This window comes from Martes martes, assembly GCF_963455335.1.
Source record: "Martes martes genome assembly, chromosome: 3".
Classification (NCBI taxonomy): domain Eukaryota; kingdom Metazoa; phylum Chordata; class Mammalia; order Carnivora; family Mustelidae; genus Martes; species Martes martes.
In genome coordinates, this window is record NC_137890.1 from 126,671,110 (window position 1) to 126,743,198 (window position 72,089).

The window sequence follows — 72,089 nt, forward strand, 5'->3', positions numbered from 1 at the left end:
GAAAGAAAAAGGAAAGAAGAGGATTTTGTTTCATCACTAAACAGATGAAGAGCCAGTAAAGAAATTGTTAGAGTGCAGATTATCACCAAATTGGTTCTGGGAAGTGTGAAACCAAGTTGCACAACCCAAAGAGGTATATAGGCAGCAAAAGCAACAACAAAAAGGAGGAAGAGGTGCTGCAGCTGGTGGACCAGATGGTAGTAGGGGTTGTGGACGAAATCAGCACCAAAACTGGAACCAAGGATTTAATAACTATTATGAGCAAGGATATGGAAATTACAATAGTGCCTATGGTGGGGATCAAAACTATAGGGACTATCATGGCTATGATTATAATGGGTATAACTATGGGAACTATGGATGTGGACAGGGATATGCAGACCACAGCGGCCAACAGAGCATTTATGGCAAGGCCTTTTGAGGGGTTGGCAGTCACCAAAATAAGTGCTAGCCATAGGAGGATGTTGGTGAAAACAGTGGGAACTTTACTGCAGGCTGTGTGTCACCCTGACCACATCTATGTCTGGGAGTCACATGTTGCAGGCAGAGCGGAAGGCATACACCAGAAAATGCTGTCCTGTGGAGGAAACTGCTAAAGTAACCCATCTCGCAGGATGACACTGAAGATTGGTCTTCTGTTGATCTAAGATGATTCTTTTGTAAAAGACTTTCTAGTGTACAAGACACAACTGTGTCCAACTGTATATGGCCACCAATTAGTCTTCTCTGTTTTTACTTTGTCTTTTGCTGTGTGATGACTTGATGTAGATTTGTTTACAAATTTCATTTGTATAAACATAGTATTTATTTGTATAACATGACTTCATGTTAAACATCAAATAAATGCTTCCTTATGTGGAAAAAAATATGTGAGGCTAATCTGTATTGATTTGACCAGAATTCCCACACAGAATAAAAGGCTAAGGGAAAAAAAATAAAGAATACAGGAAGTGAGGAGTTTGAGCCCACTCACAAGAAAAGACATGTAAAACATAAGGTTAAAAGTTAAAGAGACATTTATTTGAATCCTCAGCCTAACCCTAGTCCCAACAGATGATATCATCCTAAAAACAGAAGATGTAAAGCAACAAGTATTTAAAACCTACAAAGTGCTCACCACAAAAGGTACAATCAGGGTCCATAAAACAGTGTGTAAAACTATAAATACTGTGAAAAGAAAAAAAATCTGTAAAAATAGGATAAATCAATGGGAAATTTTGGGTTATATCTTGGAATGAAAGAGGGTCAGATTAAGAACCGAAGGCAAGAAGGGTAGGGTGACTGAATGACAGATTGGGAAACTCTCATTAGAAAGGATAGGACTGATCAAGCCATTCTACTTATTCATACTGTCATACCTTTCATACATACTAGGGTGCAGTCTGTCAAGAGAACATTTAGTCCATTGACATATAACTTCTGTAAGCCCCAATAGAGTAAACAAGGCAAACCGACGAGAACCACTAGAAGAAAGAGGCTCAGCAACGATCCACACAGAATCACTGAGTCTTCACATTTCAGTAATGAAAAGGTAAATAAAACACTTCTGGGTTTCCAGTACACCTTGTAAGAGGCTGAAAGTTGGGGCACCTGGGTGGCTCAGTTGGTTAAGTATCTGCCTTAGGCACAGGTTATGCTCTCAGGGTCCTGGGTCAAGTCCCACATCTGGCTCCCTACTCATCAAGGAGCTTGCTTCTCTCTCTCCCTCTGCCTCTCCCCCCTGCTCACCCATGCTCTCTCTTTCTCAAATAAATAAAATCCTAAAAAAAAAAAACAGAAGCTGAAAGTTGTTACTCCAAGTTAACAACAAATTTTTTAAAAAATGAACAAACTGAAAAATCAACAACTCTTAGACCCAAAAGAGAACTAAGGTCACAGGGCCAAATGTTGCTCCCCAAATTGGAGAAACCAACAGCAAATACAGAGAATCACAACTTACTGGAGTAACAAACTCTGTGGAAACCAGTAGCAGGGTAGGGAAACCTGAACTATAATTAATGAATTGCTGGGCACTCAATGTAGATAACTCTGAGAGTTAAAAACTCAAGGGGGACCCAGTCATTGGAGGCTCCTACACATTTCTTAGATTTAACTCCTGGATCTCTATCACATTCTCACAGTAAATATCAGAGAAAAATCAATATCCCTCCTTCTCTACCATGTTGTTGGCAGAGGAAGGGAAAAAGGAACCACGTGGAAATATACCAGAGCATTCTGTTCTTAGCAAGGTCTGTCTTTAGAAGGTACTACTGAATCACAGCCTCACCTGCTGTGGTTTTATCAGAGCCTAACTCGCTAGCCTGGGGGAGGGGAAAAACCCACCTCCAGCCCCCTCTAGCCATCTTGCTTCAGTTAAGGGTATGGAGGGAGGAGGGCTGAGAAGCACATTTGAGGCTCACAGCCCAAAGGCACAGGGATACTAAAAGATTAAAAGCGACCAGATCATAGAATTATAAAACACTTCCCTTCCTCTTCACCTTATCATCATATTACTAAAGGTCTATAGATATTTATAGCAGTGCCTTTTACCTTGTACATCATGTCCAGCTACCAAGAAAAAAATCACAAGGTACACTAAAAAGCAAAAAACATAAGTGAAAGAGACAGAGAGCGCCTCAGAACCAGGCTCAGAACCAGATACAGATGGGATGTTGGAATTATCAGATCAGGAATTTAAAATAGCTATCATTAATATGCTAAGGGCTCTGATAAGTAGACAGCATGTAAGAACAGATGGGCAATATAAGCAGAGAGATGGAAATTCCAGGAAAGCACCAAAAAGAAATGCTAGAGATAAAAAACACTGTAACAAAAATGAATAATGCCTTTGTTGGACTTATTAGTAGACTGGCGCAGCTGAAAAGAGAATCTCTGAGTTTAAAGATATTTCAATAGAAACCTCCAAAACTGAAAAGCAAAGAGAAAAAAGACTGAAAAAAAAAAAGAACAAAATATCCAAGAACCGGGCACAAAAGATGTAACATATGCATAATGGGAACACTAGAAGAAATGAACAGAAGAAATATTTGAAACTATAATGACTAAGAACTTGCCCCAAATTAATGTCAGACACCAATTCACAGATCCAGGATGCTCAGAGATTACCAAACAGGATAAATTCCTCCCAAAAAAACTACAACTAGTTATATCATTTTCAAACTACAGGAAATCCTGAAAGAAGCCAGAGGATAAGAATATGTTACCCACAGAGGAGCAAAGATGAGAATGATATCTGACTTCTCAGAAACCATGCATGTAAGAAGAAAGTGGAGTGAAATGTTTAAAGTGTTGATGGAAAAACCCACCAACTTAAAATTCTGTAGCCTACAAAATTATCCTTCAAAAATGAAGAAATAAAGACTTTCTCAAATAAACAAAAATTTAAGGAATTCATTGCCAGTAGAACTGCCTTGCAAGAAAATTTAAAAGAGGTTCCTTAGAGAGAAGGAAAATAATATATGTCAGACAGTTGTATCTATATAAAGAAAGGAAGAGCACTGGAGAAGTAAGTGAAGGAAAAATAAAATTTTTTTATCTTTCTTCTCACTGTTGTAACAGAAAACAGTTTGTTCACAATAATAACAACACTGTAGGCGCACTGGGGTGACTCAGTCGGTTAAGTGTCTGCCTTTGGCTCAGGTTGTGATCCCAAGGTCCTGGGATTGAGCCCCGCATCACACTCCCTGCTCAGTGAGGAGTCTGCTTCTCCCTCTGCCTTTCCCCACAGCTCACGTGTTCTCTCTCTCTCAAAAATAAATAAAATCTTAAAAAATAATAATAACAACAACACTGGATTTAACATATATGCTTATACATGTATATATTATACATAAGTAAAATGAATGGCAAGAAAGATACAAGGGATAGGAGGAAGAAATTAGTATTATTTTGTTATGATAAAGTATATACACTTTATATAAAGTATACCCATGAAGAGGTATAGTATTATCTGAAAGCAGACTTGGATTAGTTATAAATGTACACTGCAAATTCTAAGGCAAAAACTGAAAAAGAAAGCAAAATAGAAGTATAACTGATATGCTAAGAAAGGAGTGAAAATGGAATCATAAACCAGTCAGTTAAAGCCACAAAAGGCAGAAAAAGGGCAACAAATAGAAAATAGTAACAAATGTGGTAGCTATTAATCCAACTATACCAATAATCACTTTGAATGTCAACAGTCTGAATGCACCAATTAAAAGACAGAGATTGTCAGAGTGGATCCAGAGTGGATCAAAAAACATGACCCAGGAGGGGCATGATGGCAGCAAAATGGCAGTATAGAAATTTCTAGCACTCTAGCATCAATCTGGACAGTTGCTCATGTATGAAAATACCTTCGCAAGAGCCGAGGATTCCAGGTGATAGAATACAGAATCTGGGTGAAGCACAGAAGTATGAAAAGACGTACTGAGGATGATAGAAAATAGATTTACATTGTTTCCATCACCCATCCTCTAAGCCTGGACAGCTAGGCCAAAAGACAGACCCTCCCCATAGCAAAAGGCAAGTAGAGTGACTACACAATTTCACCGAGGCCCAGCCCCAGCAAACCTCTGCAGCCTTAGGTAGCTCTCTATAGGCTCCCACAAACCCAAGTCCCCAGATTACTCCAGTGCCTTTAGGCTCCCATGGCCCCAGGGGACTCCCTTGGCTCTAGACTTCCACAGGGGATTCTACAAATCCAGGCCTCTAGCTCACCCGGGTGCTACCCAGCTCCAGTGGCCCCAGAAGGCTTCCAAGCCTAGATTCCTGGAAGCATCCTGATAACCCAGACTCTTAGCACATGCTAGTACTAGCCACTGTCCATGGCTCTGGGTAGTTCCTGTGGCCCCTGGCTCCCTAATAGTTCCCATGAACCCAGGCTCTGGGTGGGTACCCACAAACCCAGGCCCTTTGCTGGGCCCAGTACCAGGATGAGTACCACAAACCAAGGCTTTCAGCCCACCTCAGCATCAGGCCAGCTCCTGTGGCCCCAGGCCCCTTGCCAACCCCAGTGTCATGCTGGCTCCTGGGGATCTAGACTCTAGACAGCCTGCCACAGACCCAGGTTCCTAGCCTACCCCATCACCAGGCCAGCCTCCAGGGTCCTAGTCTTAAAGTTGGCTCCAAAGACCCAGGCTCATGGTCTGTATCAGCAGCAGTCTGGACCTGCAGAACTAAACTCCAGGCTGGTCATCAAGGCCTCAGGTGACAGAATGACTCCTGCAACCCTAGCACCAGGCTGGCTCCATGAAACCAGGTTCCTGTTCCATTCCAGTTCTAGATCAGCCCCTGCAGACTCAGATGACAGGCCCACCCCAGTGATCCCTGGTAAGTGGCTGGCCCCATGGGCATAAAAAGTGACCAGTAATGTGAACAGGAATAATCTCTCTAAATAAAACAATAGGTTGCTTTGTGGGTTTAAGATTTGGTTATTTGTCAGAGAGAGAGAATGCAGCAGGGGAGTGGCAGGCAGAGGGAAGAGCAGTCTCCCTGCTGAGCAAGGAGGCCAATTCAGGATTCGATCCCAGGACTCTGGGATCATGACCTGAGCTGAAGGCAGACACTTAACCAACTGAGCCACCCAGGCATCCCACAATAGGTTATTTTATGTATACTTTCTGTGTCTGTGTATATATCCCCCTCTCTCTCTTTCTCTCTCTCTAGGTTTCTTATAAACAAACCACTGTTGAACACTGATTGTATACAGGGCACTGAGCTAAATGCTAGCAACCAAAAATAGGGGCTCATAGTCTAGTAGGAAAGACATACATTGGGGTAATTATACTCTTACAGATGGTATTAAGTCAGTTTGTGGATAATCTGTAGGTTAGTGTTCCTATGAAAAAACGTATGGTAGACTGAATAATGACCTTCCTAAAATGTCCATGCTCTATTCCCAGAATCCGTGAACATGTTATCTTACATGACCAAAGGAACCTGGAAAAAAGCCCACAAAGCAAATGTGTGATTAAGTGAAGGATGTTGAGATGGGGAGGTTATTCTGGATTACCCAGGTGGATCCAATCTATTCATATGAATCCTTAAGAGTGAAGAACCTTCCCAAATTGTGGTCAGAAGGAGAATGTGACTATGGAAGAAAGGTCAGGGAGATGCAACATTGCTGGTTTTGAAGTGGAGAAAGGGGGTCACAAGTTAAGGAATGTGGGCAGCCTCTAGAAGCTGGAAAGTCAAGGACAGATTCTTCCCTAGAGCCTCCAGAAGAAACCGGCCCCGCTGACACCTTGACTTTAGCCCAAGGAGCAGGATTTTGGACTTCAGATCTCTGGAACTGTAAGATAATAAGTCTGTATCATTTTAAACCACAAAGTGCATGGTGATTTGTTACAGCAACAAGAGAAAATATAACACGCATAACATGCATATTGTCCCTGATGGTGTCAGACCCCAAAAGACCACCAAGGTGAATTTCCTTGCAAGAAGAATAGCCATCTAGGGAGCCTCAGTGAATGCCTCTCTCCTAGAGCTGGGGAATTTCTGAGGAGGCAGAAGGTTCACTCACACTAAGGCTCACCTGGGTCATAGGCACATCCTGACTTCTGGCAGAGGATGGGGAGAGCTATTGAGGGTGTCCCAATGGTATGATCGTGCCACTACTAAGTGATCTGGTCTGTAGGCCCAGGACAGGACCCAAACTCTAAGCGACTACATCACAGTTGGGGGCTTACAGAGAAACTGTAACTCAAGGGTTGGTCAGGGTGAGGCTTATCAGCAGAGAGGGAACACTAGGAATGGTCATAGCTAACCTGGGTCTGTGGAGAAAGTGTAAATGAACTCCAGGCATATGATTCTTGAAGTTAAGCTAACTGGGTTCTGTAGGGACTTTGGTGACAGATGAGATCTATGTGGCCTACAAGCTCCCCAGGCACAACCCCTGCTTCTGTGTAGAATGTGAACACATGGTGGCTTCACAGCATGGCACAAATGAGAGCACACAGGCAGTGATTTTAGGAGAGAAGGGTATTTGGGGGGGGGTCCCAGATGGCAAGGCCTCAATTTTGGGGGCTACCCAGGCAGACAGAATTGGAAAGTGGCAGAAATGAAAGAATGTCAGGCTGTGCCTTTCTACTGAGAAGACAGAGTTGGGGAAGAGTCTGCAAAGTAGTGAGAAAGGAAAGAGCCATCTGCTTAGCCAGCCAAGGCAGCTGAACCTATCCTGTGGGTTCTCCCTCCCATGCATAGGTCCCTCCTATCCTGGGCAAGGTTACAGTGCCAGCAGTAACACTCCTCAGAGATGGTAGGGAGAGCTGCTACTGGTGAGAGGTGGAATCATCCCTCAGACCCACCCAACTATCTGATTGACTTGGCGGGAGGAAAACAGGTTCTTATACAGGGTGCTGCTTTTCAGTCCATGGTAGCCTAACACCCAGGTCATACCTTCAAAAATAGAGTACAGTTGACCCTTGAACAACATGGGGTTCAGGGTGCCAACCCCTCACACAGTTGAAAATCTGTGCATAACTTTGACTCCCTTAAAAGTTAACTACTAGTAGCCTACTGATGACTGGAAGCCTTACTGATAATATAAACAGTCAATAATGTACATTTTGCATATTACATGTATTATAAACTGTATTCTTATAATAAAGTAAGCTAGAGAAAAGAAAATGTTATTAAGAAAATCATAAAATACATTTACAGTACTGTACTGTATTTACCAAAAAAATCCGCATATAAGTGGACCCCCATAGTTGAAATCCATGTTGCTCAAGGGTCAGCTGTATTTTGTATCAACAGAAATGCCTCCTTTGCTGGAATGATTGCCAATTAAACCCTTTGAGAATACGGAACATATCCAAAAGGTTTGGATTTGCCAGTGCAAGTAATAGTCTCCAACAGGTAGCAGTTGGAAAGTAATGGTTGGAAGTTTATTCTCACCAATTTGAAACAGTATTAAGGATCCTACATTTTGATTAGATAGAGCAGAGTATACAAGTAAGCCAAATCAATCACGGGTGGGCAAGGCAGGTATCTGATGCAATCCTGCAAAATACGGTAGGTAACAGATGTTCACAGAGGACTACAGGAGTTGGAGCCCAAATTCCAACAACCAGTTCTGAAGTTGAGCCAAGGGCCTGAGGAAGTAGGTGGGTATGGGAGGCCAGAGCAGGATTCAGATGTGGAACACCTTCTAGGAATTTAATCAAAAGATTACTTTCTTCTAGATAGTTGTTTTTTTAACAGAGCTGACAGGGAGCTATAAAGTGACTTTTGCTCAAGGGCATCCTAAAGGCCATGCCAGATGTTTGACAAACAGATGAAAAGTATATCCCAGCTAGACATCTGACAAACATGTGATAAGCATATACACAGCATGATTAGCAGCCATTAGTTCACACATCCTGCATTCGCCTACTCTTCCCAAGCCTTAAGGCCTCACCTCTTCTGTATCTCTAGGAGAAATATACATTGACTCTAAGATCACTTATATTTCCATGAGCTGATACTGCTCGGCTATCTACAGATTTTTATCTCTTTGTACATTCCTATTTCACTTTATTCTCCCTTGAGGATTTTTTGATCTAGATCATACAGCAGGAGCTACAGAAGTATTCTTCTCCGTAATCGGCAGGAACTTTCTACACCTTGAATCTAGAGTGGGGCTTTAATAATATATGAGAATTTCGAAAAATGGTACAAAGGGTGCACCCGGGTAGCTCAGTGGGTTAAGCATCTGACTTTGGCTCAGGTCATGAGCAGAGCGTCTGTGGCTCTGCCTAGTATTGGCCCTGTGTTTAGCGTGGGCCCTGCCTCCTTCCCCCCACTAACCTCCCCACATAGGTTTCTGCAAGGCCCTCCTGCCCCACATCTGGTTCTGCCCTCAGTGGGAAGTCTGCTTCTCCCTCTCCCTCTGTCCCTTCCCCCACTTGTGGGTATGCACATGTTCTCTCTCTCTCTGTCAAATAAATAAGTAAAATCTTAAAAAAAAAAGACAGAAAGAAAAATGGTACAAAGAATAACAACTTTAAAAGACTTTTAGAAGAAAATGTAGATGAATATCATTGCGAACTTGATGCAAGGGAGGATTTTTTTAAATAAGACATGCAAACTATAAAGGAAAAGATTAGTAAAAACCCATATTTTAGAAAATAACATCTCTACAGAAAGATAAGAGAAATTATGGTTTTTTTCTCCAAAACTGAAGCTTCCAGAAACTATGAAATGACTGCACTGGAATTGCTACATTTCCCACACCACAGTAAATGTACTGGCTTCAATACTGAGCATGCCATAAAATCATCCATTTTCACCACCAACTTTCTGACTGGGATTTGATAATGGCACTCTGGTGAAGAAATGGTGTGTATACACAAGACACAAAGACAATGATCAGTTTTGCTTTGTTTTGCTTTTCTCTACAAAGGACAAAAAAAAAAAAATGGGTTTCACATAAGGACCGATGTCCTGATAGGAAAACAGCTATCAAAATGGATTTTTGAAGGAAGTTGCCAGACTCAATGTGCCCTTTTTCCTATCATGAGAACACACTTCTCCTGATAGAGCACTGAGACTCTAGAAAAATCTTCTGCTCTCCTCTCAAATATTCTTGCCTGCCCTTGAAACAGGTTTAGGTTTAGTTTATAAACAGGTTTAGTTTATTCCCTAAATGAGTAGCTCTTAAATAGTAATTGGCATTAGAATCATCTGCAGAATCTAGAAAAAAAAATTCACATCTTGGACCCGATCGCAGTGATGTTGATTAGTAAGTCTGGCTGCGGTCCTGGCATCTACATTTTTTTAAAATTTATATTCCCCAAGTGATTCTGGTGTGCAGCCCTGATTGAAACCTACTTCTACAGACCTTTGGACTCCTGACTATGACTAAGCATTTTGTTTTTTACTACTCTGTACCTCAATCCTTATGACTGATCCCTGCTCTTATGTTCTTCCAACTAGTTGCTCACTTCACTCTCCATGTCCTCAATCAGTAACCCATACTTACGTGCAAATCATATTAACAAATAATGTATACAGCAAGCAGGTAGCCGGTTAGCACCAACTCACTGGCTTTTAATAATGAAATGGGAAGACTGAGGAGATGAGAAAATATCGAGAAAGATGAAAAATGATAGAATGATTGAAAGCACATCAAGACTGAGGCCTTAAAGAGGAAACAATGGACCAGCTCTTGTCAGATGGGAGGAAGCTTCTAAAGGCTAGTCCTCCTCCCTTCCTCCTTTTATAGAATATTACCTGTAGCATAATCTCTGCACCAGCTATCTCCTTCCCAACAGCTTCCCTACCGGCTGTCTAATCTCAGTGGGACAGAAACAAAAGTTCTCTTATTTCTCTTTCCAGGAGTGAAGGAGATAAATTTCTCTTCCTCTGGTTATTTGTAATTATTTCCACTAATACGCTACATTTTTTGAAATGTCTAGCTACTCCCATGAAGGCTCTTTCTTCTTCAACCTCCACACAAGTTAAACACCCTATAACAAAGGTCATCTTCCTTTCCTGCTTACCACCTTCTGGAGTTAGCACAGGAATTTTGGACATATTGTACTCTAATTTTTGACACAGATGGTTGGATAAGCAAGATTACAGTGGCCAAAAAGAGGTATTCAGGGACATGCTTCTTCACTGGTATCACTACTTGTAGTTTGAAGATTTCTAAAAACTGTTTTAATTGCCCTCAGGGATAATCTTTTGCCTCTAAAATAAACAGTTCCATTCACTACGGCAAATGTTGGGCTTGAACTCTTAATATTAGTTCTTGGTTTGACAAAGACCGTTATGTTTAAAGAAAAAAAAACAGTCCTTGACTAGCTACTGAGGCAACATATGAAATGAAATTTCTAAGTACCTTCTAGGAATTTTAACAAATTTTAACATTATTATAAACGTCTTATTTCTAAAATATTTGAGGATAATAAACACAGGTAAGTGGGTTTGAGTTAGGTCATTAAAACAAAGAAGCCAGGCTTGAGGATATAGTTAATCATGCTGTTAGCTATAGAAGCCTGGATAGCAAGTAATAACTGCACTAAGAAGCTTACTTTTACCAACTTTATTCTCCAAGAACAACCATCCCCAAATGTGGTTCCTAAATAAGTTTTGGAATTCTGGGGACATTTAAATACTTGTGGAACTAACTACTGGGACACTATTTATCATATTTAGTCTATATCACAACCAAAGATGATACTCCCATGACTGATCGTGTTTCAGCCACTGTCAGTCACAAAAATGATCTGATTCCTCTGCTGTCACACAGACTTGAGTTCTGATCCTTCTCTTTGTCAGTTATTTTGGTTGGTAGTTGAAAGAAGTACAATAAGAGCAGGTATTTCCTTTCTAAGTGATTCTCTAACTACAGAAACTTTACAAACTTGCTTATCTGGTATTCCAAGAGTTAGCAGGTCAACAAATATGTATCAAGTGTCTACTGTGTGCCAAGTAGTGTTCCAGGCACTGAGGATACTACGGAAATCAATACAGATAGAGCACCAGCCCATCCAAAAGGGAAAGGAACTAGAACTCCTGACATACATACTCTACTGGAAGAATGCTTCTGTGGTCTGTGCTTACTTGTTTGCTGAGGATGTGTTAGACTTCTTTTGAGCTAGCTATTTACTCAAAAGTTCTACCCGTGTATTAACTAGAGTCAGCCAAAGAACTTCTTACTCCAAAGTCAAAGTTAAATCTGAAGTTCTCTCCACTTCCTCTTTATAGAACTTTACAACACTAACTAGTTGTATAGTTTCTCATCTTAGAGATTACTTAAATTACAAAGTGCTTACACATTCATGAGTTTTTCTTTAAGAATAGCCTATAAAATAAATTTTGTCTGTGAGCACATTTTTAAGTGCACAAACTAGCAGTAAAACCAGGAGTATGGGTTTTTTTTTTCTTTCATTTTCATGTTTCTGATCTTTAATTCCTTTCAAAAAAAAATGTGGTTAAAACAAAACCATAAATATCTAGAAGCTAAGTCCTAAAATAAATTAGATGGGTCCCCAGGGCCATGATGCTTCTACTGTATGATTTCTGCGCCGTATCTTACCCAAGTCGTTTAACTTTCAGTTTCATAATCTAATAACTCTGGTTTCATTGTTTTTCTACTTAACTTCTTAAGTGCTTGCCCAGATAAAAGCTTCTGCCTATTTAGCCACATTTGAGCCTTACCAAAGGTCAATAAGATCAATAACAAGGGGAGAGCTTTAGATTCCTTCACTGGTTTGTAAAAATATACATATTAATTTTTGCATTTACCAGTTTATTATAAAAGGATATGATAAAGGATACAGATGAACATCCAGATGGAAGAGATGCAGAGGACAAGGTATGTGGGAAGAGGTGCCAAGCTGCCATGCCCTCTCTGGGAATGCTGCTCTTTTAGCCTCTCCATGTGTTCACCAACCTGGAAGCATCAATTCACTGCCTTATAATAATGAAACTCTATAAGAATATTTTAATAGCAGATTGAAAGAGGGGTAGTAATTATTTATTTACAAAAACACAAACACACAACCATATATATATATTTCATGTTTATATTAAAAGGTAATTTTTAGGGCTTTATCTTTAGGGACTAGAAATGCAACTATTTAATTGTAGCATTTAAAGTAACAACAACAACAAAAAAAACAACACCCCACAATTTGGGAGAATATTTATTTATTTAGTTAGTTAGCTTTAAAGATTTTTTTATTTATTTATTTGACACACAGAAAGGGATAATGAGAGAGAGGGAGAGAGCACAAGGAGGGGGAGTGGCATGCAGGCAGAGGGAGAGAGAGAAGCAGGCTCCCTGCCGAGCAAGAAGCCCAACGTGGGGTTCAATCCCAGGTCCCTGGGATCATGACCTGAGCTGAAGGCAGACACTTAACTGACTGAGCCACCCAGTCACCCCAGGAGAATATTTAAGCAAGGCTATAAACCTAGGCCAAGTGAAAAGCTGGAAAAAATAAGAAATCTAGCTACTCTAAAAAAGCTATTCCACAGTTGCTTATATCAAATAGATCCCATTGAACAAAAGTATGTTTCAACATCCTGATAGCTAGTAGGCAATTATGTTTTAATCAATCATTCAAAAGCCATTTACAGAACTAAGGATACAAAGATCAACCTTGTAAAGAATTAGCCTTAGCCTTGTATAAATTCATACATTGCATGGTATCGATGCTCTTAAATTGTTCTATTTTATGGGTGGATTTTGTATATCCACCTAGTTTAATATACAGTAGTGACTTTTAAATTTGTTTTAGAAAAATACTTGCTATTAGGCATTATTCACCGTTTCCACATAACCAAATATATACTTTATGACTTATTTTAAGCTTTTGCTTGATAAAAATTAATGTACTCTTTTGGGGTAGAAATTTTGGGAGCTATTCTTCAAAGAAAAAAATCATGTGTATTTTTACTACTCAGGGATATTTGCTGTTGGCATTTCCTTCTAGAATTTTTTTCTATACATTTGATTTCAAGTAACAGAAAACCCAACTCAAACTTGTTTAAACAATAAAGAAAACTGGCTCACATGAATGAGAAGTCCACAGGCTTCAGGCCAGTCATGGCTTCAGATGATGCTTGATTTTATAACTCAATATGTCATCAAGGACCTGTTTACTTTCTTCTCTCCACTCTGCTTCTGTGGTGTCTGCATCATTCTAAGACTGGCTCCTCTCATGGCCCCAAAATGGCTGCCAGCATCTTCCCCTGTCCAGCAAGCAAGAGAACATCAGCATTCTCAGCAAAGCCTAAGAGTCATGCTTCAAACTACTTTAGAGCTAATGCCCACCCTGACTGAATCACTGGGGCCAAAGGGAGGGAATGTACTTATTGGATAGCCAACGTTAGTTACATCACCTCTGAAGGCAGAGTGAAGTCAACTTCTCTGGAATCATATGTATCCCTAAGGAGAAACTGGTGCTGTTGGAAATGTGATGGGGAGTTTTAAAGAAACTAAATATTTTTAAAGAAATCATATTAGATATGTGTCTTCCTCTTTGCTGATCTTTGATTAGGCTCTCTGGGTGGCCAAGAGTGCTACTTTTTCAAGGAAAATCATTCTTAGAATTTCAATAGGGAATACTTGATAGGTATTAAAAGTTATATAGATCGAGGTGTATGGTTAAAAATGTTAATTACATGTTATTAAGTTTAAAAGGTTAGGGATGCCTGGGTGGCTCAGTTAAGCATCTGCCTTTGGCTCAGGTCATGATGCTGGGGTCCTGGGATTGAGTCCCACGTCTGGCTTGTTGCTCAGTGAAGAGCCTGCTTCTTCCTTCTGCCTGCTGCTCCCCCTGCTTGTGCTCTTTCTCTGACAACCATATAAATAAAATCTTTTAAAAAATTAAAATTTAAAACGTTATTAAAACCGTGTATATAAAAAATCATATGTATTATACGATCCTATTTTTCTTAATCTACATATGCATGGAAAAAAGATACATACATAGTAGAATGTTAACCAAAGTTATCTGTAGGTGTTGTGACTTTTCACTTTCTTCATTCCTTTTTCTATTACCTGAATACTTTATAATTATTTATTACTTTAATAATCAGAAAAAAAACCCTAAACATTAGAACTACTTAAATTGGAAAAAAAGTACAGTTCACCAGGAATCGACATCATATCCCACCGCCTCAAGCATGTACCCTACATGACCCTTGCCATTATACAAACCACTTGGTTTATTCCTCCTGTCAAACTTGACCAGCTGGAGTTGAGGGAAATGAAGGTATCAATGTATATGAAGGTCCAGGTCCTATTCATTTACAAGTGGAAGTTAAGATTAATATATAGTTTTTCTCCATTAGTTTGAATAACTTTTAGCTTATCTTCCCTTTTTTCAGTTAATAATATATGTAGATCAGCATTTCACAGACTGATTAGCAGATATGATAGTGAAATTAAATGGTTTTCTTAAGGCAGTCACCAGTAATTACCTAAGAATGACTTTTTAATGAGGACTTTCATCTCTGTGTACACTTTGTTCCTACAATTTCCCCCCAAAACCTGCTCTTCTCAGGAAACTTATCCACTCCATACAGATATCTCCAACCTCATCTTTAGCTGTATTCTTTCTCTCTCTCGAGCTTCTGTTTTCTTTCTAGGTGTCTATCAGAAATCTCTATTTACATGTGCTGATACCTTCAGGAGCAGTTAATCCACAGGAGAATGAGCATTTATATTCCCAATGTCTTACACCAATTAGTTCGGTGTTCTGAGATCAACTGCTGAATCTCCAGGACCACACATGGAGAGGACGATGACAACTCCTTCAAGAAATGAGGCTGAGGGGCTCCTAGGTGGCTCAGTTGGTTAAGCTTCTGCCTTTGGCTCAGATCATGATTCTGGGGTCCTAAGATTGAGCCCCACATCCGGCTCCCTGCTCAGCAAGGAGTCTGATTCTCCCTCTGCCTCTGCCCCTATTCCCTGCTCATTCTGTCTCTCTCTCTCTCAAATGGATGAATAAAATCTTTAAAAAAAGAGACTGAATTAGATAATTTCTCAAGATTTTAGATTCTAGACCTAAAATCAAATTCATTATTTTCTTGTAACTGCTTCTCTCATTTGAAATATTTCTTCCTTTGATCTTCAATTAATAGAATGATAGAAAATAATCGGACTATAGAACTAGGAAGGCTGTTAGAGGCTGTCTAGTTCAATTCCCTCTCCTTACTGTAATGGAGTAAGGACTTCAGTTCATTAACCTCCTTCATCTTCTTTGGCCCTATCAGTAATCCAGTCCCATTAGCTCTTCTTTTATAATGTCTCTCACGCCGTTTCCACGTTTTTCATTATCATCACTCCAAAGTATGTATGTCTTCATTTCCTAGTGTCTAGGTTCTTCCCAAAGTCATCTGCTTTTCTTGCCTCCAGTCTCTTTTTCAACTTATCCTGGGAAAGCTTCCAGATTACATATCCAAAAACAATGTAATCATTATGACACATTCCCGTCAAAACATATTTAATGGTTTTACTGTGGTCAGAGGATAAGGCAAGGCCCAAACTCTAAGTCTAACCTAAAGAACCTCCTAGAGGCTGACCTTAACTTACCTTTCCAGGTATATCTTCATGTATTCTCCTAAACGTCAAAACTCAGAATTTCTTTAATTGAACAAATCTTCATACTTTCTAAACAGAAATCTTTTTAGCCTTGAGATAATACACCCAGAAGAATTTAAAAAAATAGACAGTTTCAAGGGGAAAAGAAGAAGGCAGTTAAGGGTGAAGATGGAGAACAAAGGTGAAGTGAGAACAGGAATAGAATGCATGACTTTTCTATAGTTTGACTCTGCTCATTTTTTCTCCTGCTTTTTAGAACCTTTAACCTTAGCTTACTGTGATTTTTCAAAGTATACATTTTTGTATCTTTGCACAAAAACTATGATAGAAAAACACATCTGAAGTTGTCAGACCAAAAAAAAAAAAAAGGGAAAGAAAAAAATAGTTGGATGCAAAGCAAAATAAGCAAAAGAGGCTTTACAAAGGACAGATGCCTGTGGAGATATTAAGTGGAATCATATCATAAACACCTTGAATTTGACATAATTTTGATTCCAAGAGATTAATACAAATAGTTTCTTCGGGTTTCAAAATGGAGCTCTAAATTTGGGACCTCTTCATTTCAAGCTCAGAAGTATTCCACCAATATAACAAATCTCTTCTCAGCACACAGAGAGGATAAACATGTAGTTTCCCCAACAGAGACACAAGTAGTCAGGGACTAGGCGCTTATTCTATCCAAATCAGGCACAGTGCCCAGGCTTTATAGACATTTTAGTCCCTGATTTAGGAAGGTCAAGGCCACACTCCCTTGGGAAAGAGGGAAAGCAGGATTCTGGCCCAGATCTGATTTTTAAACTCGGCGCTATCAAACGACTAATCAAACCCACATATGAATTAGAGGATCACAAGAGGTTGGGCGTTAGGCAGCAAAACGAGAGGCTTCCGCATCTGAATTTAGGGCGAGAAAAACGAGACTGGAAACGTCCCCACAGCAGCCGCCATTTTGCGAGAGCTGGGCCGCCGGAAGTCAAGCCGCCGGAGTCTTGCGGCTGAGCGGCTCGGAGTCGGCGGCCTGGAGGCGGAGCCGGGGACCTGGTGTCCCCCACATCTCCACGGGGGCGGATCCTAAGGGCGGGACAGGGGACCGCGCGGCTCAAAGCCTCGCGGCGGGGGCGGAGCCTGAGGCGGAGCCTGAGGCGGAGCCGAGGACGTGCGCTTGGAGGTTCGAGGCGGGGGGCGGGGTCTGAAGGCGGGACAAGGGGCCACCAAGCTCTGAGGTTCCCGGGGCGGGGCAGCTTGAAGACTCGAGGCTGGGGGCGGGGCCTAAAGGCGAGGCGGGGCGGGTGGGGCGGGGCCGCGCGGCCGGCGCGGGGAGGAGCTGACCTGACCACTGCACTCCCGCACCTCACTTTCTCGGAACGTGACAGAGCTGCTGTAGTCGGCCTCCAGCAGCCCGCAGCTCTCGGTGAAGAGGGCTGGGGTGGGAGATGACGGTGATTTCCTCCCTGCTTGACCCAACACGAGCATCGACTCCCCTCTCGCGGCCCCGGGGCTGCAGACGTAGCAGGTGAGATGAGGCCCCGGGGCGCGGACCTGCCCCGCCCTGGCTCGGCCTTGGGTACCCTTGATGCCCCCATCCCCGCCTCTCAGGTCTGGGCAGGTGGGCAGTGCCCCGCCCTTGGCACCCCAGCGTGCAGTCCACTGCCTGCGCCTGCCCCGCTTTTAGGACCTCCGGAGCCACCCAGAAAGACTTAATGTAGGGGAAGGGACCACTTGACCCCTCCAGTGACAGAACAGCCATACCCCAGTTTGAGGAGCGCCTCATTGCTCGTATGTCCACGATGACATTCTCGGATTCTTCCTTTTATCCCGAGGGGGTGGCCTCGGTGTCTGCCCTCCTGGGAGCTTCTGCATGGGTGCCTGGAGCGCTACACCAAATTTTCTTCCTTACCCCTTTTTGGAGCATGTCGGATACCATGACGTTGTGATTCCCATGCCCTGGGGAAGCTGAGACCAACTTTTTAATCCCAGGCACAGACCCCAGTCTGCCTTTCCACTTCCACTGCTGTCTGCCTGGGCATTGGGTGGCAGCTGGTCTCTGGGCAGTCTGGTTAAGGACTTTCCACATCCTTATCTTAGAGGGCCAAAGTCTGTCCCTGCTGACAAGGGAAGAGGCAGTGTTCAGCACTCCCCACCCTAGGTCTCTAGGGAGGACATTTGGTCCTCTGCAAGTAGGTGGGGAGTGGGCGGATGGTGTGACTGTTGATGTTGAAGTGCTTTAATAGTATTATACTCTGTTATGCTTTTCCCACAGGATAATGGATATTGGGTGTTTCAAAGCTTTCTCTTTGAAATAAATCAGAACCCTCTTCCCCATTTTCACTTAACAATGGCAGTTGTTTACAGTTTCAGTGGTTCCTTGCAGTTATCTCAACCAACTATCAGTGGCTACAAGGGGGTTGTATATAGAATTTCTCTATATACAATTCTCTATATACAATTTCTCTATATACAATTCCTCACCCCAGTGAGTGTGGCCAGGGAGCAGTCTTTTACTGTGACAGGTCAACTTGTTTGTTCTTTTAGCAACCCTTGTTTTTAATGAGATGGAAGGACTGGATGTAATTTCTTTAAAAACTTCCGTTGCTGTCGTCCTGTTCATTTTCAAAGAATGCTTTAAAAAGTATATATTCTTCCCGTTGGGGGGGGGGGATGAAAAACCTTTGTAAGTGCTTTTTTGGTTGTTTTAACCTTTCCTCTATTAGCAAGTATTGCTTTTATGATGTTGAGGAACATTAAAAGAATCTTCCTGGGAAGGGGCAGATTACCTCTCAAAGTTTTTCTTTTAATTTTTGACTAACGTAAGGTTAATCCTGGGCAGTGCTACAACTATTTGACCATCACGTTGATGAAAATGAAGATCTCTCCCTTCCCTGCTAAAAACAACTTAAGATCAAACTGAATTCATTTGAACTCCACTTAGTCATTTGGTATGAAATAAAAGCTAGAAACCTATGACCCATCCCATCTCTCTGTTTTAATTGGAGAAATCTTTAATACCAAGTTTGAAGAATGGGCATAAGACAATGAATTATGTTTAATCTGTTGCCATTCTCATTATGGCCACACTTCTAATAGCAGTTGCTACCATTTCTTGAAGACCTACTCTGTGAAAAGCTGTGTATGAAGTCTCATATCCTCACAATATCCCTTTAAGAAGGTTTTCACTCTCATTTTACAGTTGAAGAAGCTAAGGTTCAGAGATGATATTTAACTTGCCGAAAGAGTTGATAAGTTATAAGTCTCCAAACTGGGTTCAGGTCTATTTGGCTCTTTTCAGTGAACAACCACTATTTTAGTTAAAACTGTTGGTTAAAAAATTATTATAATACATTGATAAGTGAGTGTAGTACAAATAAAGGGTAGTGAGCAGTATGAGTTACTGACATTCCAGGCAAACAAATATAGGGAACTTTAAAGAAATAAGACTGGAGAAGTTTGTCTCCTCATTCTTTAACATTGCCTCTTCAAGTCCACACCTGTTAGGGGCTCCAAATGTTTAACACCTTTTATCAGCTCTTTACTTCAACTAATGGTACCTGTCCCAACCATTAGCCTTCCCAGGATATAATTTGATGCTTATTTGGTAAACTTCAAGTATGTGATTATTGTAGGTTTTGTGTATATTAACCACTCCTATCTAATCCTGGTAGAAAAATACTTGTCCTGATCCAGATTAAATGTACGGTTTTTAAATGGTTCAGTTTATATGAGGGTAGCCCAGAGAAAATTATCATATCCACACCCCATGTATCAGTTGCTGCTGATCTCTGGTCTGCTATCTGAGTCTTTTTTTATGTCATGTGGGTGTTTGAAACCTTATCCCTTGGCATTGTAAATTTCAGGAATCGTGGGTGCTTTTACTTTCTACCTTATATAAGGCCACTTTAGATGATCAACCCTGAATAATCACTTAGAAATTGGCAATTGTCACCATATTAATTTCAAATTACTAATTAAAGCCGATTAGTTGCAAAGTTGCCCAAACCTCATATTCATTGTGTCCCTGGCAGCAAGAAGGGAGTCTGATAAGTATTGTAATGTTAGCATAAAGTACTTTCTTGCTTTAGCATTTTCTGAACATCTTTAGAACATTTCGCAACACATTTTGTGTTCTTTAACATTTTATGTACAGCTTTAGGACATTTTAGAACACATTTTGTGGTCTTCGGCCTGTTGCTATAGTGTAAAATTTAGAATACTTTATCATTCAGGAAAAAAAGGTTTCTGTCCATGAACTAGATAGTTACTAAAAGAGAACATTGATTTACTAAAAGGTGAAAAGTTTAATATTTTAGTCATTCATCATTATTATATATATATGTATCATATATACACATAATTATATAATTAATTATATATAATAACTGTGTATTGTATTAGTGCCTCCTGTGTGCCAGGCACCGTGCTGGGTGTTGGGGGTACAACAGTGAGCAAAAACATGCAGAGTCCCTACTTCAGTGGCACTTAAAGTCTAGTGAAAGAGATAGACATAAACCAAATAGTCATTCTAATGCATGGTATAATTATAAACTGAGAAAAGTAGCCTTCAGGTAAGGAACATGATTCTACTTGATAAAGACCTAGCTATGGGGTTAGTGAAGCCTTGTGTGGTAAAGAAACTCCTGAACTATATGATTTAGAGAGTGAACACGTGTTATTATACAGACAGTAGCAAGTAAAGAAGAGAACATTTTACACTGAACTGCATGTACAAAGCCCCTGTGACACAGAGAGACTATGGAGCATTCAAGAAGGCAAATATATGAGGCTACTTTAAATGGAGCTAAGGGTAGCCTGGTGGGATGCCATCATCTTTTCTTTCATTCTCTTTTATGGACTACCAAATGTTGTATTTAACTTCTGTTAAGTGATTACTTTGTGCCAGACGTGATTATAAGGACTTAATCTCAAGTCCCCATGAGGTAGGTACTATCATTGCCATTTTACAGATGAGGAAAGTTACTGGATAAAGTTACTATGTGATATTCTACTGTACTCTTCTTCCTGTCCTCTACTTGGGTATGACCGCAGGCTAGACAGGACTGTCCTATCTAGTATGTAGCCTCGGGCACTGAAATTTTCAGAGAATTTGGACGCAGGTGGACATTCAGGAGAGGCTCTGTGGGCCCCAGGCTCTTACCCACTAGGTGGAGCTCAAGTGTGAATCATGGGGGAAAGCCATGGGGTATCCCTGCAACTGTCATATTTATTAATCTTATTTTATTCATGTCTGATACTGAACATAGGACAGCAATATAAATATTTTGAGCTGACCCACCTTTGAGAGTAAAGAGGTTATTGTTGGGGTGCCTGGGATCAATCCTGGGATCAAGACCTGCATTGGGCCCTCTGCTCAGCGGGGAGCCTGCTTCCTCCTCTCTCTCTCTCTCTGCCTACTTGTGCTCTCTCTCTCTGTGTCAAGTGGATAAATAAAATCTTTAAAAAAAAAAGGTTATTGTTCGCAAAAACTCTCACCCTTTTTTTTTTCATTGTATTTTTCTCTGGTGGTTGTTGAAGAAAGTATATATATTTATTTGGTCATTTGATAAGTCTAGGTTTGCTAGTGTATGCTTTCAACAAGAATTATTCTCATTATCGATTGTCACACTGAATCTTTCTTCCTTTCTTTCCAGAGATCTGGTTGGAGTTGGAGGGTGAAAGAAAATGGATTCGTTTTCTGATTTACCTGCAGAGAACTTAACCATTGCAGTCAATATGAGCAAGACTTTGTCCTCAACAGTAGTGCATAGATTTAATTCCACTAATGACCCACCTTCAATGTCAATAACAAGGCTTTTCCCAGCCTTACTAGAATGTTTTGGCATTGTCCTCTGTGGCTACATAGCAGGAAGAGCTAATGTCATAACATCAACACAGGCCAAAGGACTGGGAAATTTTGTCTCCAGATTTGCACTTCCAGCTTTATTATTCAAAAATATGGTTGTACTTAATTTTTCCAATGTGGATTGGTCTTTCCTATACAGTATCTTGATTGCCAAAGCTTCTGTATTTTTCATTGTCTGTGTATTAACCTTATTGGTTGCCAGTCCTGACAGTCGATTTAGCAAAGCTGGACTATTCCCTATTTTTGCCACACAAAGTAATGACTTTGCATTGGGATATCCTATAGGTAAGTTATTTTTTATTTTTCAAGTTTTTAAAAAATTCGAGTGTTTTAGGAAGTAGCAAAATTTAGTCCTTTAATTTATTTAGGCATTTGTTAGTGGTAGATATTTACTTATATCTAAAAATTATCTCTTGGGGCACCTGGTTGGCTCAGTTTTTAGACCATGTGGCTCTTGACCTTGGGGCCCATGAATTTGAGCCCTACATTGGAGGTAGAGTTTACTTAAAAAAAAGGAAAATCACAAAACCTCATTCCAAATCTCTGTACTCTGTACCAACCCACAATGCCTACCCCCAAAAGGGAATAAATCTTAAAAAAAATAAAATTTAAAAAACTCTCATATTTTTTCTTAAATATTTCTTACTTTAGGATGAATTCTCTTTTTTCCTCAACTTTGGAGTTTTAAGCTCCTTCAAATGTTGACCTAAAATAAATAGTCATGCCTAAATAAACTATAAATCATCTTTCTAATATATTCTTTTTCTTCTCACCAATCACACAAAAGAAACTCAGGCTCCAGAAGGGATCAGTTTCTGATTAAATTACGTAAGAAAGATAGATATATGTCTGCATAAAAGTAGTTATTAAATGTTAGTAGTGGAAATTTATGAGTGACTTCTTTTCCCTCCTTCATTTTTCTTACCATTTGTTATATATATGGTTTTACATTAAATTTTGTTGTTGAGCTTGTTATTCAGAAAGTCAGTATACTTCAGTTTAAGTTAATTTCTTGTATAAGAATGAAAATGGTGAGTGCTTTTGCCTTTTCAGCATTTCCTTCTTAACCTTTCCAACTCTTTAGGCAGGCTAATTTTATGTTTCTATGTGTGTTTTCCTGATAAAACATACCAATCTGGGAAATTGAGATAGATATCTTGAACATACTCTTTTTTCCAGAACACCGTAAGTACTAACTACTTAGTAGCTACTTTTTAATATTTATTTTTAAATTACAGTTTATGTTATGCTTTGACCATGTGTCATGGTGTAAAGACCTGAATATTAATGGATGTAGTCATACATTCATTCACTCCTTCACAGGGACTGTTATGTACCCATGATTGTGCTAGCTGCTGGGACTACAACAAAGTCCTCATACATATTAAACTTACATTTTAATGTGAAAATAAAATAATTAAAATATCAGGTAATGACAAGGACCCTAAAAATAAAGTAGTATAAAGGGCTGGGAATGAGGAGGTTCTATTTGATATGGGGGTCAATAAAGGCCTCTCTGATGGTATGTCTTCTGAGCAGAGACTGAAAGAAATTTATCGAAGTGGACAACTGAAAACTACCATTAACTTTCAGATTCCTTATTCAGTAGTTTTAAAACTCTCCCCCCCAAACTGTTAATTATTTCACCTCTGGCACCAAAAAGATGCTACTGGGTATACTTTTCCTTGTTCCCTTCCTTTGGCCCTCCTCCATCTTGCTTACCAGAAATGGAGCTAAATCTTAGAAATTAAATAACTCTGAGTAAAGCAGGTTTATGAGTGAGGAAAATCCAGGCTCCTAGATGACTAAGCTATAAATAGTAGCTATAAAGGTGTTCCTTTAAAGTTATTGAATTTTAAAATTAGGATAAACCAAGCATTTATTTTATTTTTAAAGATTTTATTTATTTATTTGACAGAGCGAGACACAGCAAGAGCAGGAACACGAGCAGGGGGAGTGACAGAGGGAGAAGCAGGCTTCCCCGCAGAGTAGGGAGCCCAATGCGGGGGTCGATCCCAGGACCCTGAGATTATGACCTGAGCCAAAGGCAGACACTTAACAAATGAGCCACCCAGGTGCTGCTAAACCAAGGATTTAAATAAAGACTTTGGAAGTAAAACACTTTAGAAATAAAATAAAAGTCCATCTCCTCAGGAGCATTAAATAATGTAAACTTGAGGTATTTGTGGCATAAAGACCTTATAAATGGCTCAGTATCATAGTGTTAAGTAACAAATATTACATTATCTTAATTTAGGCATAAACTATATATAGTTTCATGTTCTCATAGACTAGTAAATCCACAACTAAACAGAACTAACATTTGTAACTTTATATTTTCTTATATACTTACCTGAGGTAGGGCAGATATTTTTAATCCTCATTTTCAAATAAGGAGACTGGCTTAGAGAGATTTCATTGTCTCTCTCAGGTCACACAGCTAATGTGACTGAGATCCAAACCTTAGGTCTTTTGGCTCTAAATCCTAGGCATTCTCTTATGCCACACAGTTATGTAACATACCCATTTAATCTTTAGAAGACCTAACTAGCCTGTAACCCATTAATATCAGAGAGAATCAAAGATCTTCTTTATCTTTATATTATTCTTTTTTTTTTTAAAGATTTTATTTATTTATTTGACAGAGATCACAAGTAGGCAGAGAGGCAGGAAGAGAGAGAGGAGGAAACAGGTTCCCCGCTGAGGAGAGAGCCCGATGCGGGCCTCGATCCCAGGACCCTGGGATCATGACCCTGAGCTGAAGGCAGAGGCTTTAACCCACTGAGCCACCTAAGCGCCTCTCTTTATATTATTCTAAAGGTATTCCATGAAATGAGTGGCAGCGGAAAAGACGAATTAGATGAGCTTATGCATTTTCATGTTAAGGCAGAATCTCCAAATAAAAAATGTAGTCAGCTATCTTCATCACTGTTTTTCTTATGTCCCACATTGGATCACTGAATTTGGTAATAATTATGTTCCCAGCAGTATGCTAGTCCAATTGATTATTGATGATTATCCTGGTAAAATTTGAGTTGTCATTTTTTGGTTTTAAACTACAAATAATGGGGGCACCTGGGTGGCTCAGTTGTTGAGCATCTGCTTTCGGCTCAGGTCATGATCCTGGGGTCCTGGGATTGAGCCCCACATCTGGCTGCCTGCTCGGCAGGAAGCCTGCTTCTCCCTCTCTCACTCCCCCTGCCTGTGTTCTCTCTCTTGCTGTGTCTCTTTCTGTCAAATAAATAAAATCTTTCAAAGAAAGAAACTCTTTCTTTAAAAAAATAAAGTAAAAAAAAAATTACAAATAATGTAAGAGCTCTTGTTACATTAGGTTGTAGACAATAACCTTACCAGAAACCGATAGTATACCCAAAAGTGCTTTCTCACGTGTCTGCAGATTGGAAGGGGTGGTACAGAGCTGTAGGGCTGTGTATCTGCTCCGAGGAGCTGATTTATTATTGCTGCCCTTACCCATTTGCCTTCTGGGCATTCTCGGGATGAACAGAGAAGACTGTATCTCTGGAGAGAAGACACTTTCTGTTTGTTGTGTGATGTCTCCCAGGAATTTCCACTCTCTTGTTAACAGATAAACATCATATCTTATGAGAAATGTCCTTTTTAAGACTGCTTTTGTTCCATAGTATCAGTCCAATTTACAGGTGACTTGGGAGAAGGCTCAGGAGAAGATAAGCTAATGAATAAAGAGAAAGGACATTCATGTTTCCTTTTTCTCTATTTTGATGCCAACTATAAGCCTGTGAAATTATATTCAAATGATTTATCTATATTCAAGTGGCAGAAGGCTACAGTGCATTTAACAGACTAATAGGGAAGCTCGCTATTTTTTAGAACAATTCTTTTCAAAGGTAGTTTAAGAATTACTAGTTTGAGAAGAAACCAAGAATCTACCAAGGTGAAATGTTGATTTCAGCAAAACAGAATCATTCCCTACCTCTGTCATTAAAAGATACTAATAAGGCATAGTTAAGTCCTATAATTTATTCTTCAAACAATGCTGATAGCATAAGTACCCCGACTAATCATAATTATGCTCTAGTGCTTGAGCTGTAAACAGAAAGGAAATGAAGCATTTAACTATATGCCATTAAATAATAGAATGATCTTGTCTGGGTCTTTGTGTTGTTTGCTAAGGATTGAAGCCCGGCGGGAATCAAAATAGGAGCCCCAGTGGGTGGCTAATTTTGTCTTTTAGTTCCTCATAGTAGGATTCTCTCCTCCCCCCAAGAGCTTTATTTGTAAGCGTTAATTAATTAGAACTTAATGGGTGACATAATCATTATAAATCTAATTTGTTGGTATAGGTCACTGCTTTCATATATGTCAATTTAAAAAGCCATCTTTTGATTGGTAATAGAAGCAATGCCAATTCACAGATAAATATGTAACTTTAATTATGCAAACGAATGGCAGAAGTGGACTGAAATTTCCACGTCGAGCCCTGTTCTTCTCGTGATTTGACAAATATTTATTTTTTTCCCAATTTTTGCTCTCCCTTTAGATTGTGCCTTTTTTACCTTCAAATACCTGTTCATCTGACTCAAAATATGCTGCTAGTAACCTGGTTTATAAATATTCAGCGTGTGAAAAAAGAAAAAAATGGGTATAAAAAGAAGCAGGTCTAAAAGAGAACAATTAGATATTAATCGCTGTGTGCTACAAAATACATTTTTACTTTGAAAACTTTGACATTCATTGATGTGCTAATTGCATTCAGCAAGTATTTACAGATTTGCTCAGCCCTGTGCTGGGGCCTGAGGGCTCTGAAGTGTTGCCATCAAGGAAGTCAGAATGGGATGAAGGGGCACTAATAGGAAACAAAAGGAGCCAGAGCCATCCAGAGGAGAGGAGGTCCAGGACAGAGACTGAAGACCAGGGGGAAGCATTGGTACCTGAGACAGGCCTTAAACTGTAGGCAAGATTTAGGTAAGGAAAGAGAGACTTCAAGAAGTTGGGGAATGATGATCAGCATGTTGAACTCGTTCTTGTGGGAGGTAAGAACTGTGGGAAAATCATTACGTTTTGAAAGTTAAGATTTAGAGGATATTGTCAGCAGTGAATAAAATGGATCAAGGGAGTGGTGGAGAAAAACCAAAAGGATATAAGTTGGTAAACACATTAATCCAATTTTGAGATTTTTTACTAGTGGCTCAAGAGGAGAAAATAGAAAAGATCCAGCGAAAGAAAAATGGACTTAGTGGTTGGATGTAGTGGTTGGTTAGCTGTAGATAATAAAAAACTGCTGCTCAAATTTGCATTGAGCTTTTAAAACAATCTAAGGTCCATTATCAGATGGTGATGAAGTGCTGGAGTGTGGAGAGAGTAAATTTCTGGAGAAAAGCATTAACCTAAGGGGCTTTGTCTGCTGAAGATTGTCAGAGGAAACACCTTATGCATTTTATTTTGGCCACTTGGGAAAATTCCTGAACTCAGATCGAAAACATAAGGCTTTTCCAAAGTGTACTCTCTATTTTAAAACTTGAGATTTTCTCTTAGGGATGGAATATCTGTTCAGAAGGAGTGGACGGGTCTAGAAATAGTTATCAAAAGTGATGCCTTTTTTTTTTTTTAACTTAAAAGTTGAAACTTTATGAAACATGAAAGAAAACCACTAAGAGATATAGAACTTGTATATCTAGGTTGGAAATTAATGGGAAGAATTTGTGAAATTTTATGTAATCGAATATGTTTTGTTTAGCCTCTGCTTCACTTCAGGGGTATTATAGACCCCTGTATGTGCTTAGCTGAAAAAAAGGGAATGGAATCCTACACAAAAGTAGGTTTTAGCTAATGAGAACCAGGTAGACTTCTAAAGGTTATATAATCTAGTTACATAACTTTACCGGACGTGTACATGACATTAACTGAACTTATGTATCCTGAGTAAGTAAACAAATATATTTTCCTACCTGTGTAACTTTATCTTAATGTAAATTGAGAAATCTAATCTTTTACATTTTTTTCACATGATTGCCTCTATCTTAGCAAGTGATTGTGGCTGTTCTTTTTTGTTGTTGTTGTTAATCTATCTTTCTCAGCCTCCAATTATCTATGAATCATCCTTTATACATATTAGCTTGAATTTTGGAACTCATTGCCAAAAATGTGCCTGGAGACCAGGTTGCTTACTCCAAGGGGCTAAGTTGCTCTGATCAACCCAAGACCAAGCCACCAACTGTCAGTCCACCAACAAACAGCTAGAAATCTAGTCCAACCCACCTAGCCTCTTGCAGGGAGACTCATTTTATGCACTGGTTAGGTTCTAAAGTCATCATGTTGCATCACATCCTTGAAAAATCCCTTAAATCACCCACAAAATACAAAACACATACTTTGTGTACATTGTTCCATTTCTCATAAGTCTAACACAGCCAGATTTTTTTCTCTAGCATTGTTTTTCCTCAATGAACAAGTGATGTATTTAGTTTGTGTTTGGGAACATGACTTGTGGGGGAAAAAAGAGAGCGTAGTTGAATTTGTGTTCGTTAAATGCATACTCACATGACTCTACTGTATTCCCCTCCTGAACCTTCCTTAGATTCACCTTTTCATTCCTAATTCTTCGGCATCTTCACTGGGTCTTCCTGAAAGCATTCATTGCTTTTCATTCTTCTCAAATGGAGGCTGCTTATTTTCTCTTCACCTGCAACCTATATGCAGGCAGAGCTGGCATCCTCATAGACGCCTCGTACCTCTGCTAGGCCATTATTCTCTGCTCTTCCATAGGAACTGCTTCTTTGGGTTTCATATGGCCTACCTAGTCTGTTCATCCTCATTGCTGTCATCTGGTGACCTCATTCTGATCATTCCTCCTCCTTTAGTGAGGACTTTAATATCTGGCTCATTGTCTTCTCGACTACCAAGTCTTGCCATTATCTTTTTTTAAAAAAGATTTTATTCATTTATTTCACACAGAGAGGGAGAGAGTATAAGCAGGGGGAGTGGCAGGCAGAGGGAGAGGGAGAAGAGGCTCCCCACTAAGCAGGAAGCCTGACGTGGGGCTCGATCCCAGGACCCTGGGATCATGACCTGAGCCAAAGGCAGATGCTTAACTGATTAAGCTGCCCAGGTGCCCCTGCCATTATCTGGTTTGACGTTAGCATCCATGTGTACTCCCATTAAATCCTCTCCCTTCTCAGTCCCTGACTTCTCCAACTCCAGGGATGTTTCCTCTACTCCCTTTCAGCCACCAACTCCCACGGCACATCCTGGACCTAGGCATCTGGGACATATTAAGAGCAGTAGCTCAACTATCTGACTTACTCTGAACTCCTGACCTTCCAATTACTCATCATTTTTGGACTTCGGAGGGACCTCCAGTGCCTGAATCCTCTGCATTTTGTCTGAGAGCCACCTGCCATCTTTGCTTCTTTTCCATGATAGCTTGGACTCTATCGCTTCAGTGCCCATTATTTCTTTCATTGTCTCCTACTCTCTCTCCCACCCTCTGTAGTCTGGCTTCAGTTCCCTACTCCAGTTGAAACTTCTCAAGGGAATCAAATCACCTTGTTGCTATTACTACTTAAATGTTTAATTCCTTACTAGATTTGTGTTTGGAATTTTTTTTAAGGATTCTACAATTCTGCCCTTTTTTTGAGACTAGTCTCAGCCTCTACATAGTAAAAATTAGTGGGTCTCATGAACAGTAATTTTGTTAAAGATTTTATTTATTTATTTGAGAGAGAGGGAGAGAGGGGAGGGAGGAGGAGCAGAGGGAGAAGCAGACTCCCCACTGAGCGGAGATCCTGCCATGGGACTCAGTCCCCTAGGACCCTGAGATCATGACCTGAGCCGAAGTCAGATGCTTAACTGACTGAGCCACCCAGGCACCCCTCACTAACAATAATTTTTTAAAGTTGATCATCATTTCAAAGGCTAAATATCATTTAATATAGTGTGCTCTTCTTCCTTGTAAGCTTTATTACTAAAATCTACTTTTCCAAAGTAGGCTAATGAGGTCATTGTGCACTACTTATATTAATTTACAATGTTATAATTAAGCATGGAAAACATTATGTACATAATGTATTAATACATTTCTGTGGTAATCATTTTTAAAGCAATTTTCATTCCTGTTTTGCAGTTGAAGCTTTGTATCAAACCACATACCCAGAATATCTCCAGTACATTTACTTGGTGGCGCCAATATCTCTTATGATGTTGAACCCTATAGGATTTATCTTCTGTGAAATCCAGAAGTGGAAAGACACTCAAAATGCTTCTCAAAACAAAGTGAAAATTGTGGGACTTGGACTTCTGCGTGTATTACAGAACCCAATAGTATTTATGGTTTTCATTGGTATTGCCTTCAATTTTATTCTTGATCAAAAGGTGCCCATATATATGGAAAATTTTCTTGATGGACTTGCAAATTCTTTCTCAGGAGCAGCTCTATTTTATCTTGGTCTTACAATGGTGGGGAAAATAAAGAAACTGAAGAAGTCAGCATTTGTTGTACTAATTCTTCTCATCACAGCTAAACTGTAAGTTCCATTTCTTTAACTTGGGGACTGTACTTTGTGAAAGCCTTGTTTAGCCAGTTCCTGAGATGTTGTTTGCAACTGTTTACTCCCCTTAAATAATCTGATAGTAATACTCCCTTCTGAGTAGCTGTCATTTAAAGGAAAATGTGGTGTTGGTATATTGTGGAAAGTTATTGCCTTATTCTGTGTAAGTTATTCTTTCCATTTTACTGCCAGAAGATAAAGACTATTGGTTTCCCTTTAACTTTTTTATAATGTTACTTAATATCTCCTAATGTCCCAGTTTGATCATATTTTTAAAGGAAATTTTACAGGATTTCTGAGTTTTCCAATCTTTTAAAGCCCTATTGGTCATGATGAAAACAATAATTTTGAGTGTAAGCTTGTTTTCATGAGTTTGGGGAAGATATTCTATTCTGTGGGCGGTTGAACTTTCTAAATAGGGAAGTCCATACAAATGATTATTCTCAACTATCTGATCCTAGCTTATCAAATAAAGTTTATATCAGTTCCTTAGTTAACAGTTCTTCAGCTTACTTAGTTCATTAGCCACGGAGTTGTACTTCATGGTGAAGGGGACACAATTTTACTGTGACACTACCCCAAGGCACTTTGGGCATACTTAACTGTTGAAATTAGCCTTGTGTAGACTGTTAAATTCACAAAAGCAGTGCAATATGAGATAGGGTCTATATTTTCCCAAAATAATAAAAATGAATATAACTTTTGAAAATTATTTATGGTGTGGCATTATGTTCCTTGGAAACAAAGTATTAATTTTTTTAACGAAGTATTAATTAGTATTGCTGCAGTCATAAATATGGTTCTAATGTTTGTTTGGGTTTTTTTTTTAAGATTTTATTTATTTATTTGACAGACAGAGATCGCAAGTAGGCAGAGAGGCAGGCAGAGAGAAAGGGGGAAGCAGGTTCCCTGCTGAGCAGAGAGCCCGATGTGGGACTCAATCCTAGGACCCGAGATCATGACCAGAGCCAAAGGCAAGGGCTTAACCCACTGAGCCACCCAGGCACCCCTGGTTCTAATGTTAATAGTATTGTCAACTTCAACTTACAAGTAATATTTAAATATTCTCATTGTAAAAATCTTTTTTCCTAAAAAAAAACAAAAACAAAAAACTTTTTTTCTGGGTCTTTGATCCCTATTAGATATTTTAATCTATTTTTTAAATTAAAAAGTACATGTAAGAGCAGTTTTGTATTCTGTACTAGAGCTTAGGTGCTACTATGACAATGTTATCAATCCTGGCCTCGTTCTTTTTAGAGGACAGCTTCATTAGCTCGGCTTCCTTTATATGCTCTTTCTATGGAATCCTAAAGGATTTGTTTAATAACTGACTCCACCAGGTCTGGATTTCACTACTTTTCTGCTGTACCTCAGCTGTTTCAGTTCCCTCTGCCCAACCCTTTTGTCTTCACAGCGATGAAAGGTAATTGTAAGATGCCTATTTTTCTATTGGCTTTCAGAATCTAAATGAGCCGCACTGTTATCAATAGGCGAACCATTTAAACCCCAAATCATAATAAAGACCAGGGGTTCTTTCCAAAAAGAAGTTTAGTAATTTTCTTGAAAATAGTTTGCTTAGATTATCAATCTTTTTTTTTCTTTTAACATTTCAATTTTCTGGTAGAGGAAACAAGAAACAGCAGCTACAGTTACAACTTTTAAAAATTTTGGAGAGAAAATTATTTGTGGAATCAAAGCTGAGGGTTTTTTTCCTCCTAATCCCTGATGTTGAAAACATTTTTTAGAATACTGTTACACCGGGGCGCCTGGTGGCTCAGTGGGTTAAGGCCTCTGCCTTCAGCTCAGGTCATGGTCTCAGGGTCCTGGGATCAAGCCCCGCATCGGGCTCTCTGCTCAGCGGGGAGCCTGCTTCCCTCTCTCTCTCTCTCTGCCTGCCTCTCTGCCTGCTTGTGATCTGTCAAATAAATAAATAAAATCTTTAAAAAAAAAAAAAAGAATAAAACACCTTGTGTTAGCATTAAAAAAAAAAAAAAAGAATACTGTTACACCTAAGTGGCTCCAAGTTGAATTCTTGATTCTTTCGAAATGTTCACAAGTAGGCATGTAGAGAATATGTGCATGCAAATAGATAGACCTTTTGGGCAGGAGAAGAATAACCTAATGCCAAGTTCACTAGAACAATCGCCTCCTTGAGGACCAGTGTACTCTGATATAGAGTGAATGACACATTTCTTGTTTTTTCAGCCTGGTGCTCCCACTACTGTGCAGAGAAATGGTGGAACTCTTGGACAAGGGCGACAGTGTAGTGAACCATACAAGTTTATCAAATTATGCATTTTTGTATGGTGTCTTTCCTGTAGCACCAGGAGTGGCTATCTTTGCAACACAGTTCAACATGGAAGTAGAGATTGTACGTATATGCTACCTTCTAAGTTTAATTGTACGTTAGCAGAAAAATGAATTTTTAAAACAGAGAGATCAGCCTTCTTTTATGAGAATTTGATATGTGAAAGCTACTTCATTGTAAATAAGGAGGCATCGGGTAACTTCAGGTAATAGAGTTACTTAATCTGGGGTCTTTTCTCAGCCATAACTTTTTTCATTAGTCTTTTTTAGTTTTAAATATTTTATTGTTGCACTTCTGCTGAAGCCTAAAGGTTATTTGTAGTATGGTAACTTTTGAAATTCGGGTAAAAAAAAATCTGTTTCATTCACTGTTAATTCACCAGATGCAAAACACCACATAATCAGTTGCAGTAAATAGCTAAAATCAATTAACACCGAATTATTAACAGTGTCTAAGCATATTGCATGTGTTATCTATAGCACTAAATGTTTTTAAAATATAACCTGAAGGAACTAAACTGTTTAACAAAGGTTAGTTCCATTATTTAATCTGTAAAATGTTTACCTGGTAATTTTTTTTAAATTGATTTTATTGCCCTGTATTTTATGAAATAGTGTGGAAGGAAACTGGTCATCAGTTTAATTAGATCATTAATATGGTTTACTTTCTAGAACCCAGAAGATAATCATCAGCTTGGGATGTCTAGTTCTGGTTATGTGCAAATATTAATTGAGCATAGAGTAGAAGAGGAGCCAAAGGAACTTAACTGTGTTTTTGTTAAAGGACTCTCAGAAAGGGGGATATAGTATTTGAGAACATGCTGGAATTTATGATGTCTTTTTACTGACTCTTGCTTTTATTTTAGAAGCCTTGGTGTGCTGTGACTATTTAAAATGTGGTCATTGTTTTATTGAGACTATGACATTTCTCTCAATTTGATTTTATTTTTTGCAGATAACCTCAGGGATGGTAATAAGCACATTTGTGTCTGCGCCAATCATGTACGTTTCTGCCTGGTTACTAACCTTTCCTACTATGGACCCTAAGCCATTGGCATATGCCATCCAGAATGTTAGTTTTGATATAAGTATTATCAGCCTTGTCTCCTTGGTAAGTACATTTCACTGTAAATATGAATGAAAACCACAGAATGAGTTTGAAAATAGCTTGGTAACAGAAAGTTAGGGATTTAAAAATCTGTTTTAAAAAATCTCTTGTGCAATAGAGAAAACTAAAACCTGCCCGTAAAATGTGGTATCAGCCTTCTGAGTTGTGTCTTTCCTTTTGAGAGTTAGAGTCGTATAGCAGATGAGGCATGAGATTTAGTCGGACCGGCACCGGCTTTTGGCCCTATCACCGACTAGGTGTATATCTCAGCCTTTCTAAGCTGCAGTTTTTCTCAGCGAGGAAATAGAGATACTAATTTTACCTATTTCCATGGGTTCTTTTAAGGATTACATATGACAATACATGTGAAAAGCATCTGCAAATGGCAGATCGCTCTACGAATACTATTAGTATTAACTAATTGTAGAATCATGGGGTTGGAAGGGATTGTCTAACCACCCATTTAATGACAACGAAGCTTCCTGGATAAATCTAGTTCAAATTAAATACTAAAACATTTAACAACTGGAGTTGTAGCTCAAGTTGCTTATGGAATTCAAGCAGCATTCTCACTGGGGAAAAAAACAACTTTTACTGTTAAAGGAAGGAGGTAGGGGTGAACATGTGTATGGACAACAAGCAAATGTGTTATTAATGTAATTTCTAGGAAATTTCACTTCTGTTACATATTCTTAAAATCTGTGCTCTTCGACAAGAGGACAGTCTAAGGAGAGGGATGATATAAAGTTTGATTGATAGGGAGGGGAGAAGAAAGAAGGAAATCAACCAGCATACGTATCTGGCCACTTTAGAGGGAGAATAGAAACCCAATCCTTATAAATATGAAGAATGCAAGACAGTTCGTCTCAAGATGGGATGTATGCTTTGTTTGAAGTCAGACTGCCTGGAATTTGGATACCTCATGAGGCAATGGTGGAATCAAAATTAGAAGAGTGTAGTAACTGCATCTCCCACGAAAGATCTTTTCCTGAATAGTTGGCTGTGAGCCTGTGTCCTACCCAGCCACCCAAGGTGGGGGAAGTTAGAACATGGCCTTGGTCAAGGCATTAGTTCTTAAAGACCCTGTCATTTTTTTAAAAAAAGATTGTATTTATTTATTTGTCAGAGAGAGAGCGAGAGAGCGTGCACAAGCAGGGGGAGCGACAGGCAGAGGGAGAGGGAGAAGCAGGCTCCCTGCTGATCAAGGAGCCTGATGCAGGGCTCCATCCCAGGACCATGATCCCAGAATCATGACCTAAACTGAAGGCAGATGCTTAACCAACTGAGCCACCTAGGCATTGCAACCCTGTCATTTTTGAACAGTTAATTTACAATAGGATCTCTCCATGCGTTGTTTTCTCCAAAATATAAATGACATGTAATTAGTTTCAGGAATACATCATAGTGATCCGATACTTTCATACATTATGAAATGATCCCCATGATAAGTGCAGGTACCGTTTGTCACTATTTGAAGTTATTATAATGTTATTGACCATGTTCCCTTTGCTGTACATTGCATCCCCAGGACTTACTTATTTTATAATTGTACTTCTCAGTCCACCTCCCCTGTTTCACCTGCCACCCTGCTCCGCCCCTGTCTGGTGACCAGCAGTTTGCTGTATCTATGAGTCTATGTCTGTTTTGTTTTGTTTGTTCATTTGGTTTGTTATTCGAATTCCACACAGAAGTGAAATGGTATAGTATTTGTGTTTCTCTGTCTGATTTATTATTTCACTTAGCATGATGGGCCCGTTAGTGGGCCCGTCCATGTTATTGCATCTCCATGCTATTAATTTTACTTTGGGGGGCGCCTGGGTGGCTCAGTGGGTTAAGCCTCTGCCTTCGGCTCAGGTCATGATTGCAGGGTCCTGGGATCGAGCCCTGCATTGGGCTCTCTGCTCAGCAGGGAGCCTGCTTCCTCCTCTCTCTCTGCTGCCTCTCTGCCTACTTGTGATCTCTCTCTCTGTCAGATAAATAAATAAAATCTTTAAAATTTTTTTTTTACTTTGGGTATGGTAATTTACCTTAATATTCTTTGGGGAACTAGGCAGATTAAAGTAAATAAATTATTGGAATTTCTTTCTGAACCAAGATAAAGAGAGTGCTCTAAAGAAGCCAATCAATGAGTTATTTGATAAGTAGTCCAAAGGTTAAGAAACCTGAATAACTTTGAACCTTTTGTCTTTAAGATCTGGTCTCTGGCTATTCTTCTTTTGAGTAAGAAATACAAACAGCTCCCACATATGCTTACAACTAATTTACTCATCGCGCAGGTTAGTAGACATACAGATACTTAGAACTATGCTTTTTTCACTGATTATTCTACTATAAAGAAGAAAATTATTTGGCTGGGTTTTTCCAGTTATAAAGTCGGAAGTACTTTTTACCAATTGCTATTAATTACAACTTGATCACAATTAATTTATCCCTAACTTATACACCACAATATGTCTTGAACTGTATAAAGTTGAGGCTAATAATGGCATTCGGTGATAATTTTGTACTTTGAATAGAAATAATCATTAAAAATTGAACTCTCTCACGATCTTATTCTTCTAGTCAAGTCTTTGCATGACTCAAATTATAACGCAAAGACATTTAACATTTTTTATGTAAACGATTACTAAATATAAGGTTAGTATTTAGAATGTTTGTTTCAATTGATTATGTACACTGTTAAAGACCATAAGGGTTTTTATCATAAAACTTGATGTTTTAGTATAACTAGCATGATAATTATTCAGCAGTCCTTTAAAATGAATAATTGTAATAAATTTGCTGTGAATAAAACCTTTGTCTGACTCACATGATTATGACTGACTCTGTTCATAATTTTTTCTGCAGTCTATTGTCTGTGCTGGAATGATGATATGGAATTTCGTTAAAGAAAAAAATTTTGTTGGACAGATTCTGGTGTTTGTTTTATTGTACAGCTCCCTGTATAGCACCTACCTGTGGACAGGTAAGATGGATGGTGAATGGAAATTTAGGTCTTCCATCAGGAGAATCTATTTGAAGTCTAGTAATCCAGGACTAATGCATTGTCTCAGGCCATTATGCTCACTAGCATAGGCAGCGTGTGAAGCCAAGTTCTGGTTCCACAGTATAGAGAAATAGGACTCCACTTCTGCCTGGATGCAGGGGGTTTCCAGTCACATGGTCTTTTTCCTCGGAATCTTTGGCGCTTGACCACGGTCAGCAGAGCTCCCTTTTGGAAGCAGCAAGAGATCAGGTACTAGAAGCAAGTGGAGAAAGGAGGAAGAGAATGTCAGAGAAGTGTGAGGCCCGTGAGGTATGTCCCAGAGCTTACTATCGGAGTCCAACCGAACTGAGTGAAAAATCTGGTCCTGCCTTCAGCAGGTAGCTTAACTTTTGCAATCTCAGTTTCCTCATCTGTGACACTAGGTTATTGCACCTTACAGAGTTATTTGAAAACTAAATGAGATAGAGGTGTTTATGCCTGGTATGTGGTAGGCAGCCAACAACAAGAACTATATTATTAAACAGCAGGGAAAGTGGTTATAGGAGAACAAGAAAAGTAAGGAATAAAAGGGTATGGAAATACAAGAGTACCCAGTAAGAGAGACTATTTCTCATTTCAACTGGCTCCAAAAAAAATAGTCAAACACTTTAGTATATTGTCATTTTGAAGTATAGGGTTTAATTTGGATGCGTACATTCTGGTATGTTTGCAAAACATTCTGGGTGGCTGTTTTGTATCCATGCCACAAACGTGAACCTATACAATGGCACAGAAAAGGAAACTGTAGCATGGTAGGGCTGGTTGGAGCCACTGTGAGGAGGCAGGTGTCAGGAAGTGGCTTCGAGGGACAAGCCTTTGATTTCATGCCTTCGAGATCAAAAGCAGGGCTCATCTAAGTCAATAGCCTTTTGAAGTGAAGCAACAAGGTGGTGAGGAGTTCTGGAATGAAAACTTCAGTGCAAACAGAAAAAGGTGTGTGGTTTTGAAAAGCAAACATCTGTAACCAAACCACCGTGAGCTTGCTCCTTGGTGACTCCCAGGTTGAAGCTAAGCCAGGTGAGTTGTCACACAAAGGAAACTTTATTTGCAGCAAATGAGATCATGGGGAATAACTTCCAAAGCTGTGGCTCCCCGAGCAAAGGTGACTGGGTTCCTTTTGTCTAGGATTAGGGTGAATATTTAGGGAGGGCAGTCTTGTCATCATATATGTCAAGGTGGGCATCAGGTCGCACGTGCACCCTAAGGAGAGGTGCACTGTATCATATGTTATGTAAATGAGGCTTGTGCTCCTCCTTCCATGGAGGTTTTATTGCTAGAAGGAGGTTAAAGGTAATTGTTGGTATGCCCATGGGGTCCTTTGCCTGAGTTAAGCTGGAAAGAAGAACTCAAGGAAAAACGTGGGGCAGATGTATGTTTGTACAAGCAGATAAGCAATAAAGGCCAGGTCCTGGGATCTAGCAGGCGACATATCTTCTATAATATAAGAGTTTTCAGGAGATGTCAAGTAAAAGAGCCTGAAGACTTTTATTCCCAAATACAGATGGGCAACTTGATCTCTAATACTTAGATTTCTTAAGGCTAAATTTACCATGTGACTAGGAGAGCAGCAAATAGATCATTGTATCAGAAATCCCCAAGTGTCTGTGAAATCCTCTTTAAGCATACATGCCAAAATCTATCTAGAGACCTTGTTCTAAATTCCTGGATCCCAGTGAAGGTGCTCTTCAACCGTGAGATTACTAGGCTAGAATAGAATTTTAGACCTAAAGTGTTGTTTTAAATCATCTTGTTCAGCCATTTTCAGTTTCACCCATTTGCCTACCATCTTCACAATTTTTGCTGTATCTGCATGCCACTTGTCCTTTTTTTTTTTCCCCTAAAAATTTACTCACTTTTTTTCCTTAAATAAGGAACCTCATAGTAATAAAATCCCAGGTTTCCTGTGCTAGTTTTTCCACATACGTGTTAAAATAAACACAAAACTAGTCCAAAAATTTCCTATAGTCTCTTATGCTTTGGAAACACTGGTATAGTGTAAGTCCTTTATTTTTCAGATGAGTTCAGTGAGGCCCAAAATGTTTAACCTTTTCAGGCAGGAACTCTCACAGCTTCCGTCAGCAACCCAGGAGAGATCCAGGACCAGCTGGGGCCTATTTGTAGATCAGTCTTTGCATAAGGCAAGAATGATGACCTTTGGGACTTTGAAGAATGCCCTCACTGCCATAACAGCACACTGTTGTGTACCTTATTGAAAACCTAGAACAATAGAAGGCACAAATGTATTTAGGAAGGAGCAGTGGCATTAGAGTACCTCTTGAACTTGAGGTATGGGTTCTCCAAAGAAAAACAATTCTCAAGAGCCTCGGTGTTCATTTGTATTATTCTAGCACAGTGTAACTTAATCTGTGCAGTCTTGGGTCTGGGTATGAATTCCTTATATACAGCTAATAAACAACTTTAAAACCGAAACAGATTCACAGATGAGAGTCCCAATTACAAACTCAGTAATTCTAATTGGCAACATTCATGACATGACAAAGGATCTTGTTTTGCTAATCTGAATCACAACTTGAAATGTAAAATGGAACTCATTTTTCTGGTTAAGTTTTTTTTTTTTTTTTAATTTTTTTTTTTTAGCATGGCTTGCCTTTACTTTCATGTGTAGGTTTATGAACCGGTTCATCTCACTGCTTTTCTCTCTTCAGACTACCATAGAACCTTCACTTGGATGATGCATTGTGATATTTGGCCTTCACTTGGCTCAAACTTAACGTTTAACCAGATGCTGGCTCTGAGATTATGAGACAGTGCTTTGGTTATAAGATGTGCATCTTAGATGATTATCATTGAAAATATACCAAAGAGACTTAAAATTTCTCACAGAAATGTCTAAATCCTACAGAATATGTCTTAAGAACCCCTAGGGGTCCATGGACGTGTTTTAGAAACACTGATAGAGTTTGTAGTCCTACTCTGCCCTCTGCTGGCTATGTGGCTTGGGCAAACCCTTGTGTCCATATCTATAAAATGAAGGTGTTCATTTCAAACAATGATCCCTTCCAACTCTGAAGCTCTAAGATTCTACAACTACATAGGATTTATGGAAAAGGATGTTACTTCTATAAATAATTGGATTTAAGATTAAAGGAACGCTCAAGAGTTTTAAAACATTTATTTTTGTATTAAGTTCACATTATATTTGTGTTAAGGTCTGTCATTTAGACTTGGGGGATTTTCCAAAAACTAAACTGGGGTAAGAATTGCCTATACTTTCTTAGCACTGGAAGAGTGAGGGTGTTTTTATTTTTAGACTTGCTCTGTTTCCAGTTAAAAATTTTTTAAACAAATATATAGATTCCGAACACCTGTCAAAAGAATAAACTGATTTGAGCTTTTGAAAACTTCCTCATATATAAAACAAGAAGATTTGAGTAAAGAAATAATACAGGAAGGAAAACACAAATGATTATGAGACAAACATGCTTCAAAATATTGGGGCCAAAAATTAGCAAGACAGGAAACAACGTGTGTTGGAGAGGATGTGGAGAAAGGGGAACCCTCTTACACTGTTGGTGGGAATGTAAGTTGGTGCAGCCACTTTGGAAAACAGTGTGGAGATTCCTTAAGAAATTAAAAATAGAGCTTCCCTATGACCCTGCAATTGCACTACTGGGTATTTGCCCCAAAGATACAGATGTAGTGAAAAGAAGGGCCATCTGTACCCCAGTGTTTATAGCAGCAATGGCCACGGTCGCCAAACTGTGGAAAGAACCAAGATGCCCTTCAACGGACGAATGGATAAGGAAGATGTGGTCCATATATACACTATGGAATATTATGCCTCCATCAGAAAGGATGAATACCCAACTTTTGTAGCAACATGGACTGGACTGGAAGAGATTATGCTGAGTGAAATAAGTCAAGCAGAGAGAGTCAATTATCATATGGTTTTACTTATTTGTGGAGCATAACAAATAATATGGAGGACATGGGGAGATGGAGAGGAGAAGGGAGTTAAGGGAAATTGGAAGGGGAGGTGAACCATGAGAGACTGTGGACTCTGAAAAACAATCTGAGGGATTTGAAGGGGCGGGGGGTGGGAGGTTGGGGGAGCCAGGTGGTGGGTATTAGGGAGGGCACGTATTGCATGGAGCACTGGGTGTAGTGCATGAGCAATGAATTCTGTTATGCTGAAAAGAAATTTAAAAAAATATATTGGGGCCAGTATTTATTTAGAAAGAGTAAATTCTAGGGTCTAAACCACTGACTACCATTGAAATAAGCTTGGTTAAAGTTCTGTGAGTCTGATCAACATCAAGAGTAACCATCTACCTTTCAATTTCTGTTTCTTGTTCTTAGGCCTTCTGGCAATTTCTTTGTTTCTTTTGAAAAAGAGAGAGAGTGTACAAATTCCTGTGGGAATCATCATAATATCTGGCTGGGGGTAAGTTGATCGTTTTCTGTTTGCCTATACGTTTCCATATACACAGTTACTATTCATTGTCTCGTTCTCTCTCTAAACCTTCTTCCAGAATTCCTGCTCTCCTTGTTGGTGTTCTTCTGATAACTGGAAAACATAATGGAGATAGCATTGACTCAGCCTTCTTCTATGGAAAGGAGCAGGTAAGAAGAGGTTATTGACAGTTCTTTTCTTGTGAACATCTCTTTTTCGCTTGTTCCTGTGTTTTGCTATACTTACATTAAAAGTTATTTTGAAAATCTATTCCAGTTTATTGTAAATCCCACTAGTGATCCTATATCACCTTGTTAAGTCACACTTTGAACTGTGGTGAAGATTTTATAGGTCTACATCCACTTTTAGCTGAGGATTTCCAAGTGCTTGAAACTTATTGGGTCATCTTAAACCCACTTATGAATTATGTTTTCTCTACTGGAGGAAAGAGTGATTAATTTAAAGCTATTTAATAAGTCAGCAGTAGTAATAAAAGCCATGTTCTTGACTTTCAATCCTATTATAAGTATAAATTTCAGAACAATAAGTACCTGGGGAAAATGTTTTTGAGAAGCCATAGTGTATCTGCTGATCACAATTCTCTAGGGCTAGCCCCAAGGATGTGTGTTTTTCTTTAAAAAAAAAAAAAAAAAAACAAAAACCTTCAAAAGATTTTGATTTCTTATCCTCTTTTTTGTTTCATAATTTTGAATTTTATTGGGTTGCTGTGGGAATAAACAAGATTACATGTATAAAAGACTTTGACCAGTGCTGGCATATGTTAGTATGCAATTAGTATTAGTCAGAATTATTTATGTTTAGCATTATTACCATAACAGTGTCTCCCGTTGAAGTATGCTTGAATGACATATTAAAGCAAGCAAAAACTGAAATAAAAAAGGTCTGTAAGCAGTCACTTAGCTTACTTACAGAGGAAACCAGTGATATTGATGGAGAGTGAAAGAAGCCACTTATCTTATTTTCTCTTCAAGTATCCTAATTTCTTTTCAAGTAACTTGCTCCCTTTCATATTCTTACTCCTTTTTGAGAACCACTGTTCCAGAGCATTTATAGCTGTGGAGAGATTGCCTTTCCCACCAAACAAAAATTCCGTTAAGTTGCGCTACTGAGGTGATCAAGCTGGGATTGTGCAAAGTGGCCTAATGTCTCTTTGCAATACTGCAGATGGTCATCACAGCAGTCACCCTGTTCTGCAGCATCGTGATAGCCGGCATATCACTCATGTGTATGAATCGCACCACCCAAGCAGGACGCTATGAAGGGTTCGACCAGTCTCAGAACCACAAAGCAGCAGAGCCTGGGAACACTGCCTTTGAGGAGAGTCCAGGGCCAGCAAACGAACCAGAACCTTTTACAAGTTCTATCCCAGAAACAGGTATGATCCCGACATAAAAAGACACTCTTACGTGCCTATATAGCCTGTATCCCAAGTGTTTTGCTTCAGGGAACTTATGTGATCTCGGGGTCATGAGATCAAGTCCCATGTCAGGCTCTGTACATGCCCCGTATGTATGTCATTGAACTGGGCTGGCTTTATGTCTGTTTTCTGAACAATTTCATCTTAGCTGACTTAAGCCTTCAAACTTCTGAAGATAGGAGGGCTGGGCCAGATGATCTCTGTATTTTCTTTTCTATTATTCTGTGGTTCTATTTTAACCTTGAGATGGCATCATTATCTTAAATATAGAAAGACACTTCTAATAGCTTATTATAGATGGTGGTTTTTATACTTTGGAATCTTTTCTGTTAGGAACATTGCTGAAGAATTAAATCATGTTATCAATGAAAATTTCAACCTAGGCATTATTCTTTTTCTAGCGTATTAAATTTTAATACACTTTGTCACTGAAGTTGTTATTCTATTAGAATCCACATTAGAAAAAAAAAAAAAAGAATCCATGTCAAGGAGCGCCATATCTTATATCTGTGTTTAAAGGACACTGCATGAGGTGCCTGGGTGGCTCAGTCGGTTAAGCATCTGCCTCCCACTGAGGTCATGATCCCAGGGTCCTAAGATCAGGTGCCCTGCTCAGCAGGAAATCTGCTTCTCCCTTTCCCGCTCCCCCTTCTCCTATTCCCTCTCTTGCTGTCTCTCTCTCTCTCTGTCAAGTAAATAAATAAAATTTTCAGTAAATAAAGGCTACTGCATGCGTCCTCTGACTATGTGGAGGAGAAGCTATAGCTCTATAAAGCAGATGTCTCAAGGCAACTTCCTTAAACCAATCAGCCTGTAAAGCAGCAAGGGATTTTCAGCAGTGTCTGAGAAGACAAAAGAATAAGATTGTTTTGACTGCATTTTCTAGACTAGTAGGAAACACGTTCTTGAAAGAAGCAAGTCTTGAGCTGAACATAAAAGAGGAGAAGATTTCAAAGAATTAACGAGAGTGGGAATTGCGCGCGTGCCTAACTAGTCTGCAGACCTGAACAGGCATGGGGTTCGTGGAGGACACTAAAGAATTGTCTGGGAATTGGAGCACCTGGGTGGCTCAGTGGGCTAAAGCCTCTGCCTTCAGTTCAGGTCATGATCCCAGGGTCCTGGGATCGAGCTCCACATGGGGCTCTCTGTTCATCAGGGAGCCTGCTTCCCTTCCTCTCTCTCTGCCTGCCTCTCTGCCTACTTGTGATCTCTGTCTGTCAAATAGATAAATAAAATCTTAAAAAAAAAAAAAAAAAGAGTTGTCCAGGAAGAAGGGAAAGGCCTTGTTAGATAGTGGGGGTGGTTAGATGGAGAAAGAGGGGCCAAGTCCTCAGGAGCTTTCAAATTTAGGCCAAGGAGTTTCAATTAACTACGGTAAACACTCTTCCTTGTTATGCAATGAGGAGACAATATATAAAGGAGCCAGTCCTTTGCCTGCCGTTCTTTAAATGTTAACCTCCAAATAAGCACATGTAAATTCTTCTTGATAGATACCATGTGAACACGTTTCCATTGTGGCTGCATGGGAAATTTGTGTGTGTGTGTGTGTGTGTGTGTGTGTGTGTGTGTGTGTGAGTGGGTGGGTTGTCTGGTTTGGTTTGGTTTGGCATCTCTGGAAGTTATCCATTTCTGTTGTGGTTGGGCCTTATTCTCCTGTGCTATTTTATCTACCTAGGTTGCTGCTCCTGCTCCGTGGGAAATGGTGGATCACACTGCCCGTCCGTTGAGCCAGTAGCAAACACAAGCACCAGTGGGCTTGTGACTCCTTCATTTGAGAAAAGTAAGTGCCTCCAGGCTATGAGCATGGGCCTAAGGAACAGAAGAGTCCTCTCCTTATACCTTAAAAGATTTCAGCTTAGGATTTCATAGATGCTACACTGCTTATGTAATCTCAAATAAGATGGGGAGAAGTGCTGATAGGGTAATAATTGTGCATGGATAGAGTACTCATTTAAAAAAATAAAGTTCGGGGAACCTGGGTGGCCCAGTTGGTTAAGCATCCAACTCTTGATCTCAGCTGGGTCTTGGTCTCAGGGTTGTGAGTTCAGACCCCACATTGGACTCCACAGTAGGCATGGAGCCTACTTAAATAAATAATAATAAATAATAATAAAGTTCTTATAATATAGTAATTGGTAGTATTATATACACATTTTTCCAATAAATTTAACCCATGTAATAATTCCAAGAAGTTTGCCGCATGCACCATTTCCTTTTTTTTTTTTAATTTTTTTGGACTTTTTTCTTATTTTAACAGCTGAGACTTTTCCCCCACTCATTTCCTTTGGGGCCAAGACCATTAGTGCTTAATTATCTTTTGAATCTATATACTTTCAATATACCCTTTCTTATAAAATAAGAAAAATCTTTGAAAGTAATAACCTTTGACATACAGAGTAAAAGACTGAATTACATTTGTGGTCTGAATTTCAGGTTATTTGTTTACTTGAGCTAAAGTTGGTATGTAACATTATATTAGTATAAGGTGTACAACACAGTAGTTCAAAATTTGTATACATTACACAGTGATCACCACAATAAGTCTTATTACCACCCCTTCACTCCTTTCACCCTGCCCTAACCCCCTTCCCCTCTGATAATCAGCAGTCTGTTTCAACCTTGCCTTAGCTCTTGGTTGTTGCTAGACCCTTTGCGATTATCAGCCTGATTTATTCTTGATAGTTGCAGTTGGTGAGGGTGTGCTTTGGACCCGTGCAAAGGGAGGGACCTAGATCCAGGCGGATTGGAAGCCAGGTCCTCAGACAGCAGCTGTTCAAGTATGCAAATATATACAATCCTGTGGGACCGTAATCCTAGACACTGCTGATCTCTAGACCAGGAGATCTGCAGGTATCCCCTGGGTGACAGTTGCCAAGAATCAGGGCTTCAGTCAAGTGTAAAAGATCCTTTCTGGGAGATACCAGTGAGCTGTGGCAAGGCCAAGTTCAGGGGAGAGGTGTGCACAGGTGGTGTGTTCCTGCCTACGTCCTCTGAGAGTGCTTCTGTAGCCTTTAGATGTGTGGCTTTAACCTGAAGTTCCTCCCTCAGGTGAAAGCTTCTGGACAAACAAATGGGTCTTTTCCATGTGCAGTCTGGGGCTGTATTTCAGTTTGCTGTCTGTGTATTGCCCAGGATATAGTATCCTGTCCAGCACGATCTTTCCAGTTGTTACCCATGGAGCCCGGATGCACAGGCCTCCCCAGCCACCAGAGCCAGGCAGTTGAGTGGCCTCTGTGTGGACTGAGTTTACCCACCAGCTTTAGCAAGGCCGTGGGAGAGTGTTGGGTGTGGGACATGCCTGTGCCAGGAAAGAGCATCCGGGATGGGGCACACCTGCAATTTTAACAGGGCTGGAGAAGAGCGTTCTGGGAGGGACGTGCCTTGGTTTTAGCCATGTTATGTTTGCCCGCACCTGCCTTCCTAGTAAGGTAGAGGAAGAGTGCAAAAATTGGCACTCTCCAGCAGTTCCATCCACAAGGAAAATTCCCATGAATCTTTAAGATTAGCAGTTGAATCTCCTTCTCATATAATCTAGTCACCTCTCAAACTGCTGCCTTTGTCCTGGTTGCCCAGATGGGTGAGTCCATGCACAAGCCCCTCAAAAGGAGTATCTCAGATCTCCATAGCCCTTGGGCCCCCTGGACATAAGCCCCATGTTTGGGGCCTCATCTGTCTAGTGCGGGTCCCAAGGGTTGTGGTGCCTGAGCTGGAGAATTCTAAACCTGTAAATCCTTCCCTATTGTGAGTTGCTGCGCCCCTGGTGAGCTTTTTGTAAGACTGCATTTTTGCCTTTCCTGCCTGGCTCGATGTGGCCATTTTCCCCTTGTTGTAGAAGAAGCAGTTCAGCTAGTCTTCAGTTCTTTTTAGGTAGGAGTTATTCCATAGAGAGTGGTAGATCTGGTGTTTCTGTGGGAGATGAGTTCAGGGTCTTCCTCTGCCACCATCTTGGATCATCGCCATGCATGCACAATGGAATTCAAATTATTGAAAACAACTGAACACACTTAGGTGAAATTGCAGTGCACTTTCATTGATTATGCTTATTTATAATGAAGTTAGAAAGGAAAACAACCCAAAGCCATCTTCATGATGAAACATATGTCAACTGTATTGTTGCCAAAGGTATTTCACTTTTATTTAAGAAATGTGAGGATTATATATAACGATGTATGCAAATCACTTAGCACAGTGTGTGGAATACATAGTAAATGCTCATAAAACAGAGTTGCAGTAGTAGTGGTTGTTATGAGCCAAGCAGGCTTTATATTTGGCTGGTCTCTGCTGGCTAGCAATGAATCTTTTTTTTTTTTTTAAGATTTTATTTATTTATTTGACAGAGAGAGAGAGAGATCACAAGTAGGCAGAGAGGTAGCAGAGAGAGGGGGGGAAGCATGCTCCCTGTTGAGCAGAGAACCTGATGCGGGGCTCAATCCCAGGACCCTGGGATCATGACCTGAGCCAAAGGCAGAGGCTTAACCCACTGAGCCACCCAGGCAGCCCGCTAGCAATGAATCTTAATAGTGGAACTCATACTTCTATAGAAGGAAGTGAAAATGTATCAGACGTTGAGCCTTCACTGACTTTCTGCTAGGAAACCCCATTTGGCATTCAGTTAAACTGTCTTTCAGTTTTTTTATGCCACTTGCTTAAACTAATGTTTCTTTCCTTTACATCATAATTCCCAAGGCTTCCCTCCTTATGTTTTCTCCCTACGCAATACACCTAATAATAAAGTCTGTCAACGAATTCAATGTGTAATTTAACATTTTTTTGTCTCTGAAAATTATGTTATGTTCCCCTTATCTGTCATTTTCTTCATGAATAATGCTGATTCCTGAGAACTCTTTTATATAGGAGCGTCTTACATTTTCTGATCCTATTTGCAAAAGTTATACAGAAAGAAAGCCATCATATATGGACTTCATCTACTCATATAATTTAGTATCATTCCTTAAGCCTGAAATAAAGAAAGGTTGAAGGAAATCAAACTATGAACAAGTGAGAATTTTTAGAGTTTAGCAGTATAATTAATTCCTCATCCCCAAAACCCTGGCACAGCACAAAGGCAAAATCAATGTTGCAATGTGTAAGAAAGGTAAATGAAAGATAATAAAATTTATTTTTATCCATTTTTATAATATCTGTACTCAGTATTTTAAGACCAGGCTTATTATATATACTGAGATAGAATTTTTCTACATCAAGATATACACAAATAATTATTATTAAAGTAGGCTCATACTAGAGAGACAGTTTGGCAGACTGCTTTCTTTTCACATAGCAACACTGTGCACTTCCCTGTGCTGTTAGCCAAAATGTTGGGCCATATTTAATGACTGTGTATGTCCTTTTCTGGAAACAGGCTCTAGGAAATACAAATTTTTATGATTGCCTTGAGGGTTAAGAGCTGTAAAATTGTGGTTTCAGCTTTGACTTTTAAAAATCAAACTGTATGTTCGATTAAACATCCATTTTGTAAAAAATATTTTCCCCTGCTTTTGAGGCCATAGCCATATTGGAGCTGAGGCAGGAGAGCACAGGTTTCTTGGGAAAGGCCCCTCCCCTTTAGGCCAGAGAAGGGTCATACCTATAATTTGGACTTGCTTCTGCATGTCAGCAGAACGGTGTTTAACAGTTCTGATTTCTTTTTTTTTTTTTAAGATTTTATTTATTTATTTGTCAGAGAGAGTGGGCACAGACAGACAGAGTGGCAGGCAGAGGCAGAGGGAGAAGCAGGCTCCCTGCTGAGCAAGGAGCCCGATGCGGGACTCGATCCCGGGACGCTGGGATCATGACCTGAGCCAAAGGCAGCCGCTTAACCAACTGAGCCACCCAGGCATCCCTAACAGTTCTGATTTCTTAAAGGTCTTTTCTAAGGAAGGTCTTAAACTCTTTAATGAAAGGCAAGTGAGAATAGTACATTTGTGTTACGTTTAGCGAAACTAGGATATCCCTGACCAATATGTAAATTTGTTACCGATGAATCATGAGCTATTAATTTAGCTTTAAAAAAAGAAATCAAGATATATATAGATAGATTTATAATGTATAGTTAATGGCTATAATAACAGCTGATGGCATGAGGGAAGCATCCAGTATTGCTAAGCTAAAAAAAAAAAAAAAAAAAAAAAGCAAGCAGGCTGCCAAACTGTGCCTTTGTTTGATCCTACTTTAATAAAAAGTACTTGTGTGTTCTTGGTGTAGAAAAATTCTGTAAGTCAACGGAACACCTGGGTGGCTTAGTCAGTTGAGCAGCTGCCTTCAGCTCAGGTCATGATCCCAGGAGCCTGGGATCGAGTCCCACATCAGGTTCGCTGCTCAGGGAGAGGGAGAGTCTGCTTCTCCCTCTCTCTCTGTTGCTGCTGCTCTCTCTATCAGATAAATAAATAAAATCTTTAAGAAAAAAGAAAAGAAAAATTCTCTAAGTAGATACAGTAAACCTGGTCTTAAAATATATATACGTTACACTGTTGACTAGTGTAGAAGGGAACTGTGGCATCCTCCTTGTATTTTTCCAGATGCAAACACTTGACAAGTAGAACTCTCCTGAGACCACATGAAAGAGCCTCCCTCAGATTCCTTCTAAAATAATACACTGATTCTGAGCTGAATGTGCATATGTGCTGGTTTGCTTCAAAAGTCATTATGAATTTAAAATGCATTCAAATAAAAAGCTCTGATTACAAATTGTTGTACTTACTGTCTTATAGATGATCATTGTGTGAGTCGCTGTAACTCCCAGAGCTGCATGTTAGTCCAGGAAGAAGAGCAGTATCTACAGAGCGGAGATCAGCAACTGACTCGACACGTGTTGCTGTGTTTACTTCTCATTATTGGCCTGTTTGCTGTAAATGTTTCTTCTGATTTTTGTTTGGGGGCCATTTCTTTAAATGTTTGGCAAAAATTTTATTCAGGCATCTGGGGGAAACTTAGTTGCTGCTTCTGGGAGGGGTGGCTGGCAACCAGGCCAGTCTGAATCCCGACCTTGAGCTGTTTTGGGGAGCAAGGGAGGTGAAGAATTCACAGCACTCTGTAGCCTAAATGCCCCAATAGCCTACTGGCTTAGAGTTGTTAGTCTCTGTAACTGTAATTTGTAAGACCAGGTATCTCCATGCTGTGTATAGGGCTGCTTATTCTAACATATTCCTTGCAAGACCGACCTCTGGATAAATGCTGACATGGTCTTGCAGGAGACATTCGTCAGATAAATAAGCTTTTAAACAGAATTTTTCATTATGAAAATAACACAACCACCTTATACCATGGATAGTTATAAGATTACTGCCTTCTATTTTTAATACACTTTTCCTGGTTCTAATTGTCATACAGATTTATACCCTGTTTTGTCACCTGTACCAACCATTTTCATGTTGCTACATAGTTGTTCCTAACTGTTACTGGAAATGGCTCCTCAATAAACCATAGAGGAGATATGTTATAATTTACTCAACCACTTTCTTAGGGATGGTTATTCCTAGTTCTTCAAAATGCTTAAATAGACATCTCCATGTAATATTTCTGTGTGATAGACTCTCAAAGTTGGGAAATCTAGACCAAAGAGTACAAATATTTGGATGCATTCTCTCAAATTGTTTTCTGAAGGAGTAGTATAGATTTGTCAAAGTACTCTCACCAGCACTGAATGTTAAAAATTTTTAAATTTTATCATTTTGTAAGTGAAATGCAGCATTTTTTCAATGCATTTCTCTGATTCCTAGGGGTTTTTAGAATGTTTTGTGTCCTCTTTTGTGCATTATCAGTTATTATTATAGAATTCTTTGAGATGGTTCAAGTGTAACTTGCCTAGAGATGGGAGATGGACCATATAACGTATGAAGAAACCTTTTTACATGGGGATGCTGGTTACATAGAAAGCGATCAGCCAGCACCATTTTAACTGCTGTTTAAGAACAAAAAATAAAAAGTAAGAAATGCTGCCAAGAACTGCTGCTTAGCGATGTGATTGTTTTCATTGTGTAGAACTAATTTTAAAATCAGTCCTGTCTTAGGCTAGTCGGCAGACCTGATGTGTTATGTAAGCTTCTATATTATAGCGCATGTCTTCTTGCTTCAAGTCTGATCAAATTCGATGCTGTTTGAATGACATCTGTCAAGAGGAAAGGTTGAAACCTCTTGTTCAAAAGACAAAGCCTCTATATTCTCTCAGTGTTTTTCCTTTTAGTCTTTTTCTGCCTAATTATTAAGCAGATTAGTTATTGTACTGTGTTCTGGATAGGGAGAAATGATCAGCTAGCTTCATTTTAAAATACTATTTTCTCCTTCCTTTACAGAATCTTTCCAGTTGTTTATGGTGGCTATTCAACCAAGAACCTGGAAGACTCTATGTTGAGTTACAGTTTTTCTGTGCTGTGTTTAACTTTGGCCAGGTATTTATTTCCTGAGAACTTTGAGGACTTTTTTTGTTTTGTTTTGTTTTGTTTTCCTGGATGGGCTTTTTAGTGGGTAGTGGTGCGGATGTTGTTGTTTTCTTTTAAATCAAAAGGGTTTAGTTGGTTTGCCAGCTGCTGGTATGCGTGGCAGCTGACAGCTGTTGCCGGTCTCCATATTGGTTCAAGTCATCAGAATGCACACGGAGTGTTTCAATCAGAAACACCAAACCGTTTTTTGCTTTGGTTTTAAAATAAAGAATGATAATTTAAGCAGGGACAAGATGTTCCAGCTTCTTTTTAAACTTTGTGACTGTCTTAATAAGTCACTTTGGGAAAAAGACTTACCTTCCCTGAGCCTTTAGTTTAGTCACTTAAATTGATGAACGTCATTTCATTTATATTTCGATGTTTCTCGGACAATAGGTACTTAAATCTTTTTTAGAAAATCTTGTGGTGGGTAAATAAATTTTGACCAGGGATAGTTAGTTACTATTCCTTGAGGACCTACTACTATATGCCAACCATTATTAAGCATTATACATTAGTCATCTTACTTAAACATAAAGAATACCTACAAAGTAGACATTATCATTCCCAGTTTACAAATTAGAAACTAAAGTTCCATGGAGAACTAATATAATAGATGCTATTGTTTTTATGTCACTATTAAAATGGATATTTAAGGATAAGTGATATTTTGTGTATTGGGAAGATACTTTTATGTGTAAAGTTCAAAATGTGATTGTTTTCAATCCCTTACCTTTTAATTAGGGAACCTTAGTCCCAGACTAAGTATCAGGTTGAAAAAAATACTGTGTTTGAAATCACTGGTTTTAATAACCGACTGAGTCAGTTAACATATATCAGTAAACACTCCTGCACATTCTATCCTAACATTAATTTCTTGAAATATTTCTGGTTTGTTTAGCCATTATTGTAGGAGCAAAAGGACTCTGTCCAGATAGATAAGTGACCAGTTCAGTTTATTACAGATAGATTCAAGTATCCTGGGCTACTTGATGCCTACCTCACTTTGTGACTCTGTGTGAGATCTGATTTTGTGCCCAAGACCTATAAAATACTAGGTTGAAAACTCATAGTTTCACTCAGCGGTTTGTATTCAGCAAAGCCACTTCAGGCTGAGTCACCCCAACACTGGGACTGAGAGGGCTTCACAAAGAAGCTAATGCCAGGAATGTTGCATTTGAAATGATGCCCCCTCAGCTATTGGCCCAGGTGTTTCAAAGGAGAGAGAGAGAGAAAGAGAGAGACCCTCCCCACACCACTAGCACCACCACATCCCATCTAGGTGTTACAGTAAGATCATTCCTTTTTGGTTGTTTACAGTTTGGGGGTAAAGAAAGGTAGATCCTTTGTGCAATGTATTACATTCTCCATCCCACCTCCCACCAATTGGCACTTAGATCCTTATCCTGTTGCGCCCGACAAATGGCGGTTCCCAGCCTCTTGCCTCCCCAAGCAGGCACAACTGTCCAGATCTGTGGCTGACTTCTGGTGCCAGTTTGCTTCATCACTCCCAAAGCCTTCAAAGCCTTTCTCTAAGTACCTAGCCAATCATTTCACGTAAAGTTCACGTAAAGTTCAGTTACTTCCTTAGAACCAAATACTGTATAATTCTATAATTTCTGAAGTGTTAATAGAGAAATAGTAAATAACTAAGCCCAATAGGAGATAATTTATTTTCTTTTTTTAAAAAGAGGAAAAAAAGACATAAAGCTCTGAAATGTTTTCATTTTTCTTCAGTAAGCTAGGACGCAGATGTGGTCGCTCAGGACTGGTTTAAACCAGTGCTCCAACGTAATTAGTAGGATAGATGACTAGAAAGAGGCAGCCAAGTCATACCTGCCTCCAGGCATTAAACTTTATAGAGGGCCTGCCTTTTGTGTTCCATTTAAACTATTGCTCTAATCACTATGGGTTTGCTTCCCTCAGCACTAAATATGGTGGTCTCCATAACTTCCCAGTCCTTAATATTCTAGTATTGAATTAATAACTGTAACTTTTCCTCTTCCATAGGGATTTATTTCCTTTGGCATCTTTGGGTTGGACAAACATTTAATCATTCTGCCTTTCAAAAGAAGGTAAATTTAGTTTTGAAATAAATCTGTATCTGTAAAGGTAATGACAAGGCCATTCTATTAAGATACTGATATTTTTTAAAACTTCAGTAACTGCTAGGAGACTACAGAAAGGGTAAATTGTTAAACACTGAAGAAAGGTTATATGTTGATTCACATATCTTTTGTTAATAACTGTGGAGAAAATATTGGGAGAACTCTTATTAATCCAACATTGTCATTTGCATTTTAACAAGAAATGATGGATGCAGACTTCTACCTATGCCATTAACTACATAAAGTAAAATGAAACTTAGAAGTGTATTTAGAGGGGCACCTGGGTGGCTCAGTGGGTTAAAGCCTCTGCCTTCAGCTCGGGTCATGATCCCAGGGTCCTGGGATCGAGTCTCGAATCCGGCTCTCTGCTCAGCGGGGAGTCAGCTTCCTCCTCTCTCTCTGCCTGCCTCTCTGCCTACTTGTGATCTCTGTCAAATAAATCAATAAAATCTTAAAAAAAAAAAAAGAAGTATATTTAGAAATGGAAATCATAGATGTTATGCCCCCAAAGGTCTGTATTTGACAATATAAATTCTCCTTTGATATTAGGATTTCTCTTTCTATCAAACTGACAATTTATAGAAAACTCAAATTCTCTTCTTTCTAGTTTTTTTTAATTGCTTGATGAAGAGTTTCTTTGGATTCAGATTAGGAATTTCTTTATAATAATAATGATAGTGTGAATACAATAATGAAGTGGGAATTCTCTAACTTGGGAGGGGCCGGAAAGGGGGGGCCACAAGACTTTGTATATCCTCATTTGTTTTCAAAGTCAAAATTAGTAGAAATTAGAAGTACTAGTGGATTTTATCCAACCAACTATATAAAGAGTGCCCAGTAGATGGTCACTCTTCTTTCTTCTCCTTCTTCTTTTTTGTCATCATTGATATCATTATATTATTAAGATGTTGCTACTAGGGTCATAATCATTTCATTAAAGAAGAAAAGCATAATAGAAAAGTCACTGAACTAAGCTATCAGCTTCATAATGTTGAATGGGTAAAAAAGTCAACAGATCAATTGTTCAACATTACAGAAACAGAATCGTGCTGTATTCCAGATCTCAGTATTTGTCTCCGTGGTACTGAAATTGGAAAATGATTTAAAAAAATACTTGATCTCTGTAAACTATTTTTGCAGCTTAAAACAGTAGAATGTAGAATAAGAAAAGAACTTCATTTATTGGCAGAAACTGAAATGGATCAAATATGTCAGGAGGGTTTATAAAATGTTCAAGTCTCAAGTCTCCCACCCTGCCTCACATCACCCCCACCCTACCTGCTTAGACCAGGAAACCAAGCGCAGGTTATATCTTTGCTTCAGAGACTAACCATATCTGCATGTTGAAGATGATATCTTTGGAAGAGCCATGTTGATGGAGTGATAAGCAAGAAGGGGTTTCCTCTCAGTGTTTTCCTTTCCTTAAAAGTGGCCTCCATAAATTTTGGTTTTCAGACTTGAATTCCTATGGAATAATAAAGAGACAGCAGAAAACAGGGGTTCTCCTGTTCCTGAGGAAATAAAAATGACCTGTCAACAATTTATCCATTATCACCGTGACCTCTGTATCCGAAACATTGTCAAGGAAAGAAGGTAAGTACAAATTCCAGATAATTATATTTTTGATGATTAATTTTGGTTTGTAACAGGCTAAGTAATGTGGTTGTCACTAACTACATGATTATTTTCAATAGCACATTTACATGTAAAAGTTAAAATAGCTATGGGTCAGTTTATAATTTGAGAAAGAGCATTTATAAGATTTTTACACTTTCTAAGTGTTAAATAACTTCTGATTTCCATATAAAATGTGAAAACTAACTGAGAATGAACCAAGATGTAGTCAAATATTAACATTCACTTCATATTGGCCATTAGTGTCTCTCACAAAACTATGAGATACACTGGATTTAGATGTGGCTTTCTATTCTCCATCTCCTAGCGGTACGTTATTTCATATTATTAATGACATTAAGAAAATGAAAATGAAATTTGTCTTTTAATTAATTCTGCTGCTTATTTTTCCCTTCAAGTCCTAATCTTCAGTCTATGACATCATATTTATTCTTCTAATCCTTAAGGTATGGAGCATGCAGCAGGAAATGAATGTTACAGTGCCATGATTTTTGGTTGTTATAAAAGAGAAAAAAAAATAACATAAAGAGCCAAGTACTTTTATGTCTGTAACTGTGTATTTGAAAATTTATGCAGATTACCGTTCAGATGCTATATTTACACATATTTACACATATTATGACAGTATATTTTATTATAAATATATAATTTTTATTTTTATAAATAAACAATATTTATTTTATTATGAATATATAATTTTTGCCAGTGTAATTTTATTATTATGCCAGTATATTATTATAAACAAAAGGTAGCCTGGTATAGCTAATGGAAAGGGGACTCACTGGTCGGACACTGATCCCAGAGGCCAGCTCCTGAGTCTGCCAAGTACTAGCTCTGTGAATTGGGCCAGTTCAATTCTCTAAACCTTTGTGTTCCTCTTTTCTAAAGTTAGATAACACATCTTTGAGTTGGATAGCAAAATCTGTATGATGGTCCTGTCCTCGCTCAGTTTCTGGGAATGGTCAACTATGAAGAAAAGTTAGTTTCTTACCCTTAAAGACCCATAAAGAGAACAATTTCAAAGTTCCATCTGTGGATACTTCCAACGATTTACAATGATTTTTTTTAAATGAAGAAAGGGGACTCCACTTAAGAAAGGCCCACTGTGACAGCCTACTGTCGGAAGCATGGCTTTTGCTTCCGGATGAAGAGGCTCTGGCTGGTGGCCCTGTCCCTCTGTGTTCTGTACGGCGGCACATTCCCTGCCACTCTGTATGGTTCCATGTGCTGCGATTGGAGCTGCCTGGTCAGTCATCAGGAAGCAATTATTATTCAGTTGGTGTCTGGGGTTATAAGGTGTTGGGCCATAAGTTAAAAATCAACAAGCAGGGAGAAGGATCAGACAGAGGTTGTAATAGCCAAGTTTTGTTCAAAGTGACATTTGTCGTTGCAAAGCAGAAATTAAGATGTTACTAAGCAAAATACTGTTATTTTGTTAAATATTAAATTTAAATGTTAAAATATTTTATGTCCTTGAGAAGATCTTTCACGTCTATTAATCTCTTTTCTAATTTTTATATGAAACGCTATATTCATTGGTGGTTAACTCGTCTAAAATGTTTGTCACCTATTTCTCGTTTCATCTTAATTTTCATCCGCTGTTACATGTTGTCAAGCACCGCAGGTTTTACAGCTTGACTAATGCTTGTGGACAGACTCATGTTGTCTCTTACCTATTTGTATGAAAACCTACAGAATTCCTTTAATTGGTTCTTTTACATTTTTCTCCCCCCTTGTTTATTTTTTCATATGTGAGGTACCCCTTATTTGCATTAGAAAGACAGATTTTAAATAATCAAGAAACAGATTCATGATCAAAGTACATTTTCTTTTTTTTTTTTTAATTTTTATTTATTTATTTGACAGACAGAGATCACAAGCACACAGAGAGGCAGGCAGAGAGAGAAGGAGGGGAAGCAGGCTCTCCGCCGAGCAGAGAGCCCGATGTGGGCCTCGATCCCAGGACCTTGGGATCATGACCTGAGCCGAAGGCAGAGGCTTTAACCCACTGAGCCACCCAGGCGCCCCCAAAGTACATTTTCAAGACCCAACATTTGTAGCAAGATAGATCACACTTCCTTACTTCCTAATGCATATTCTTTTTTTTTTTTTTTTTTTTTAGATTTTATTTATATATTTGAGAGAGAGAGAGAGATCACAAGCAGGCAGAGAGAGAGGGGGAAGCAGGGGGAAGCAGGCTCTCTGCCGAGCAGAGAGCCCGATGCGGGGCTCGATCCCAGGATCCCGGGATCGTGACCTGAGCCAAAGGCAGAGGTTTAACCCACTGAGCCACCCAGGTGCCCCCCTAATGCATATTCTTTTTTTTTTTTTTAAGATTTTTTATTTATTTGACAGACAGAGATCACAAGTAGGCAGAGAAGCAGGCAGAGAGAGGAGGAAGCAGGCTCCCGCCAAGCAGAGAGCCCGACTACGGCTCCATCCCAGGACCCTGGGATCATGACCCAAGCTGAAGGCAGAGGCTTTAACCCACTGAGCCACCCAGGCGCCCCCCCTCCATGCATATTCTTGATGAGTTTATCAGTAAGGTTGTCTTGCAGCAGAAGGCAAGAAGAAAGACTACTTGTGGGCACTGTGATAAACAGAAAATAATGATGTTTGATTTGAGTAGTTTAGTTAAAATGTCACTTCTTAGGAGCTTACAAAAATATTATTTAATGTTCCTGAGACAATTAAGTGACCTCTTATACCTAAGAGTATAACTTATGAAATGAACAATATTCAGCTGTCTACAGAATGGATCTGATTGTAAAAGGCCAGGTACTATAAAAAGAATGCTTCTTTGTGACACATTTACATTGTGTCTTTTTTTTTTTTTTTTACATGTTTCTGTTTTCACAAGCATTATTGGCATTTTTTTTTTCTGGTGGATCTTTCTAGGGTCAGGTGAGTTAACAAACCCTTTATATTTAGAATAGTTTCGTTCCTGCCACACTTTTAACTATCATGCTGTGTTTCCCTGTCTCCGTTTTTCCTTGCTTGTCCTCTATCATGCAGTGCTGATACCGGGTTTACAGAACATATGGGTGAAACATTCCTTTGACATACAGGTGTGGTGCAAAGACGTCTGCCGGGACCTTCTGTGGCTGTGACCTGGTGAACTGGCTCATTGAAGTCGGCCTTGCCTCTGACCGCGGTGAAGCTGTGATATATGGAGACAGACTGGTGCAAGGGGGAGTCATCCAACATATTACCAACGAGTATGAATTTCGCGATGAGTACTTGTTTTATAGATTTCTTCAAAAGAGTCCTGAACAGAGTCCTCCTGCTATTAATGCAAACACGCCCCCACAGGAAAGATATAAAGAGACTGAGCATTCATCCCCATCCCCTAGGACCTAAGTTATGAAAGAGACAACCCTGGGCCATATTCTAGCCCCAGATCTGTTTCTTATTAGCTGTGTGACCTTGGGCAAATCACAACCTCTCTGAATCTCAGTTGCCTCATCTGTAAAATTTGGTGAGATGTGTTCCTACCCCATGTGAACATTTTGTGATTTCATGTGTATGGAAAACTCACAGGAAACTGACTTAGGAAAAAGAGAATACCAAGTCAAAACTTAAAGTTCTGATAGTAAGTATAATAAATACTATAAACTAGTTATGTCAGCATTTTAAAACATTGCTCCCTGCATCTGTTTGCTATAATTTCAAAGTCAACATCCAATGTACTTGTGCTTGAAATTGGTTGGCAGGTATACTGCTGGCAGGAAATGGACCTTAAATTATGACAACTTTGCACTTACTGATAGCACCTCCTGAAAAAGAATTTTAATGATTTTGATAAAAGGCCTCCTTATTCTGTTTTTCCCATTTTCTTAACAAATAGCACTCATTAAAACTAGAAGCAATATTTTTTTAAGTTAATTTTTTTTCCTTGCTTTTGTATCCGAAGTACTAATCCGTGCCACACGAGGCAAATAAGAACCACCATAAATATTATCTTCAAAATCTATCGACAGCAGTGTAATCTTTAACTTTTGTACTAAAGATAATTTCACCAGTTCTGTTTAAATTTTATCAACAAAATTATTTTCATATATCAATTCTGGTGTTTGCACAAAGCATTACAGTGCAGAAGGATAGCCCTATCAATATATTCCCTGTAGTTAAAAAGAAAAAAAACTATATAGTTCAAGTCAAGATTTAAAAACATCCTTTTACATCTAGAATTTAGTCTTTTTAAAGTATCGATGTATAAAAATCTATAAACTTGAAAATTATTCAGTGTTGCCCTCAGATAAGCTTTATCTCCAGTAAATTAAAATGAGAGCTATTCACGTGACCTTTGAACCTCTGCTTAATTATTAGGTGTTAGTGTTGGTTTAACTTATTTAAAACATGTTTCAAGTATTTATTTTTCTCATACTTTTAATGTCTCATGTAAAAGCCATTTAGAAAATAATTTATAGATTTAAATCATTGTCCTTTTAATGCAACAAATATGTAATTTAAAAAAAAAAACAAACCTGCATGGAAGCCTGGTGTATTTAATGAGTAAATTACACTTTATTGTGTAGTATTAACCTGTACCAACTTTATGTTATAACTAGGGGATGGGGATGGTTTTTCAGCAGAACTATGTTGCTGCAAGACCTTTTTTTTTAATATGACCATATTATAAGTCTCAGAGTGCTCAGGAGTAAGCATAAAGTTTCACTGTTATACAAGGAAACTTTTATACTGACAGCAGTACAGATATTAATTCACACGCATGCAGGCAACTCAAACTGGAGAATTTGTTTTGTGAACAAGGCATACTACACATGTTCTATTATTTGCATGAAGGGAATAAGCAGCATCTTTTCCCATGGGAAACACTAAGAGAAAACTCTGGATCTGAACGATCTGAGGTTTCAGATAAAGGCTTTTTAAGGGATATTTTTAGGATTATGGATATGCTAATTTTATTAAATAAAAATATTTGTAACTTTTACTCTCACTGACAAAGCAAGTTTCTCAATAAAATACGTATTTTAACTTGCATTGCCAACATCTTTTCTTTGAGTAATCTGAAAAATTCAGAAGCCATCACAGAGGTCTTTTCTATAAGTTTTCAATGTTTTTAAGATTTTATTTTTTGAGAGAGAGACAGAAAGAGCATGAGCAGGGGGAGGGGCAGAGGGACAAGGAGACTCCCCACTGAGAGTGAAGCCCTTCATGGGGCTTGACGTGGGGCTCGATCCCAGGACCCTAAAACCATGACCTGAGTCAAAGTCAGATGCTTAACTGACTGAGCCACTCAGGTGCCCCTCAGTGTTTTCTTAAATGGGTCTCCTGAGATTGTTCCATTCTTTGTGACCCTATGCACGGGGATCCATATGCACAGGGCTTTGCCCAATAATGCACTCAGTAAGCACTTTTTATTAATGAATTAATATGACAGAGTCCTTCTCACATTTCATAATATTTAATATACAGGATCATAGCTGAGAAAATTACCTGATAGAATTTGTATTAAAATCTACCCCTTTTAGGTGCCTGACTGGCTCAGTTGGTAGAGCATGCAACTCTTGATCTCAGGGTCATGAGTTCGAGCCCTGTGTTGGTATAGAGACAACTTAAAAAAAAAAAATTACCCCTTTTAGGCTAATATTCAATATGGTAAGTTCATTTCTTTGTTCTGATTAATTCCATGACTACCTTTTGTTTAAACTTCAATAGTTTTAGGGGCGCCTGGGTGGCTCAGTGGGTTAAAACCTCTGCCTTCGGCTCAGGTCATGATCTCAGGGTCCTGGGATCGAGCCCTGCATTGGGCTCTCTGCTCGGCAAGGGGCCTGCTTCCCCCTCTCTCTCTGCCTACTTGTGATCTCCATCTGTCAAATAAATATATTCTTTAAAAAAAAAAAAAACTTCAATATTTTTAGAATAAGGTAGAAGTGTGCTTGGTATTTTAAGAATGATGATTAATGACATTAAGTTTGTAAGGCAAGAAAAATGTAAAACTATTACTTTACATGTTTGCTATGCAGAATATAGCTCTTAGTTTTTGCCCCTTCAATTCTCATATGATGTAAAATATTAAATGACTTTAGACCACTGGTCATAGGTAGTCAAGTGATGTCTGGTGGTTGGAAACACAGTTCAAATCAGAAATGTTATCACCATTCTTCAGGAAAAGGTGAGATGATAAATTTCTATGATTGGGGGGCACCTGGGTGGCTCAGTGGGTTAAAGCCTCTGCCTTTGGCTCAGGTCGTGATCCCAGGGTCCTGGGATCAAGCCCCGCATTGGGCTCTCTGCTCGGTGGGGAGCCTGCTTCCCTTCCTCTCTCTCTGCCTGCCTCTCTGCCTACCTGTGATCTCTGTCTGTCAAATAAATGAATAAAATCTTTAAAAAAAAACTTTAAAAAATTAAAAATTTAAAAAATTTCTATGATTGGTATGAGAAAACCCTGAAGTAATTAATTAAAAAGAGAAAACATTCACTCTGTTGAATCTATTTTTGGCAAATTTTACAAGTAGAAACTAAATTTCCAAAATTTTAGGGTGCATAATTATTTCTAGGACAAAATTTTTGGTGATCAACAAAACTAAAAGACAATCTACTGAATGGGAGAAGATATTTGCAAATGACATAACTGAAAAAGGGTTAGTATCCAAAATATATAAAGAACTTATACAACTTGACACCAAAAAACCAAATAATCCAATTAAAAAATTGGACACAAGACACAGACATTTCTCCAAAGAAGACATATAGATGGTCAATAGACACATGAAAAGATGCTCGACTTCACTCACCATCAGGGAAATGCAAACCAAAACCACAGTGAGATGTCAGCTCACACCTGTCAGAATGGCTAAAACCAAAAAACACAAGAAACAAGCGTTGGCAAGGATGGGGAGGAAAAGGAACCCTCATGCATTGTTTGTGGGAATGCAAACTGGTGTAGCCACTGAGGAAGACAGTATGGAGGTCCTTCAAAAAATTAAAAACAGAAAAAGAAATTAAAAATGGAACTACCATTTGGTCCAGGAATTGTACTGAGTATTTACCTAAAAAATACAAAAACACAAATTTGAAAGGATATATGCATCCCTATGTTTAATACAGCATTATTTGCAATAGCTAGCCAAATATCCATCAATAGATGAATGGATAAAGATGTGGCATGTGTGTGTGTGTGTGTGTGTATACACACATATATATATAAAAAAATCATCCATAAAAAAGAATGAAATCTCGCCATTTGCAACAACATGGATGGATCTAGAGAATATGATGCTAAGCAAAATAAGTCAGAGAAAGACAAATACCATATGATTTCACTCATATGTGAAATTTAAGAAACAAAACAAAGAGAAAAAAAGGAAACCAAAAGACAAACTGTTAACTGTAGACAACAAACAGATTGGAGTGGAGGAAGTGAGGGGTGAAACAGGTGAAAGGTATTAAAAGTACACTTATCTTGATAAGCACTGGGTAATAGATGGAATTGTTGAATCCCTATATTGTATACCTGAAACTAATATAAAACTGTATGTTAATTATGCTGGAATTTAAATAAAAATAAAATTTTTGGTTGAAGATTAATATATAAATTGCTATTTTCACCAAAGATCAAACAAACTACCTTTTTCTAAAGTACTCAATTTATTAAATTATTCCTTGGGTTTATTACATCATGGTAAATATAAAGCTTATCATTTAAGGGTTAACCAAAAAGAAAAAAACCAAAAGCTTAATTTCAGCTACTATATTTTTTACTTAAGAAATACATGAAATTTAAGAAAAACTTAAATTTTCTAAACTATACCACAAGGCATTAATTACCCACACAATTACCAAAACCCAAATACCATATCAGATTTAGAAAGTGAAAGTCTCCCAAATGCTTTCTTAATTAATTCACACATCCTTATAATAATCCTTGTATTTAGGGAGTTATTATTCCCATTTTGAATACGGAAAAAGGCAACAAGTTGACCTGTGACTTTACAAAGGTTACCAAGTAGATAGATTGTATATGTGCTGCCCAAGCGAGCACCAAGTAGATAGATTGTCTAAGTAATTTGCTCAACTTTACAGAGGACTGTGTAAGTTACTTCCATCAGCACTCAAAGGCTCATTTAACAAATATTTACTGAGCATCTAGCTTGTGCCAACACCATGTTCAATACTGAGCACACAACTATGGGAACAAAAATGGTTTCAAGCGTCATAAAGCTTCTATTTTACTGTGAAAGACAGGTGTTAGACACATAATTCCACTTGTGGTCAGGATCACATGTGGCTCTGAGAGTGTTTAGCAACAGACTTGACCCTGTGGTATGGGGAAGACTTTCCTGAGGAACTCATGTTTCAGCAAAATTCTAAAGGATGAAAGGAACTACTGACATAAAAGAGGAGCACATGAAATGAATGGTGCAAGCAGGGGTTTACAGCCATTGTGAAAGAACTGGGCACATTCAAGGATTTGGAAGAGCAGCATAGGAAGAGCTTTTTAGAAATGGGAATGCAAATTGATGCAGGCACTGTGGAAAACAGTATGGGATTTCCTTCAAAAAGTTAAAAATAGAATTACCGTATGATCCAGTAATTCAACAACTGGGTATTTACCCAAAGAAAACAAAAACATTAATTTAAAAAGATATATGCACCCCTCTGTTTATTGCAGCATTATTTACAATAGCCAAAATGTGGAAGCAACCCAAGTGCCCATACACAGATGAATAGGTAAAGAAGTTGCGGTATGTATACATACAATGGAATATTATTCAGTCATAAGAAAGAATGAAATCTTGCCATTTGCACCAACATGGATGGACAGACGGTAAAATGCTAAGTGAAATAAGCCAGTAAGAGAAAACAAATACCATATTATTTCACTCATATGTAGAATTTAAGAAACAAAACAGATTAACACCAAAAAGAAGAAACAAACAGACTTAAGTACAGAGAACTGGTGGTTGCCAGGAGGGAGATGGATGGGGGGATGGGTGAAATCGATGAAGGAGATTACAAAAAAAAAAAAGAAGAAGAAGAAGAAAACACTGGCAAAACTGTAATAAGATATAGATGGGAAAGATCAGCAGGATCTTGTTGATAGTTGTTAAGGATGGGAATTATTTCAATGATTCTTTAAAAGAGTTTTAGGCTCAACAATAAGAAAAGGAACAACCTGATTTTAAAAATGAGCAAAAGATCTGAACAGATATGTCACCAAAGAAGATAGATGGCAAATAACCATATAAAAAAGATGCTCTGCTTCATATGTCATAAGCAAATTAAAACAATGAGATACTACTACACACCTATGAGATGGCCAAAATCCAGAACACTGACAATACCTAATGACAAGGATGTGAAGGAACAGAAACTCTCATTCATTGCTGGTGGATACAAAATCGTAGTCACTCTGGAAGATAGTGTGGCAGTTTCTTACAAAACTGAATATACTCTTAGCATACCATCCAGCACTCATGTTGCTGGGTATTTACCCAAATAAACTGAAAACTTATGTCTACACAAAAACCGGCACTCAGATGTTTATAGCAGCTTTATTCATAATTGCCAAAACATGGAAGCAACTAAGACGTCTTTCAATAGTGGGTATCAGCAACCAAGATATCCAGACAATGTAATGTTATTCAGCACTAAAAAGAAATGAGCTCTCAAGCCATAAGAAGACATGGAGGGACCTTAAATGCATATTACTAAGTAAGTTAAAGAGCAAATGAGAAAAGGCTACATACTGCATGATTCCAGCTATACGATATTCTAGAAAAGGCAAAACTATGGAGACAGTCAAAAAGATAAGTAGCTTTCAGGGTTTGGGGAGGGAGAGATGAATAGGTAGAGCACAGATGATATTTAGAGGAGTAAATCTACTCTGTATGATACTATGATCATTAATACACACCATTGTATTTGTCCAAACCCACAGAAGGTAAAATGAGTGAACCTGAATGTAGACTATGGATTTGGAGCAATAATGGTATGTCCACATAGGTTCATCAGTTATAACAAATGTACTGTTCTAGTGTGGGATGTTGATAGAGGGGAATGTTGGAGGTGGGACAGGAAGTATATGGGAACTCTGTATCTTCTGTTCAGTTTTGCTCTAAATCTAAAACTTCTATAAAAAATATTTTCTTAAAAAGTTTTAAGAGGGCAATTCATAATTAGATTTACATTTCTTAGAGATCACTCAGGCTGCAGAGACCCATGTGAATGGGGATAGAGAACAAGAATGGGTATAGAAAACAGTTAGCTGCAGTTGTCCAGGTGAAAGATGGTGCTAGCTGAGTCTAGGGTGGTGTGGGAAGAGAAAGAAAATATGTTGGCCCTAGGGAGAGAAATAAGATTCAAGTATGTGTCCCTGGATAAATGAATGGACTGCTTCCCCTTAGTTTCCTCATATATTAAGAGAGAGAAAAGAGGTGTAGGGGTTGGCCAGGGGTCTTCATGATTTGGGGAGACCCTAACACTGAACCATATCTAAGGCAAACACAGAATTAACTGAGTCCTTGAGACAAATATCTTTTCATTTGTAATGGCAGCCCTGTATTAAACAAGAGCAACATCAGACAGATTATGGTTGTTATGAAAGAACTTTAAAAAAAAAATTCCTGGGCACTCTTTAGATACAGTGATCCACTACTTTAGTCATAATCCTAATTACAGTGATAGTAACCAATAAATATGATAATACCTAAAATAGATATTTGTAGAAACCAATAAATAGTGTTATTTTGAGTTGGATTTTTCTTTTGTTTATATTTGCAATTTGGGGTCTTACTTGGTAATCTCTACGTAAATTTGACAAAGTTTTATAAACTTTGGGTAGATATTACTCATTTATAATGTTCACAATACACTATACACTATAATGTTCTTAACGTTCATAATATACTAACGATCTTATTCATTGCCACTATCTCACTCCTGTTGCTGTATTTAACTGAGTGAACAGAAATAAAATTTGAGAAAGATTTGAGACACAGAAATAGTGTCTCCTAAGGTCTTGGTTCCCTTATCCCATTTCCTAATCCCCAGACAAGCTCTTCTAAAAATATTAAAGCCTATAAAGATGCATGGCTGAAAAACTGCTTGATAATTAGAGCTAAAATCTCACTGGTCAGCCAAGCCTTGACAAAAAGCATGTTTGAGTTTAATAAAAGTACATTTGCATAATTAATACACTATAATAAGACAATGTGTAAATTTAGGATATTTTGTTAGAGATGATTAGTATGTGCCTAATGAGAAAAACTCATTACTTGAGAAACAATATTTTCCATTACTAAAGAAAAATCTGCTTTCTGTAAACGAGAAAATTATCTGAGGCCAAACATAACTATAATAAACATAAATGTATGTATTTTAATATTTTATGTTTTATGAAGAATTAAATATTTAATTATTATAATTTTTAAAAGGTATTATGGCTAAAAAAAATAGGCAAATAAATACGTGAAATACCTCCTGGCTATCCCATGATATACATGCCTAATTCCAATGTTATTTTCATTCTCAATATTTCAGCAAGGCTATATGTAGTTCTCACAGGCCATTAATGTAAATGCTATTAAAGAATAATCAGATCTGCTCAAATTAGGTTGTTATCATTTACCAAGGTGATAGATTCTGACTTTAAAGAAGGTTACTGACCATACATGACCACTAAAGACTAATGTTTGACTTATAAATTCTAATTTCATCTTTTGCACACTGAGGAAAGAGATTAACAATTTTATCCACATCAAGATGCTTGTTTTGAAGAATTGATTCCATCTCTTTGAATAGGTCTTTCTCCAGTTTCTTCATGTTGTCCAACAAGGTTTTGGCTTTTTCCTGAACAATTAAAAATAAAAATAAATGAACACATACACATACAAGTCTAACCAAATTCCAGCTCACCTCTACAGACAATATTTATTCATTCTGGGTTCTGCTTCTAGTTTGGTTCCCCTCCTCTTATTCTTTAGATATAGAAGGAATGAAATTCTTTGGGAAAAATCATTGTTCTAGATTGAATTAACGGATTAACCCCAATTTACTAGGTATTTTAAATTGAAAATAGAAAAGATAAGAAAAGAGTAGAAAAGATAAGAATAGTTGTGTAGGATTAGTCTATAAGCAAGAAACCTAAAAGATAAATAATAGGACAATTGAAATTATGAAATTGTGTATGGGGAAGGTTGCTAAAAATTGAGGCTAAGATCTTTATGAAGTTGGAGCTTCTATACTTAAAATCAGTATTATCAGATTAAACAAAGGAAAAAGAACAGCAATATTCAAAGGAAAGAACAACTAAAAGAAAAGACATTTCATCAATGATTCCTCCCTGTGATTTCTGTTTTAAGAAGGAGGGTAGGGGAACAGTCATGACTTTTACAGAATGAAGCAATTTTTAAGTTATTGATGAATTATCATAACCAGTTATAGAATAGGTACTGAAAGGAAAAGTATGTAAGAAGAAAGTTATTAGAAAATAAGGATAATTTTAAAAATCTGAACAATTATGGGGCAGAACTCCACAAGACAAAGATTCTTAACCTTAATGTGGACTTTAAAATAAAATTGTATTGACTTTTTCTGAAGAAACGCTACATTACATAACAGTGGGAAAAATGTATTTTGTCTACAAATGGCATTGGAATAATTAAGCTCTTGGAAAACAAAGAAAGGATCCCTACTTCATAACATACACAAAAATAAATTTCACGGGGCGCCTGGGTGGCTCAGTGGTTAAAGCCTCTGCCTTCGGCTCAGGTCATGATCTCAGGGTCCTGGGGTCGAGCCCCACATTGGTCTCTCTGCTCAGCAGGAAGCCTGCTTCCTCCTCTCTCTCTGCCTGCCTCTCTGTCTACTTGTGATCTCTGTCAAATAAATAAATCTTTAAAAAATAAATAAATAAATTTCACAAAATTAAAGAACTAAATATTTTTTTCAAACACACATATACAATACTGGAAGAAAATACAAAAGTTATATTTATTTTGAAGTGAGGCTGGCCTTTTCAAGCATAAAATCAAGATGCCTTAAAGGAAAAGACTAACAAATGTAATTGACTAAACATAAAACAATAAACTGAGATGAAAAATTTGCAATATAACAAAGACTCAAAATTCACATATTTTTGCCTCTTTGAGGAAAAAGACAGAAACAACCAAGAAACCATTGAAAAGTAGACTAAGGAAAAGAAGAAGCACTTAAGTCATTTAAGAGGAAATACTAATGGCCAATAAACATATGAGAAGATTTCTAACCTCATTAATAATCAAGAAATGTAAATTAAGGGGCACCTGGGTGGCTCAGCGGGTTAAATGGCTGCTTTCAGCTTAGGTCAAGATCTTACTTAGGGTGCTGGGATGGAGCCTCCTGCTCTTGCTTCTCCCTCTTTCCTCACCCCTCCCCACTACTCATGCTCGTGATCTCACGCTCTCTCTCTCTCAAATAAAATCTTAAAAAAAATGTAAATTAAAAGTCAGTAGCATTGACTCTCTCTAAGACATAAAAGTAGATTAGAACCAGAGAAAGACAAATAACATAAGATTTCACTTAGATGTGGAATCTAAAAACCAAAACAAATGAATAAACAAACAAAAAGCAAAAATAGACCCATAAATACAGAGCAAACAGATTGATGGTTGCCAGAGGAGAGGGGAGTGAGGGGGAGCAAAATGGGTGAAGAGGAGAGGGAGATACAGATGTCCAGTTATGTAATGAATAAGTCATAGCGATAAAAGGCACATGAGGAATATAGTTAGTGGTATTGTAATAACATATGGTGACAGACGGCAGCTACACTTGGGGTGAACATAGTATAATGTACAGAATTGTCCAATCACTATACTGTACACCTGAAACTAATGTTAACATTGTGTGTCAACTATACTTAAATTAAAAAAAAAAATAGACTAGAACCCAGATCTTTGACACTTCTTCCCTTAAATTCTATTCTTTCCACTGCTTTCTGTTGTCAATCTAACATTTAATGCCTATTAAAGCCTAAAATAGTAACAACAGCTTTTAAATTTTAATTTCAGTATTGCTCAGAAAACTGTCAATCAGCAATTTAATGAAACAAAAATTTAATAATAAGTCTACAAAATCAACCTTCCAGACGCAGTATTAAGGGAGAAAGGAAGCTGACAACTCTTGAGAACTATAGTAAGCAATTAGTGCAGTGTGGAGGCTGCTCAGGGAGGAACAAGGGAAAATCCCCCCAGAGCCGACAGTCTTGCAACATATCACTGAAGAACTTGAGCAAGAAGAGCCAAAGGGCTCGTCATTCTTCACGGGCTGTGCTGAGTCTGGAGGGTAAGCCAAGCCCACACAGTGTATGGCACCATGGCCAGTGGACTGCGCTCTCATCAGCACATGTGATGGGCTTCTAAGACAAACTGCTTGCCTCTCACTCCATGCCACCAGGCTACAAAAAGTGTTTATGCTCTAAGTTTTCGTTTTTCATTTAAAGATTTATTTGAAGGAGGGGAGGTCAGAGGGAGAAGAAGAGAGACTCTTAAGCAAACCCCTTGCTGAGCATGGGGCCCACACACGGCCAATGCTGGGCTCCACATCGGGCTCAATCTAATGACCCTGAGATCACGACCTGAGCTGAAACCAAGAGTCACATGCTGAACTGACTGTGTCACCCAGGTGTCCCCAGAGTCAAAGTTTTAAGTGAAAGCAAAGTAGCCCAAAATAAATTAAGAATAATGTCAAGAATTCACAGCAAATAGCAGGTCTGGACACAACTCTCTGCTTTTAAGTGTAAGCAAAGCAGGTGGGGGAATGGCAACTGTGCCAACATACTACAGACAAAAGTAAGTAAATAATTACCTGAAGGACAATTAATTTAATTAATATTACATAGAAAGAATGTATATGTATATACATATATGTGTATATATATAGTATATGTATATACAATACATATAAAGTATATGTATATACTTTGATGAATTAAAAGAAATTATAGGCGATAGAAATCAGGAGCTGGTATAAACAGGCGAGAAAAGGTATAAGATGGCCAATCTTTTCCTTCACTGAAGGAAATGAGTTGATGGTTCTGTAAAAAAAAACTTTGGGTAGCCCTTCTATTTCCTTCTAGTCTATTTTTTAATCTCTGGGGTAGAGAGGGAAGAGGGCAAGAGGGCTGAAGAAGCATGGATATTATAAAATTGTCAATCTATGTGTGTATCTATCTGTCCCCCCAAAAATATATCTGCTTATTTCTAGAGATGAGATTTTAGATGATATGTCAATCTTCTGTAACACTTACATTTAAAAATCACAAGCATTTATCACTTTTTTAAAACTCCAACTCATTATTTTAAGTCTAAGAGGTATTAAGCACCTCCCATTAAAATTAATGGAAGTCACTTAACCAACTGAGCCACCCAGGCACCCACCCCTCTAAGGCTGGATGCCTGGGTGGCTCAGTTGGTTAAGCTCAGGTCATAATCCTGGAGTCCCAGGATCGAGTCTCACATCAGGCTCCCTGCTAAGACCCTGACCCCCCCTCGTGCTCTCTCTCTCTCTCTCATTCTCTCTCAAATAAATAAATAAAATCTTTAAAAAATTAATCTAAGGCTATATGATTAGGAACATTATGTAAGAGACCGTGTTAACTGCCCTCCAGTAGCTTTGTCATTTTTGGTGTGAGATATAAACGAAGTAAGCTGCTTAAACTACCCAAGTCTCAGATTCCTTATCAGTAAAATGGATATAATAATAGTAGCTACTCACAAAGAATGTGAAGATTAAATAAAATATTCTGCATAATGGTACCATGATGCTGGTGGATAGTAAGTGCTCAGTAAATGTGAGGTACTGTTACTACATTTAATACATTAACTTCCCCTAAAAGATTCACAATGCATTCTTAACCACTATTTTTAACCTTCGGTTACAGGTCTATAATCTAAATGATTTTTAAACCTATTTTTAGATGAAGGAAGGAAAGAAGGCTGAAATTCCAAAGTTCAAAATGTGGATTGAATCATACTTGAAACTATTCTTAATAACAAAACAGAATATAATTTAATCATACCTCCTTTTTATCTATTACTTCCAATGCCTGTTGATGTTTTTCGTAGAGTGGGTGTCTTCTGTCAGGCTTAAACTGAAAACGTGGCTTCTTTTTAACTGGATCTTCATGTCCAAATGTTGGTGAACTTGTATCCAAGAGTTGTGGAATATTTGGTACAAATATGAAAGGCTTAAAAATGGATCTAGAAGAAAAAGTCTTCATTAAATTGGCTTGTGGGGATATAAAAATATTTAGCATCATTCTAAACCTTTTAAGATTCCCTCTAGTTTCTATTAATTTCTTACATATTAGTTGTTCCTGTCATACTAGTTATACCCATGTCTGTCTGTCTTGGTACACTGGGCTCTTCTTTGGGGCTGGGGAGCACACTTTTTTTAGCCCTGTATTCCCACGAACCTAACAAAGGGGCTGGCACAGAAACAGTCCCAAGTGAAATTATAGTTCATCATTTTCTACTGCAAACTCCACAGCTGAAAGGTAAGAACAATCCTCAGTGTTACAGATTGAGGATTAGGATTTGGAAAGAAAAAGAGCAGCAGTATTAATAAGGTATTCATGAGTCTCATCCGATCTTCTTGAAAATATCTTTACTAAAATATCCTTACTAACACAAAAGACCATAATACCAGGAGATAGTGACTATAAGATCATTTCTAAATGTAGTGCACATTAAGTTCTATGAGAGACACTAATGACTAAAGATAGTCTGTACAAATCCTATTTGAGATATAACTTCAACTACTGATGGTTTAAATTTTATATGCATGTATTTTCTAGATATGAGTGGATAAGTAACCACCTAAATCTGGCACAACTACATCATTTAATCTTTTTACTGTTATTAATCATCTAATATTGTAATATTGAATCTGCAAAAGAAAACCATCTACTTTACTTTTCTTGACAATTTTAAATATATGTGGGGGAAGAGAGTAGGGATAACTGCATACAAGAATCCATTAACATATTGTAATATTGTACTATAAAAATGAAAATAGCTATGGCGGTTATGTACATGTGGAAATGGAAGACTACAACCTGAACAGAAAATGTGTACAAAAATTATTGTCATATTTGTGTAAGAAAAATTTAGCCTGGCAAAATCACCAAAGACTAGTGACGACCCTACTCCCTGACCCCTTGCTGGTTTATAATATTTTATGACTTTACCTCTCAGGATCGGGAGTCCCTGTAAAGAAGTGAATGCAAGGAAGGC

General features: G+C 38.5%; 2 protein-coding genes and 1 pseudogene across 4 annotated transcripts in view; 2 read left to right on the forward strand and 1 right to left on the reverse strand.

Annotated features, from left to right (window-relative positions):
- The window catches only part of LOC308340261 (heterogeneous nuclear ribonucleoprotein D-like), a 671-nt pseudogene extending 220 nt beyond the window's left edge, over positions 1-451 (forward strand). Inside the window, exon 1 of the transcript in view lies at positions 1-451. This exon is cut by the window's left edge and continues 220 nt beyond it. The product of the transcript in view is annotated as a heterogeneous nuclear ribonucleoprotein D-like (transcript).
- Positions 452-17,314: 16,863 nt separating this feature from the next.
- On the forward strand, positions 17,315-59,853 carry GPR155 (G protein-coupled receptor 155). Of its 2 annotated transcripts, none has more exons than XM_080798172.1 (16): positions 17,315-17,531; positions 21,661-22,157; positions 29,974-30,373; positions 32,603-32,768; positions 33,660-33,815; positions 36,005-36,088; positions 36,660-36,777; positions 41,158-41,242; positions 41,331-41,421; positions 42,437-42,647; positions 44,365-44,469; positions 49,400-49,536; positions 50,981-51,076; positions 53,117-53,181; positions 54,670-54,807; positions 57,918-59,853. In XM_080798172.1, the coding sequence occupies exons 2-16, from the start codon at positions 21,692-21,694 to the stop codon at positions 58,207-58,209; spliced, it is 2,610 nt and encodes an 869-aa protein (XP_080654298.1). In that variant the 5' UTR covers positions 17,315-17,531; positions 21,661-21,691; the 3' UTR covers positions 58,210-59,853. The 2 variants fall into 2 exon arrangements, with proteins under 2 accessions (XP_080654298.1, XP_080654299.1); XM_080798173.1 differs by having other exon boundaries at positions 57,865-58,978.
- A 6,322-nt stretch (positions 59,854-66,175) lies between these two features.
- The window catches only part of SCRN3 (secernin 3), a 24,495-nt gene continuing 18,581 nt past the window's right edge, over positions 66,176-72,089 (reverse strand). The window contains exons 5-7 of the mRNA XM_080798175.1: positions 72,044-72,089; positions 70,874-71,054; positions 66,176-66,666 (exon numbers count right to left, since the gene is read on the reverse strand). The exon at positions 72,044-72,089 is cut by the window's right edge and continues 117 nt beyond it. Of these exons, the coding sequence (XP_080654301.1) occupies positions 66,496-66,666; positions 70,874-71,054; positions 72,044-72,089 (398 nt within the window). The 3' untranslated portion in view covers positions 66,176-66,495. The remainder of the gene's footprint in view (positions 66,667-70,873; positions 71,055-72,043) is intronic.

What these genes read in the sequence shown, in the direction of transcription:
- GPR155 (XM_080798172.1), top strand. Translation starts at nt 21,692, where the DNA reads ATGGATTCGTTTTCTGATTTACCTGCAGAGAACTTAACCATTGCAGTC. An exon ending in CTTCTCATCACAGCTAAACT is followed by an intron (nt 30,374 to 32,602) that starts GTAAGTTCCATT and finishes TTGTTTTTTCAG; the next exon opens with CCTGGTGCTCCCACTACTGT. An exon ending in TCTTCTATGGAAAGGAGCAG is followed by an intron (nt 41,422 to 42,436) that starts GTAAGAAGAGGT and finishes GCAATACTGCAG; the next exon opens with ATGGTCATCACAGCAGTCAC.